Below are 72089 nucleotides of genomic sequence, written 5' to 3'. Positions count from 1 at the left end.
TTTGTGTGTGATACTGTACTGCACCATCACCTGCTATTGCTATTGTGTGTGTTATGGTGGTGCTGGTGCTGTCTGGTGGAATGTATGGGTTGTCATGTATGTCGACTGCATGTGTGTATGTCTGTGTGTGTGGCCATGTCTGCACAAATGTGTGTGTGTGTGTGTGTGTGTGTGTGTGTGTGTGTGTGTGTGTGTGTGTGTGTACTGTTTAGCAGTGATGTACAGGTCTTACAGTCTGTTCCCTGTTTTCCCCTCACAGGTGGTGAGGTGGGGCTGGGTCCCTCACGCAGGGAATTTGATGTCACTGATGCAGACAGTGACCATGAGGATAGGTGCATTGAGGCGCAGGCAGGGTCATCAGGGGCTGCTGCTGGGCCACCAATTGACATCCCAAAAGTATCCACCCCATCCACACAGTCACACTGCCTCTACATACCCCATCACCATTGGCCTTAGCTGAGGGACAGTGTACGGTTGGCAGTGGCCAGGACAGTGTGGTATTTATGGCACTTGTGTCAGGACACAGCAGCCATAGCCAGATGTCTGGTGGGGCACAACATAGGCAGATGTTCATGGGTGCTTGTCGGAGCACTGCTGGTCATCATGCCCCTGGCAGATGTGCCACATCTATAACAACCACACGCATGTTCCAGGCTGTCATGGAGGCACAGGCATGAATGGAATGGTACAGCAGACAGGGTCTAAGGGTGCAGAGGGCTCATCACACCTCTGTAACTGACAGCATCCATGACCTAGCAGGTGCCATTCATAATTACACCAAGGTCATTGATAGACAGTAGGGTGAGGCATTGGATCTCATCAGCAATGTCATGTCCATGTGTCAGGACAGGGCAGGATGGTTGCAATGGCCATGTGGATGTATGCCAGCAACACCAGCAGCTGTAGGTCGCTGTGGACATCCCACCAGTAACAGCTGCTCCCGTAGTGGCAGTACCAGCCCAGCACTGTGGGGGGGGGTGCTGTCCACAGACCGTCATAGCAGACCACGAGCACATGGCCATGGCCATTCTCAGGAGGGACCTGGATCTGGTGGATGTCTGTCAACCTCAGGGGACAGTACCCAATCTGGCTTTGTACCTGATACTGCCTGTAGCACCCTTGCCAGTCACAGGTCCCGTGTCCATGGCCAGAGACGGTGAACTGCAAACCCTGCCAGGTACAGTCTGGAGCTGTCTCACAAATCCCCATATAGGGCAGCCACATGGTGGAACTGTGTGCATGCAGACACACACACATAAACAACAAACCTAGGGCAGCCACATACCTGCACACATGACATTACCATTGGCCCATATAACAGTACTCAGCCCCCTCACACACACACAAACACACACACACTCACACATCAATTGTATGGCTCAGCCTAGGCCTCTGGCAAACCAACAAAACTCCCTGTGCATATGATGATACCTGTGCCACATACTGACATCCGTAACATCAATGCAGGGACAGGCTAACATGGTGCTGATGTACAGGGTGATGGTACAACAGTGTATGGAATGCTGTGTGGCATGTTGTCAACAGTAAAGTGAAATGCTAATATCTTGGAAGCTGTGCAGCCATGATGCATAATAGCTGTAATTAACAATGTTGTATTGTTTTCACCATTATCTATTCTGATTGTGTTGTATTTGTCCATGTGCCATATGGCTGATGGGTGTAGTAGTGTCAGCAGACCTTCTACAGTGGACATCAGTAAGTGTAGTGGGTGGTGCACATGACATGGTTGGGTACAACACACAGAGCCTTTGGTTTGATGCAGTACAGATACAAGACTGTACACATGGAGGTATGAACCCGTGCAGGTAACACATCTGTTGCCCATGTAATCCCCACCAAGACAGGATAGGCACAACTGCACATTGCTATATATGCAGTCTGCAATGTGGATGACACTGAACATGCTAACAGCAGGGTGCATGTCCCTTTCCCCACTCTACTGCGATCCTCACCTCAGTAATATGAGTGTGCCAATGCCGGTGGCATAGCCCTACCCTTAGGATGGTGTGAGGTGCTCAACTACTGTAAATGGTATAAGCAACAACTAACAACCTGATAACATACACTGTACAATATTACAGACAGCTATGTGGGGGGATAGAAGCAACAGTAACTGCAATGATGGCAGATATATCCACAAAAAACACACCCAGTGCATTATAGTAACCCCAGTAGTGTTGAACACATCTACAGTGTGGAGGAGGGCATTGACACATATATGACCTGTGAAGGACTGTATGTCCATGGGATGGCACCTGTAGAATGTTGGCATTTGCCAAGCAGTCCTGGAGGAAACATATTCTGTGAACGGAGTTAGACCCCTTAACATCTACAGACACTCCTACATATTGGATGGTGTAAAAAAGCATGCTATGATCTACATAGGCATTGTGCACCTCCTAACCATCATCTACACCTGTCATGACTGCGTCAAGGAAGTATATCAGGTTCAGGTTGTATTCTCTGCCTTTGACAAGTCCAACATTGGTGGGTCCTATGTGTTAAGATTACCAGTGACATTGGCCATGGGTTCATTGTTGATATGTTCCATGTCCCTGCAGTCCAGGGTCATCAGGCTACTGGGTTGTAGTTCCCAGCAGACATGGTGGATTTTCAGTCGTCCTTGCCATCATTGGTGAATCCATTGTCAGGTGTAGCCCTGTTGGATCGTATGAGGGATTCCAGCTACTTACTGTGCCTGCCCAGGGGGTTCCCCCAAGAATGACACTTCACTTGACTGTACTGCATGATATGTTAGTAATGCCAGCCTGACATCCTACATGTGGGATGGAGTACTGTTAACATGTACTACCCTTGTCATGTAGGGTCCTGGTTATGGGATCTGCTAAGGTTGGTAGTGTATTGCAGGCCAGACATGTTTGGCTGTGGGGGGATACTAATCCGTGCCAGATGTATGATGCTTGGGTCTCTCAAACCCATCAATGGTGCATATGGACATATATGTTGTGGTTATTATCCCAATCTCATCTACAGATGTATGTCCGTATATACCTATATAGATATATATGTGTTTACCTTTGAAAGAGAGACAATCATTTCTTCGAACGGCCCTTTCTGCAAACAAAAAGGACCAATCCATCATTTCTAATTGCACCACAGATCAAAACTCATCAAATCTAAAAGCAGCTTCACTGATTCTCAAACTACAAGTTGGAATACATATCATAATGTAGGGGGTGCAAGCCCCCCTGCACCCCCATCAGGGGGGCTGGGCCTCTACAACCCCCCTACTTTGATATACTAACTCCGGGTTTGCACTACAGTGGGGAAAGGCAAACTTTCCCTGTCCCCACTATAGTGCCATCCGCACCCATATTGCAGAATCTGCAATGCGTGAATGCATAGTGACAGTCGCTGATTGCACATTTGATGCATTTATTGCAAGATTGTGCAATGTTGAAGACATACTTTTGGCCTTCCAGCTTTCGGAGACATGATTTTCTCCCTTTGAAAGGTGAACCATATATATTCTTACATATATGTATTTTAGTGCTTTATATATGTGGACATATGGATGTATATATATATATATATATATATATATATATATATATATATATATATATATATATATATATATATATATATATATATATATATATATATATATATATATATATATATATATATATATATATATATATATATATATATATATATATATATATATATATATATATATATTTCTATAGCTATATCTACATATATAGATATGTTATATCCATTTAAATATGAATATATATACACACACACACACACACACACACACACACACACACACACACACACACACACACACACACACACATACATCTACATGGTGGAATACATCCCCTGTAGTGTTGCATACCTGGGCTGGATGATATGTATGTGAAAACATCAAGATTATGCATCTCTGCTATGCCTTAGTGGTAAATCACTTTGTGTAAGATGTGCAGGATGCTGGTTTCAAGCCTTGCTTGAGCTGTTTATTTTGTTGCTGGGCAGAACATGGCCCATTGGATACAGAGTGATTAAGGCACTTTAAAGCAGTTGTAAATGGGTTTGTGTGACAGTAAGCACTCCTAACCTCCGCTTACGTTTTCATACTCTCAGTTAGCTTCTAAATTGCTTAACCTGAGTAGGCAATGCTTAGCTCCAGACAAACCCAATCAAACCTGCTTACAACTGCTTTGAAGCGCTTTAATCACTCTGCCCAGCAACAAAATAAACAGCTCCCGCAAGACTCAAACCAAGGGCCCTGCATATTCTAGACAAAGTAATGTACCACTAAGCCATGACAGACAAAATAAAATTCAATGTTTTCAGAAACATATCATCCAGTCCTGTCATGCAACAGCACAGAGAATGTATACCAACACCTAGATGTCTGTGTAAAACCTAAACAGATACAACATATCTGTATATGTGTATATATATATATATATATATATATATATATATATATATATATTTTTTTTCTAACTCTATATACATATATATCACTATATATGCACATATATACATGCATATGCCTAAAACGACACATATATGAGTCTACACCTATATGTCTATATATACACAGTAAGTTGTATATGTGTACGCAGATATATATCTATGTAGGTATATACGGACATAGTTATATATATGTTAGCAGATGTATATATCTATATAGGTATATATGGCCATATATCTGTAGATAGCAATGGCAGATTAACAAATACACGTGACCACATGCACCATTAGTGGGGTTGAGAGGCCCCACACACTATACGTCTTGTACAAATAGGCAACCCTCCACAGCCAAAAACATGCACCCTGCAATACACTACCAAGTACAGTCTGCCTCCCATAGGACATATAATATGTGGAAGCATCAACATCCCCAAGATACAGATACACAGACATGCAGATACAGATCTACACACACATACACATATATGTATATATATATATATATATATATATATATATATATATATATATATATATATATATATATATATATATATACATGTGACTACACATACACATGTAGATATATGTACAGTAAGATACATATGTAGATGGTGCAAACAATATGGAACAGTCACTATGCCTACAGTTAACACCTGAACAAATGGACACTGTACAGGCCTCCCATATACATGTCAATCATTGCCTGCAGCATATACCCATAGAAAGGTCATAGGAAAGACACCACACACAGGTTTGCAGAAATGGGAATCCTTTAATTGTGTACTATAACAGTTCTATATGCCATGTCATATAGCTGTTCAGATACTGGCAACCATATGAACAGAGTACTGCAACTGTGAAACAGTTACACTAGTACAGTAGTCTGGAAAGGTTCACAACTGTTGCTGTCCAGGTCAAGCACTTCAAATTGTACAATAGTGAAGACAGACTGGGCCACAGGATACCAAACAATCAACAGTATGTACTGCAGGTGTGTAGTTCAGCAGCCTCTATCTGTCTGTACAAACTCAGTAGGAGGTAAAGACGTTTTTTGATCAAATGGGTTGAAACTGGTACATTACAAGGCATAACTGACACCATCATGAGCACACCGACAAACAGAACAGTCTGCATGGCAGGAGACAGTAGGCTTGCAGTACCCCAATTCATGTAAGTAATGTCAATATAGGTGAAGTATACAGTACTGTACATCCAGATACCTTGTGGCAGCTCACCCCTCATACCCCCACATTTTGTAACAGCCTAGGTAATTTATGATGCTCCCCACCTAGACTCAATAATACAGGCCCATATACCACTGTTACATACACTGGCCTCTGGAGCATATAAGGGCACACATGTATTGTGCAGGTGACGCCAACACATATATGGCCCCAGCCCCACTGTATGTGTGAGAGATACAACAGCAGTGGACTAATGGCAGCAATGGTAGTGTGATATACTCACAGCCCACTACAGAACAACCCCCAACAGCATGACATATGTGCAAAGCTTGGTATGTAGATGGAGGACAGAGGCTGGCACACAGGCACATATGTGGAACACTGATATGCAACATATCCTTAGTCAGGGAATTGAGGTTAGAAACAGAAATCGATGTAGCCATGTACTGATAGCATGCAACACACACACACTGCCAATGTAATATCTGACACAGGACCTCTGTGGTGGATGGACATCACATGCTAGGCATACCTCTGTCCAGCAAGAGGATAGGCCCACAGTAGTGAGCTATGCAGACAGACTGCATTCCAAGGTAGACTAGTATGTATACACACATACACACCCTGTAACACCAGTACTATACAAAGCATAACACAACTCTACTCACAGTCTGTCTGTAGTTCCTGATCCTCCTACAAATATGTGGCCACTGTGAGTGTGCAGGTTCTCCTGTAAGAGGTATTGCTATCTGCTGTCTGTAACACTGATGCCCACACACAGGAAGGATGTCCATCACACAGGAAATGTAAAAGGACCACGCCCACATGCTGTAGGGATTTATAGTGGGGGTTGCCATGACAGTGGTAACTGGAAGTAGTACACATGTGTAATTATATGTATATATATTTCCACCATATGTCCTAGACATGGAGTGTAGCCCTACCCCAGCCCCAATAGTCTCAAAGTTGTAGTGCAAGGGGATGTCAGGTATGTATATCAGGTATATTATAAGACTATTTCTACTGTCATTGGTATTGTCTTCACACACATGGTGTGTGTGTGTGGAAGGTGACATCTGCTTATAACATGTGTGGCATTGGCTACTGACAGACATCCTAAGGAAATAATTGTAAAGTATCGCTGCTAGCATGTAATGCCCCTGTGGAGTGCAGCAGAGATATTGGCCAATATATGTGGAACTTCGGACACACCCTGTACAGTCCAGAGGTATACACATAATCCCTTAGTGCACAACATGTGTACCAGGCCTGACAATATGGATGTAGACATCCATGTGTATAATACATAACGACTGGTATACATTTGCTACCATAGGTTTTGGATTCACATACTTCTGTCTGGCCTGACACATAATGACAGCTAGTACAGGGGTGCCATGGACACATGCTACCCACTAGATATTGACATACATCTGTACAGCATCTCACTGCACTGTCTGACATACATGACATTTAAGGGAGGCCCAGCAGCAGTAAATCTGGCAAGTATTTGCACAAGACATCTCACTGGGTAAGTACATTAAGCTGCTAGGCATGTAGCAATGCACAGTGCAGGCTACAGGCAGACTGGCTCAACAATGGCCTACATCTCGTATGGGGGAATGCACATGTACCTGCATATATAGCAGGTTCAACAGCCATATCACAGCACAGGGTATGATACACCTGTGTAAAAGTGCATAACCATAGCCAACATGAACACAGCCACATCTGCATATGGTAAGCTAACATAATATTACAGTATATGGACTATCTGTTCTACACCATCCTCATATATGCCACTCACAGAATGACCCTACATATACTGGGCTGCTACACAGTCGGGTCTGATGGCTGTCTGTAGCATGGGACATGTGTGTGTATGGCCCTACAAACATGTACGGCAAAACAGTACCATACAGTGGGGAAGCATGTAACATCAGATAGAAGGTGAGCTAGAACAATGACATCTACCACAGTCTGTACACAGGCTAAAGTACATATTAACAATACACACACTGCCAACAGTCACCGTCACTATACAGACCTCAGTACTGTACAAACATCCACAGAATGTCCAGGTTATGTCATGAAATATAACCCCTACTGTACATGACATGCGTAGCAATCTGATATATCACTGGCTTATCAGATATGATGACACTATTTATGGTGTACAGCACATATGCACCACTTCATGCATGACATATGTACAAATGATGACAGACGTTTGGCTGACAGGACATACACAGGACCAATATAGACATGTTGCTGTGATAACCTCATAAATTTACCATTGTAACAGGGTTTGTTGCAACATATGTCCTATGAGGGATATGAAGTCAATAACTGTCACGACCTTCACCATTTACAGACTGCAATCCTCACATTACCTTCTGAATTCCACAGATAGATGCAGCGTGGGTAACACATGAAACCAAAGGCACAACACTGCCCAGTCTGCAGATGACCCTGCAGATGGGAATTCCTCATATACATGGAACTGACATGGCAGTTATTGCGACATGCATGACAGGCATATCCAGGCAAACACTGTTAAAACAACATTACTCCAAATGCAGTATAGCAGCACTTACAGTCTGTAGTCAGGCCAGGCACATCCCCCTCCTGTTTGTTGCCCTCTTTCCACAGTGCATGTTTTTAGAGGTAAATCCCCAATCCATCTGAGATGATGTTTGCCAAACAATAGATCTAATTCCTGCTCACAGTGACTGAAAAGGGCCAACGCCATCATGATGTTCCTAGGTATTGGAGTGTGTTTCTATACAATTGGCTATGGGAATGTTACCACAGCTGTTACACATGCAATTAGCTACGGGAGGGCTGCAATTCATGCAGAGGCCATCAGCTGATCAGCATCACTTAATATACACATGCTGCTGCCTATGCAAAGTGGGTGTGAGTCTCCATATCCACCAGAGAGGGAGTGGGGGAGGCAGACAGAGGCAAATACATGTCAGGGAGGGGTGGGAGAGTAAAGCTGAAGTATGTTTGTGTCACACACCTACCAGCACAGGGTATCAACCCCCTGACAACTATGTAGTGCTGTCACAGTTCAATGCAGTTATTGGATGTGCCACATGGGTTACCTGTTGTGGAGCACTCAGAACATATATGTGATGATGAGTGACATCTGCAACAGGGATACAGTAGATATACGGTAGGTGATGTACACATGCCTGTCTGCATGAACAGGTGCCAGCGTCAACACAGGCACACTCTCACAGGGACCTACACATATTGACACACATGGCAGGGCTTGCCACAACACATCAATGTGCAGGTATCACATGCACCACATGGGTCATATGGAGGTCGGATGGGCAAAGAGTATGAGGAGGTGTCAGACATATGACAGCATGCTTCAGTATGCCCTGGGGGGTTGTAGTGAGTGTGGATGTGGACATACGCACCATACAACACAAACACGAACACACTGGGTGCCAGTTCTGACATGCATGTGTGCATGTCTGCATGGGTGTGTGGTGGTCAACTGTGCCAGCAGGCTATACAAGTATAGGCGATGGGTATACATTGGTATCAGGCCATATGACAATGGTCTGCATTGTGGCTCAGGCCTGTAGTTTCTGCATTTGCCCACACAGGTGGGTATTGCATCCCCCATCCAGTCACCTGGGTGACTATTGTGTGGGGCCAATGTTGTGCATCACTTGCCATGTATGTATTCCTTAGTCCATGACATGGATGGAGTCTGGGATGGGCACACCTCCCACATGCATGTACAGTGACATGTGCTACTGTACCTGTGGTGTCTGGCCCATGTTGTGAACACAGATTATCATCAGATGTGCCAGTCTTGCCCACCTGTGGCAGGAACTGGTAATGGGCAGCAGGTTTACCCTGCACCTACATTGATAGCATGCTAACAGCATTCCCTGATGTCAGTGTCATCTGTCCATACAGGGCATGTTGTCAGGCATGGTATGTCCGTTGTGAGTCACATGTGAAGGCACCATGAATGGTTCAGGTGTCCATTGCGGAACATGGTGGAGGTGCAGTGTCTGCATGTACGTGCATATTGGACAGATGGGCAGGGTGACATGCCCTCTGTAGCCCACTGCTATCACTGCATAGTTACTATCAGTGGCCAATATGCAGTGTACTACCCACATATTGGCTGTTGCCTAGACATGTGTGTGTGTATACGACACATGGATTGAGTGTGGGCTCTGGGTAATAGTGGGGTTGCTAACTGTGAATGGCTGGCCTTGATGTCACATGTATCGATATGGCTTTGCACCCGAGCCTCTCAGCTAATTTACATCTGTTATCCCTGTATGGTTGACATTATGATATATCATAAGGCCACCATAAAATAAATAAGCAAAACCCCCTCTACATTGCCCACACTCACACCCACCTCTACACAGGATATGAGTTACACATACACACTTGTCATGTCTGGGAGTAGAACCCCTACCTAACTAGTTTATTACATTACAGCACTACACAGGTATAGTATGTGCCATGGACCTTACTGAAGTACTTCTTCCCCAAAGGTGTATTTCACAATGAATGACATCAGCAGGATTACCAAAGAAGGGCATTTCAACTGTACTGCGAGTGACTAGCATAAAATGCATTGCTCCTTACACAGACAGTGAAGCAGACACAAAATCTCCACAACTGACATGTGTGGGTATAAAACCCCTAACTGGGGTCTATATCACACTAGAGCATGGAGCTGTTATAATACGTAGCACAGGGATCACTAGAGAAGCTTTTACCCAAAGGTGAATTTCACAATAAATGACATCAGCAGGATTACCAAACTAAGGCATTTCAACTGTACTGTGAGTGACTAGCCTGAAATGCATTCCTCCCTACACAGAAAGTGAGACATCCACAACTAACGTGTGGATATAGAACCCCTAACTGAGGTCTATATCACACTACAGCATGGAGCTGTTATAGGATACATCACAGGGATTACTAGAGAAATCCTTCCCCAAAGGTGTATTTCACAATGAATGACATCAGCAGGATTACCAAAGAAGGGCATTTCAACTGTACTGCGAGTGACTAACCTAAAATGCATTGCTCCCTTCACAGATAGTGAGACACACAAAAAACATCAGCAGCTGACATGTGTGAGTACAGAACCCCTGACCAATGCCTATATCACACCATAGCAAGGAGCAGTTATAGGTTTTTCCCACAAAATTGTATTTCACAATGAATGACACCAGCAGGATTGCCAAAGTAGGGCATTTGAAATGTACTGTGAGTGAGTAGCCTATAATGCATTTCTCCATACACAGACACTGAAACACATGCAAAACATCCAGAACTGCAATGGATGGAGATGGAACCCTGCCACAGTTCTAAAACACTACACAGTTACAGGATGCGCTACAGAGATTACTGAGGTGCATTTCTAGGTGGGTGACATCAGCAGCCTTGCCTAAGTTGAGTATATGAATTCTAAGGAGTGTGAGTACCCTAAAAATCATTGTCCTCTACTCAGTCAAAGACAGACAGAGACACACAGACTCACACACACACACACACACACACACACACACACACACACACACACACACACACACACACACACACACACACACACACACAGTTGCCAAGTTTGGGGTTGGAGCATCTACCTAACTACATTATCACACCACAGCAGCATGCAGTTACAGGATGTGTTAAGAAGATGATTGGGCTACACCTTTCCTAGAGGTGCATGTCTAGGTGAATGACATCAGCAGCCTTGCCAAAGTTGAGTATATGAATTGTAAGGAGTGTGAGTAGCCTAAAAAGCATTGCTCTCTACTCAGTCAGACATACACATTCAAACACAAACACACAGTTTTCAAGTCTGGGGTGAAAACACCTACCTAATTACTTTGTCACACTACAGCAGTATGCAGTTATAAGACACACTACAGAGATTATTGGGTTATGATTTTTCCAGAGGTGTATTTCTAGGTGAGTGACATCAGCAGCCTTGCCACAGTTGAGTATATGAATTGTATAGAGTGTGGGTAGCCTAAAAAGCATTGCCCTCTTCTCAGTCAGACACACACACACACACACACACACACACACCATTGCCACGTCTGGGGTTAGAACACCTAGCAAGCTACTTCATCACACTACGGAGATTATTGGGTTATGATTTTCCCAGAGGTGTATTTCTAGGTGAGTGACATCAGCAGTCTTGCCAAGGTTGAGTATATGAATTGTACAGAGTGTGAGTGGCCTAAAAAGCATTGCTTTCTACTCAGTCAGACACACACAGATTCACACACAAATGCACAGTTGCCAGGTTTGGGCTTAGAACATCTAACTAACTACTTTATCATACTATAGCAGTACACAGTTATAGGACACGCTATGGAGATTATTAGGGGGTGACTTTCTCAGAGGTCTATTTCTAGGTGAGTGACATCAGCAGCCTTGCCAATGTTGAGTATAAGAATTGTATGGAGTGTGAGTAGCCTAAAAAGCATTTCTCTCTACACAGTCAGAGACAGATACGCACACAAACATACACAATTAAATAACACGGGCTAAAACAACTTAGAAACTAAAAAAAAACAGCTAGCAGGAATGCAGTCAGCAATGAACATTTATTTAAGCGCTTTTTGTCAGCTCTACAAAGCTGACTTCATCAGAATACATTCAATGTCTATGAAACCATATATATAGTAAAATTCACTTAATTGGCACAACTCATTTAAAGCAACAGCCCCTATAAAAACGTCTCAATGTTAAAATGTTAAAAATATATTAAATAATATAAACGTATAATTTTAACAACAAAATAAGATAATATAATGTGAAGGAATACTATTTACTTATCCGTTTAAGTAGTAAACTAAGACTATTAAAAAATAATTAATTAAAAGGTTTTTGAAAAGGTTTTTGAAAAAATTCCTCTAATAAAAATCTATTTGCAAAGTAGTATGAACTATTCATAAACAGAAAGAAACCATAAATAAATATAAAACAACCATAAATCAGTATAAAAAATAATTACATAAAAACATAATTAAATATATATGAATCATATATATACGTACACCCTTTTGCTGCTCATTGACTCATACTTGGTCACCTCTTCAAACTATTTAATTTCAGCACACTACTGATTGAACAAGAATCATTCAGTCCAGGGTGACTATAAGCATTTAATTTCACTTGCTATTTTAACTCAAGTTCGTCAAGTTTAAGGTTTCTTGGACCTCCTCTTGGGTCAATTTTAACTTGATCAATAACCATAAACTTAAATCTATGGTTTAAATAGCACGCTATATGTTTAGTGAGTGCATTTTCAAGTTTGCCCTTTTTAATAGCATAAAGATGTTTGTACATCCTGTCCTCACACAATTGCCAAGTCTGGGGTTAGAACTACTACCTAACTAGTTTTTTCACTATAGCAGTATGCAGTTATGGGATGCACCATGGAGATTATTGAGCTACAGCTCTCCCAAAGGTGTATTTCACATTGGATGACCTCAGCAGGCTTGTCATAATACTGCTATGGGGAGGGCAGTGTGTGCATGGGCCATAACCCATTCATGTAGGGCTTGACATGCCACACGCAGGCACACATGGGGTCATATGTCCCAGGTACATGTATACAGCTACTAGATGACTACTTCCTTGTACAGTCATGTTGCACAGCTAGCACATGCACCACATAGTCTGTCATGCTGACAGATACTGGTGGCTAGTATCTGTTGTGAATGATATCTGCACCTCATGTGTCTGGGGCCCTTTGGCTGTGTGTTGGGTGGGATAGGCCCGGATGGCTCCTTGTCACGGTCACCCTCTTCCGCACATCTATGCCCATCTACCTTTGGATTATTATAGTGTGTTGTCCTTACATATATGTCTGTATTCCTATCCACTGTGTGTGCAAGGCAGGAGTGGTGCATACTGACATGTGTCTGCACTAAGAACTGCGACCGCCAGATATGTCTGGTCCACTGGTGTTTGCAGACATGGCCTTCATGTGTTTAAGTGTGTGAACATGCCCAGTATTTCCTTTCAGTATGTTGTTGACTGACAATGCCTTCATTCCTCCAAGTGTGTGAGCATGCCCAGTATGGCCATCTGTATTGCATGTGTGGATCAAGTCCAGGTAGTTTGTACTGCGGTGTTGACCTTTGTGCTGTACACTGACAGGTAGCATGCTGTGTCTGCAGGGTATCCATCAGTCATTTGGCACTGACTGTTGCTACATTTCTGCATAGCGGGGGGACACCTGACTCTTTCTACATTTCTGCACAGGAGTGTGGGGGCACACCTGACTGTTACAATAAGTGTACATAGGATGGGGGGGCACGCCTGACACTTGTACACATTTGTTAGGACTGTACTGGTATGTCAGGTACTCCATTTTAGTCTGTAGTCTTACCTCGTGCTGGCTAGAGGCATACCAGTTTACTACAGATATTAGCTTTAGTTACCTACATATTAGTTTCTGACTTCCTAGCCTTCACAACTTACATCCAACTGCCTGGCCTGCTGTAGTCTGTCTGTGTAGGCCTGGGGGAGGGGTTACCCATAGGGCTCATTCAGAGGCCATTGTACAGCATTTGTTTGTATTTGTCTACACCTGTCCTGCTGGCTGAGACTGTTGTTGGGTATGTGAACCTTACTGACTGGCATGTGTGGGTCTTATGAACACACATGTCATTCAGCCCATTTCCTGCAGTGGGTTTTGTCACCCTGTGTAGTACCTGCTACTATGGTGACTCCAGCATGTGTTACAGATGTCATGGTGCCACTATGGGTGTCTACTGTCTGATGCCATAACATTCAGCCACCCAATTCCCTTGCATGCTCACATCCATACCATAGCTACAGACAGCAACACATTCTACTCCAATTGGCAACTGGTAGGTTGATTGACTTACCTTGAGGGTGTGCCAGACTTGCGGATGGTGCTGGAGGGCTGCCTATGTTGGATGCACATAGTACACTCCCTATACATGGTTGAGCACAGGTAGTGTCATGTTTGGCATCCCTTTTACTGTATGGCCAAGTCAGAGAGAGATGTAATTCCCTGGGTCCGTACTGTGTCAGTGCATATGCTATGCATTGCATCTTTGCCAAGGCCAGGGCATACTGGACATGCCTCCTTCTGCCTACTGGGGCAGGCTCAGCTTGCTCCTCCTCTGAGTCACTCTGTGCCTGTATAGGCCTTGGCATTGGTGGGGGGCTGTGTGGCCCTGCCCCATGCTGTTCCTGCTGCAGCTGTTTCTGCAAGATCATATTGTGTAGCATAGCACATACCATAAGAATTTGGGTACATGTAGCCAGTGAATAATGCAAGGCTCCACCAGATGTGTCCAGACACTGGAACCATGACCTGAGCATCCCAAACACATGCTCTATTATATGTCTGGCCTGTTTCTCATTATGGTGTTGTTGTTTAGGTGTGTGTGCATTTCTGATTGGTGTCATCAGCCACGGCTAAAAAGGGTACCCAGCATCCCCCACTAGGTGACCATAGGGGATGTCCACACTGGCAAATCTCTGGTACAGCTGTGTCAGATGCCATATGTGTGAATCATCATAGCATTCCAGGCAGCCAGCACACACATTCATTATAATGCCCTGGACATCACATGCGACCTGGAAGTTGATGGAGAGGATGCCCATGTGTTTGATGTAGGCCCTACCCTGCTCACTGGGTGGTGCTTTGATGCATATGTGCATGCAGTCTATAGCACCTACTTCCCCAGGGTATTCTGCTATTTGGTGGAAGAGACGCATATTGCTGATAAACACCTCATGTGTGTTGAGGAAATATACATGCTCACTGGCATGTGCTGACATGGCATCTAGGAACTGGTGGAATACTCTGGATGCTGATGCCTGTAAGATCCCCATGATATCCCCAGTTGTGCTTTGGGAGGTACCTGTGACTAGTATACCTAGGCCTACACATACCTTGGTATCCACTGGGATGGGCTCCCCTCGGCCAGTTTGGTGTGTCAGGTGTGGCCGGCACAGGTCAACAGTTTGCTGTAGGAGGTCTCTGTCCACCCTATAGTGCTCCACTATCTCCAGCTCATGTAGCCCCTGGTAGGTTACCGTGGGTCTGTACACTCTTCTCTGTCTCCTCACAGTGGGTTGTTTGGCAGCATTCACATCCTCACCACCCTCAGCCTCTTGCAGATATTATTCTATGTTTCCTACTGAAGTCCTTTTCATTTTGTAGGTTTGTTTGTTAAAATTTCCCTACTTGTATACACTGATGGTATAGAGTATGGAAAAACCAGAGGGGAAGGTGTTTGCTTAGTTTATAGTAGTGTTCTGGGCTGGGCTGGACTGCTGTCTGTATAATTGGCTGATTCTGATACATTTCACCTGCCAGCTATGCTAGTTCTCCTTGATTACTTTTCTACAGCTGCTTTTCCTTCCTATTGCCTTCCTGTTTGAGCCCGGGGGCACGCTGCGCAAACACAGTGCTCAGATGTGAATGGTGCTGCTATTTCCTGGTTTTTTTTTTTTTTACTCCTGGTGCATGCCACGCAAATACGCATACATGCTGTAAGCACGTTTTACAGGATTGTGACTTGTTCTACCTGTGTACACCATGATTTTCTTGGTGTAAGATAGGACAGCCCTAGACACACACCCTGCCTTAGCTTAGATTAGCTAAGGGCAAACATGAGCCACAATGCTCCAATTAGCTTACAGCATGCCTGACACATACCCTTCTGATGTCAGCTATGTCTAGGGCTTACACTCATGGTTTTCCTAGTCCTACACTCTTGGGTGCAGGTTTGCACTGACAGGGAATCTGGGATTCTCTGTCCTTCCCCTCATTTGCATAGGATTGCCTGCTAATGCATAGTTACATGTCCCACACTGAGCCTCCCCCCTTAGCAACCATTACTCACTGGCCAGATTGTCTTCTGCCTGCCATTGTCTTGTGTGGCAGAATACTACATTTAGTTAGAATGCTTATTTTAGGTTTATTTTATTATCCCCCCCCCCGATCCCATTTGCACGCCGCTGCCCTATGCGTTAACAGGTGAGATCGGCGAAAAAAAATAAAAGTTTTTATTTTTTTTTATTTTTTACACATTTTGCAATGCCAATGGCCTTCTACTTGGTCATTGTCATGCTTCCTCAATGATATGCAGCCTTTATTTGAAGCTGTCATAGCTCCGTTTTGTAGTTTGCAGAAAAGTACTCGGTTACTAACCGAGTACATTTCTGCAGACTGCACTCATTCTGCACGGACTGCTGCCAGCTTCCTGGATTGCATATTACCCTCATTTGCATGGTTTTCACCTGCAAATGAGGGTAATTTGCATACAAGAGCTCGGTCTGTGCAGGATTAGTTTAAGAGCTCATGCGCACTTCCCGGGAGCTCATTGCTGGATCACATGTCGGCCATATTGCCGAAATTAGCTCTTAGACTAATCCTGCATGCTTTAAAGGGCTTCGTAAATCTGGGGGAATATCAGATACAACTAATAACAACACAAATCCTTTCTCTTCCAGCAAATATTGAACCATGAAAATCCTGATAATAATCCTGATCCTGATAAATTTTTACTCCTCAGCACAAGGAAAGGTGGACTTCAATACCTTTACCAAATCACTGCAAATGTACACAGAAACTTTAAATGTTAAACAATGCTGGATATTTGCTGGGGTACCACAAGATGCAAACAGTAGGAATTAAATTATGACCTATTCCATCTACCCTTCTGGAAATGTTGAATTTCACAAACTAAGACCGTGTTCCAAGGAATGACTCTATCCCAAGGAAACACCCTTTCTTGAGGCTTGTTCATACAAATGTAACTGCTGATGATTGTTTACGAGGAGAAGGAACAAGTAATCCCCCATTTATTGGGAAAGGTTCTTGTTGTATTATTTATGCTACCCGAAATGCCAGCGAACAATGTTTTGAGCATTTTAGTAATTAAATAACTTGCTGGACATTTAAAAAAGCTAGAATTACACATTGGGTTACACCATAGATGGTTCCAGTTCAAACAGGCATATATTACATATGTGATAATAAAGCCTACAAATGGCTTCCTGAGAAATGGACTGGATTGTTTTATTTGGGACATGTAATTCCATCCATTAGACATACTACATTGCCTAATTCTAATATTAGAAATGTTAGATTAAAATGACATATTGATTTAAAAAAATGAATGTATGAAATGATGTCCTTGCTGGAGCAGCAATTTTTCAATTCTATGGAGCAGGAAAAGCTATTTGGGAAATTAGGAAACTGGCAGGTCTATTAGAGGAATTAAAAGTTACCATAGAAATGATTGCCATAAAAAACTATGGTCTTACAGAACCACATGGCATTCAATTTTGTGCATTGATAGGAGATGAATATTGTATTTATATTCCTGATAATGAACCTGAAATCAGGAGTCACCTCAAGCTAATTGAGGAAGTTGCTCAAAAAGAACAAATAGAAAAAAAAAACATGGCTCTCTTGGCTGAATGGTTCTATCAGTAGCTGGGGAGGAAAAATAATGCAGCTTATACTGGTCATAGTTGGCATTTTAAGATGTATAAGCCTAGTAATTGTTGCCATCAAATGTGGAATCGAATGTGTAAGCTGGCAAGCAGTACAGGTTTTGACGGTGAACCAAGTGCATCAAGTCCAAGACATTGTACGATTTATGAAGTACTCTGAACCAATAAAGCTTAATAATATTCACTGAATAAAGTCAACAAACATGAGTCCTCATGTCTGTTCAGGGGGAACACTGTTATAGTATTAGGATCCCAAGCAATGTTGAGACACTGAGACACCGGCTTACGGAAATCTTCCCTGAGCAGCATGTGTGAACAATCTTTTATGTGAATGCCAGTGACTGAAAGCATGAATAAAAAGCTACATGGAAATACAATGCCTGGCTAAAAGAGCATCAGCCAAGATAAGATAGTGGTTATGAATAATTCCTCTCTTTATCAAGGCATAATTATTAATATAAATAAATATTTATATTGAAAATAATTCCTCTAATAATCAAATGTCAGACAACAGATTCAAACTAGCTATAAGACTTCGTAGGGTTTTTTAGAACTGTCAGCTCAGCCTGCTATTAAGAAAAAGACAGAATGGAAAGGTCACAGCAGCCTGAAACAAGGGTCACACACTGACACACACTGATGTATTGTAACAGCAGGAATGGCTCTTCTATTAGAAGTTGTATAAAACATGTATTAATCAGTACTTTTCTATTTCTATCAAACATTCCTAAACTATATGTGTAAAGAATGCAAATAATGTAAAATACATGATTTGTAAAATGTACATATATGCCATAAACATCAAAGAATCAGGAATGTATATTATTGTATTTCATCCATTATCTATAGAATCAATGACAGGAGCAGTTGTGCCTTGCATATACATGCTGCAGACTTTATATGAAGTTTTTATTAAGCCTTTTTATTGTATTACTTTGTAAGTTGCACATTTTCATTAATTCTGAATTATTCAACAGTAGCAATAATATAAACTGCAGCTGTAACAATAACAAATATTCTTTCTCATTAGAAATGTTATGATAAGACAATTAAGCAGTAAGAACATATGACGACAAAGCAAGCTGAAGCAAGGAATGATTACTATGTACTTGTATAACAAAAAAGGAAAACTTATTGTATAGCAATTCTACAGAAATAGTCTGCTATAACAGCTCTTTTAAAATAACTTGTAGAACGTTTTGCATGACCAACCTTGGACACATTGCATGACCAACTTAGGACACAATGTAAATCTAAAGAGACAGGACTGCATTTGTCAAGAACTGTATAAAAGTCATGTACTCACTGATGTATTTGTCAGTCAGTCCGTCAGTAAACTAAATCAGATACATGATTTGTTAGTTAATCAGCCAAATTAGCTAGTCAAAGAATAATAAAAAACTGTACTGACCCTGGGATGCCTTGCTTTGCTGATCATTTATTTTTCTTGTTCTTCTAAGTGGCTGTATTTTTTCCTCATAAGTGCAGTACTTTTAGATACGTTTACAGAAAAGAACTGGTGTGCTTTTAGAACTGATTCTGAATACCTCAGGGTGGTGGGTGAAATTCCATATATTGTCTATAAAAATGACATTGTTTAAAATTCCTTCTAGAGAGAAACAGGATTTTTTTATCAGGATGGAAATATGACAAAATGTGGACATTGTTTCCAGTGCAAATATATTCTTGAAGGGAGCTAAGGAGAAGTGGTTAGTTTTGGAATAATAAAACTTGGCAAAAAACACTGTTGTGGCACAAAAGAGGTAGTTTACGTTTCCCTATGCCAGAACTGTTCACACTTTTACATTGGAAAAACTAAGCAAAACTTTAGAACTAGAATTTACCAACGTTGTTATGATATTAGGAAAAAAAGACCTGAAGAATGCTTTATTCCAACATATCACTGAACATCAAAACCACTACTTTAAATGTATTATTATAGATCATGTGGAACTGGGGCAGAGGAGTGGACCAATACATGATTATTCAGAGTTGAAGGAATTACAATGGCATTTAAGAACCAATGCTATAGTATATCCAGTGGTGGCTCGTGCATAGAGACTGCAGGACTGCAGCCACCCCAGCTGAAAACCAAAGTTCCGAACGGACTGCACGTATGCATGCTCGGCTTTCAGCTCAAACAGAAGTGCAGACATGCATGCAGGAATCTGGACTGCTGTTTACCCAGTCTGGATTCAGGAGAACACATTGTGAGCAGAAATTCCCCAGAAGTCTATCACGGAGAGAAGAAAGAGGAACTGAAAGGCGGACTGCAGGCTGGATCTGCTGACTGGCTCTGCCTGAGGTTTGGAAAGTTTTTTGCAGAACAAAGTGAGTGCAGGAGGACTCATCTGGAGAAGACCAGGCAGACAGCAACACTCACAACACAGGTAACTAGGAGGGTGTGTGTGTGTGTGTTTGTGTGTGTGTGTGTGTGTGTGTGTGTGTGTGTGTGTGTGTGTGTGTGAACCACATAGATTGAAAGGGAACCGGACTGTGACGTCTGCAGGCTGGATAAGTTGCCTGCTCTCACTGGAGAACGTGGAGTTTTGCATGCAGACCCGAAAGTGCAGGAGGACTCATCTGGAGAAGACCAGGAAAGCAGCACTCCCAACACAGGTAAGGACTTTAAGAGGTGTGTGTGTGTGTGTGTGTGTGTGTGTGTGTGTGTGTGTGTGTGTGTGTGTGTGTGTGTGTGTGTGTGTGTTTTCTTGTATGTGTGAAACAAAGCCATGTTAATTTTACAATGCAACAGTTGTTAACAGTAAAACAGAAGGTACTGCACATGGCACTTAGTGATAGTCAACAACTGTACATAAAAGACCAAGAGCTTGACTGAAACTGGGCAAGTAATTAACCTTACTAATGTTTTGTATGTGTAGTCCCCAGACTGGCTAAGCAGTTGAACCATTACACTGCCAGTACTGGACAGAAGTCCCTGAGCAATAGTAATTTGCTGACCAGATGTAAAGAGCTAAGACATAAATACATATTAGGAAATGGAAAGTTTTGCTTTGTCTGTGGTCATATTACACACCACCTCCTTAAACTGCACAATAAGTTATATTAATCACAAAATTATATATTATGTAAAAAAATGTCTCACAGACATTTGGCAATATGTTGAATATGAAAGAATTCCAAACCGGATATAGTAAAAAATGGATGATGTGGACTGCGAAGATAGTAGCACAATAATTATAGTAAAGTAAAAAAAGACCTGTATAAATATTAACAGCTGAATGGAACCTGTAAGGAACTCTTGCAGTGTGTGTGTGTGTGTGTGTGTGTGTGTGTGTGTGTGTGTGTGTGTGTGTGTGTGTGTGTGTGTGTGTGTGTGTGTGTGTGTGTGTGTGTGTGTGTGCACGTGTTTATGTTAGAGATGTTGGACCTGCAAATTGTACTATTTCTGTCAACTATTCATTCTCTTAAATAGGAACCTCACCCCCCACACTAAATGGGCGGGTACCCTGTATTATTTTAAACTGCATTAATGTGGAGTATAGATGGACTAGGGACACAAACTCAAGAAAAAAATGAGATGACCTACTAAAAATTACTATTCCAGTGACTAATGATTCTGTCCCATTCCTCTTAGTATACCCACACAGCAGACACTTTTTATTTTATTTTTTCAAGATTTAAGTGTCTTCAGCTTTTATGTATCCAATTTTTTTTTTTTTTGGTTTCTTGTGTAATGTTTTTTTTTTTTTATCCTGACATTGCCAGGCAACCAGTGCATTTTTTAGGGCTGCAGTCTGGTTATTAAAGAGTTACATGGTATTCAAATGGAAACTATGAATCCTCTACAATAAACTACATTTACAGTGTACATCATTTTCTTTGAAAGCAAACTGCTGAACGTATCCAACAGAAGTATATTTTATTTATTAGTTATGAACAGCCATGCTTATATGGCAAAATCATGCACTAGTAACCGCAGGAAATGCATATTAGTCTAAAATATTAATTTCCAATCACAGGGATTGTCTCTTGAGCTTCTTTTTCCTTTGATTCTCCAGAATGACCTTATTTCCCCAGACACATTGGGAAGACTTCTTGTGTATCAGATGTAAAACTGAGTCTGCTCTCCACGATAATCTTTGAAAAGGGGAAAAATGTGTATTGTGTGCGTGTGGGTGTGCATGTGCATATGTAAAATGCCCCAGTTGATATATACTGGTAGATACAGAACACCTCAGGCTTGAGCCCTATACCTTGAGTTCTGGTAGTAAGAACATGAATTCTCTACCCACCATCATTTGTAAATTCTTTGCAGATTTTTGCATAATTTTTCTTCTGTTCCTCATAAATCTGTGGTTTCAGGATTTATTAATGAGTGAAATATTTGATGGTGCAGTGGTAGCATCATTGCCTCACAACTAGAGGTTGTCTGGTTTGATTCTTGGTGGGGGTGGAGTCTGTATGTCCTGTGTGGGTTTGCTTTGATGTCCTCCCATGTTACAAAAACATGTGTATGGAGTGTTTCTCCCTGGGCCTCTGCCGAAAACTGGCTTTTGTTCCAAGTCAGACTTTCCTGGTTAACAAATATTAAATAAATTAAAATGACAGGTATTTAAATTTCTGACTTCATATTCTTCAGAAAGTACATGGTAACACAAAACCCTTTATTCTAGCAATTTTCTAAGTTTATAAGATGAACATTTGTGATTTGTTCCTATTTTTGGGAAAGTATTCTCCCATTATTAGCTTTGTCCAGTTTTTTTTGTGCTGAGGTTGACAGCTATGGTGAGAGCTGAATTCACTGAATATGTTTTGGGGCTGTAGTCTCCCATTACTGGCTTTGTCCAGGTGTTTTGTGCTAAGATGTTGACAGTTATGGTGAGAACTGAATTCACTAAATGGTAGCCGTTTAAGTTTCAGTCTTCCTCTCTTTTACAAAACAGCTGATTTGGCATAGTGGTATATTGCTATGACTGTTTTGCACAGAGTACTGGATTCAAGACTGGGCAATACAATGTATGGTGGTAACACAGCAGTTTATTCTAGCAACTTTCCAAGATTATACAAGCAATGTTTAAAATGTGTCCCTATTTTTTGGGCTTTTGTCCCCCCCCCCAATAAAGTTTTGCTTTTTCCAGATTTCTTGTGCTGCAGAGTTCAGAAATACAGCCAAGCGTCAAGTAGATTTTACAAGGAGCTGAGAGCTGCTGGGAAGAGAATTTTAGTGCTGTTTATTCTGAGCCTGCTTGCCTTGTGAACAGCACAATAGGTAGTATACTCACGTTTGATGCAGAAGGCTGTGGGTTCTACTCCCACAGTATGTAGATGCATTGCTGATGCTGTACTGTGTTGTAAAGTGGGTGGATGCTGCAGTCCTTTTTGGTGAAGATATCTAGTGACTATGAACCTGTTATCAGTTTGCCATCCATTCCCTATTGCAATATTACTAGCTTATTTTTTAATGTAACATAGGCAATTTATTCTTCAAGGGCAGCAGGCACTTTATTTGCAGATGAAACAATGAAATATAAAGTTGTTTGCTACTAGCAACCTCTTCATTAGTTACCAATCTCTTTAATGTGGAATTATTTAGATGGCTTTTACTTCTTCAGAGATTGTGCATATTTACTGATACTGATGGACTGTAGAAGTCTGAGTAGATTTTTATGATGGAAATGTTCTGAACTGGGCAGGTTTGTCATTATTGGTGCATGTATTTTATTTCATTTTTTACTGGAAAAATGTTCAAAAACAATAAATTTAAAATGCCCTCTAACAACTGCACTGTATTATACAAGGAATATAATTTAATACAATCAGGAAGGTGTATCAAAGAGCACATGTATGTTTCATGTGCAAGGGGCCTATAATTTGAAAACAGCCTAATGTTAATCTTTATCTGCCACTGGCCAAATGTATTTTCTTTGAATGTGGGTTTCAGTGCTTTTTCAGTGAATGTGAGTTTCAAGGGCAGAGAAGTTTTAAAGTCTATTTTCATTGTGAGACGGCATTGCTTTGTTTAGCAGAGGTCTATTAGTGTTTGTGCTGTAAAATGCAAAATAAAACCTTCAAATGAAATCCAAATCATTGTAGAAGTAAAGCAGTATGCACATTACACTGTTTATGGTAAATGGGGTGAAATAGCCAAGCAACAGGACATTGGAATGACTGCGGGGGGGGGGTCCATTCAACCATGATTTTGTGAGAAGGGAAGGGTGGCAAACTCAAAGACAGCTCCGGATGAGCTATACCTCTCAACTGTACAGATTTTCAGAGAATGAATAGATTTTTGCTTCTTAGTGTAGCCGTGGTGCTGCAGCAGTAGCATTGCCGCCTCACAGTAAGAGGGTCTTCCTGTTCAATTCTCAGCTGGAGCGCCTTCTGTGTAGAGTCTGCATGTCCTCCCCATGGTTGAGTGGCATTCGAAAGACATGCATGAACGGGTGTACCTTCGTTGAAGGCTGGGCATCAGGCTGGCACCTCGGCACCATAAAAATCGACTGCTAATCATTAGCAGAATGGAGTTCCACTGTGGTGACCCCTAACTGGGAAAAGCCAAAAGAAAAACAACAACATTTTTGGTTTGTTCCTCATAAAATTTGTGGTTTTCTGACAACTCATTTAGGAATGAAGTCATTAAATAATGACATACATTGAGTTTCAGACTTCATAACCTTCAGAAAAATGCATGCTAAAGCAAGACCTGTTATTCTATCAACTGTCTAAGTTTATACAAGAAAAATTTTTAGCACTGTTTGTATGTTCTCCCAATATATTTGGCCTTCTCCAGAGTTCCTGCTCTAAGACGTTGAGAGCTACGTGCAAATAAATCGCTTTATAGAATTAGGCATATCCAAACCTCTCAACTGTCCCCGATTTTGGCTCAAAATGTTGCTCACCCCTAATAATCCCTCCACAAAATGCCAATTTTGGAAGAAAATGTGGAGGGTTTACAATTAACAAATAACTGTAATGATCAGAGTTATAGATTACTTTTATTTCAGAAATGCATGTAGATTCTATTATTTTGTCAGCTGCTCATGTTAACAGTACCTATATTAAAAAAGTGTCCCTTCTTTGACAGGTTCCCAGCTGTATTGTGTGACTATTTTATATTTTTGCATCACTTCTTTGATCTGTTTTTCATAAAATTGTGGTTTCCTGGCAAATCATTAAAGATTGAAGTTAGAAAATAAAGACAGACATTTGAGTTTCAGATTTCATAACCTTCAGAAAATTCATACTAATGTAAGACCTACTGTAATATTATCTTTCTAAGTTTATAAGAGCATATTTAAAAATTGTCCTTATTTTTGGGCCTTTGTCCCACTTCTATGTATGGCTTTGATCAGATTTCTTGCTCTGAGGTTGAGAGGTATGACAAATGTGTCAGGACCATCACCATCAGCCAGAGACATTTCAAATTGTGACATACTTGTTGCACCACACTCCCCCATGTAGTAACTCTTTATGTGTCCAACAAGGCAAGGAGCAGTTATGCAATGTAAGTCTGCAGAGTATCACCCCATCCAAGGTAGACACAAGTACTACAGTGGCTTTTCATCTGTCCTTGATTTTGCAGAATGTTCTGATTTTCTGTCATATTTTTATACGGTTGATTTATGTTTCTTATTATTTAGAAAGTGCATGCTGTCACAGTGCCCTGTTGCTCTGTGTTTAAGTAGCAATGCCTTAATGACCATCAGGTAAGCTTGTCTGAGATTGTAAGATGCAAGTAAGCCTTAATATGCATAATGTTAAAGAACTACCAACAGTGTAAGCCTTTTTTTTGTTGCCATGCAGAGAATATTTACATAACTACACAACGTATAAGCCTTAGGTATTGAAATGCATATGACAGTATCTGTAATAAAGGACATTATTACAGTGTTTTCAGAAGCTCATTACATTTGTTGGAGACTTGCAGTCATCTTTGCAGGCTTTACCCGTAAACTAAACAGAATGCCAATCTATCATGTGCGATCCATAACCTGTACAGTAATCCTTTGAGCAATTTATCCTTGTTTAAGCTTGTTTCTTGTTTGTGTTCATTTTTTACTTTGATCATGTTTTCCCCATGAAACAAGTAGATAGTTGTCAGGCAGCAGGTCCTTTTTGGCTAAGAAACATTTTTACAAGTAGGGGTATCACAGAGATTGCTACTTTCAGCATGTTGCTTGGTACTTTTATAAAGCTGAATATAAATTATAATTAGAACTGCAGTGCAAGCAGAAATGGTTAGAGTTGAGTGATACTTGTTTTTTTATACTTCATTTTTGACTGGCATTCAAGTAATGTATTTAAAAAGTAATTTATTTTTTGATGCCTCATAACCTTTTTGTTTCCATCTAGATATTAAGTAAGCTGTCATGTAGCCAATGCACTGAAATATTTTTTCTTCTACACTTCATTTTGTCTTGATTGGACTCTCATAATGATGGTTTGGAACCCAGGGCAACGTATTTAATTAAAGATTCAGTTTTTGTGGTTTTGAGCATAGCTCTGCCCTGTTATAGTTAACCACACCCCTTCCCATTGGCCCCACCCATTCAGCTGTGTCCTGCAGACCCACTTTGATTTGAAGTCACCAAGCACAACTGAGTATATCCAGGGATAAATGAAACCTATTCTGTGGGCAGTATTCTGAAAGTGAATGCTGCATTTGCACTATAAAGGTTACATTTCACTAAAGAATTTTTAAAGTTTAATATAGTCAATTTTGAAGAGTGTTCATGTTTATATATTGTATTTACTGAGTGTTTTTTCTCTTATTTCTTTAAGTGTCTTTTTAATTGTTAACATGAATACTGTGGAAAAGTTTTAATTATCCAATCATGTGTTTGTTATGTGTGTATTTATATTTGGATTGACCACTGTTGTTTTCATACCGAAGAAGTCCTTGACATTCGGGAAGAAAATGCTAAATAAAATTTTATTGAGTAACCAGGCTTACGGTTTCACCATTTTTTTTATTTTTACTAAGTTTGTCTGTTTTGGTATTACAATTTGGAGTTTGTGAGTTACAAAGCCATATTTCAGTTGCTTTTAAAGCTTCCTGAGTAAATGTTTGGAGGTGTGCTGCATTATCAGATGTGCAACTGAGTGTGGAGTCATCTGCGTACTGTATTAGGGAGGCCTGTTATGTGGATGTTTTGGAGGGGGTTGGTGAGAATGTTAAAGAAGAAAGGATCAGAAACAGAGCCTTGTGGTACACCACTGGTGACTGGGAGGTATAGAGAGAGGGTGAAGTGCCATTTTACTGACTGATACCTATTAGATGTTTAGCTTTTGAACCATAGCAGGATAAGTTGAGGGAGATCTAATGTGGACATTTGACATATTAGTTTGTTGTGACAAACTGTACTGAAGGTTTTAGACAACTCTAGAAATAAGGAGATTAGTTTACATTTGTCTCTTTTTTATTGACAGTATCAACAGACCATTGGCAATACTTTATCCCTTAGAGAAACAACATCAAGATCCTACTTTAAGCCCCCATCATTGATACAAGTAGTTAATAGTTTAAGCAATAAAAAAGATATTAGATATGTCACAACTTTTAACAAAAGAACACGGTGAGTAAAGGAAGTGTTTATGACAAATTGGGGAATTTTGAAAAATATGCCCAAACAAAGGGTATTTATTGGAGGGGGACCACGTTTTGCTTACAGAAACTGTAGCAATGTTAAGAACAGACTTTGCTACAAAGAAATGAATCACTTAGAAAACAGAGAAGGGTTAATGAGTTAGAAACAACGGACCTTCCCATGTTATAATTGTATATATTGAAAATTTATACTTGTTGATAGTAATATTTTTGAATATCCTAGGACTGGGAAGAAATATGAATTTAATTTATTTGCTACTTGTAACACCACAAATATTATCTATTTAGTGACTTTCATCTCAAGTGTTGCATTTGATGTGGGAAAATGCAATTGCAAATTGAAGGAACAAATTACAGAACATCACTCAGATATGCATTGAAATAATCAGTCTAATGCCCTAGCCAAGCACATAGCTCAATGTGGCCATGAGCATACTTTTAAATTTAGAGTTATAGGTCAAGTTTTTAGAAGCATAAGAGGTGGAGATTTTAATAATTTGCTAGAATGTAGAAAGTATGCATGGATAGTGAGGTGACAGGCTGATAATAAACCAGGTCTAAATGCATCAATAAGCATTAATCCAATATTGGCTAAGAAACAAATACAATATAGAAAATAACGTGTACATGTCTTTTTAACATATTACATGTTCTTGTTTTTGATAAAGGTATTATAGGATTAATGATAGATGTACATTTTTATGTTTTTAATTGATAGCATAATTCTGTTTGCTGGCTCTATCATGTGATTATAGCTTTATAAGTATATAATCTTTCATAGCTTCATAGTTTCATAGGTAGGTACTAGGCTATTAGCCCTAGGGCCTATATAAACCTAGCCAAAAAGGTACTCTTGCTTTTGCCACCCATGAAAATTATTTTCCTGTGCCCCTGTCAAGCAGAGCCACAGAAGTGATCCCTGGGGTGAATTTCCTATTTCCCATCCAATCATCAAGATTTTTCTTCTTTCTTCTTCTTCTTTTGGCTTTTCCCGGTTAGGGGTCACCACAGCAGATCACCCATCTACTCATGATTGGCAGTGGAGTTTTACGGTGCCGAGGTGCCAGCCCATGCCCAACCTTCCACAAAAGGCACACGCACACACTCACACCTAGGGCCAATTGGAGTGTCCAATCCACCTACAGCATGTCTTTGAGATGTGGGAGGAAACCGGAGCACCCGGAGGAAACCCACGCGACCACAGGGAGGACATGCAGACTCTGCAGAGAAGGCACCCCAGCTGAGAATCAAACCAGAGAGCCTCTTGCTGTGAGGTGTTTAATGAGTGTTTAAATTGAATGTAAGTTTTTGCACTGAAGAAGAGTTCTACCTGAAAGTTGTATGCTCTGCACACAAAGAAATTGTTTATATTATATTTTAAGAAGCTACAAGTGTCTCCAAGTCTAAGTGTTTGATTTTTTTTTTTTCGATTATTGTTCTAAGACTGGTTTGCTGCAGTCTTTAGTCCCTTTGTTGTTGACACTTCTACCCATGTGCCAGTTGCACAGTGTGGTCTACGAATATGAAGTAGAACTTGCACAACTGTACTTCATGACATTTTTTTCTTACCATTTAGTGCCTTGTTTTTTGTTTTATTGTTATTAACATTTTTAATGTTATTACAGAAAAACAAAGGATTTGTCATCTTCCTGTTACAGGTAGGGTTGCCACCATTTCAGATGTCCAAAGTGGGGCATTTTTTATAGAAATATGAGATTTTTCCAGTACAGTCATATGCACAACTTCTGCTAAGGATTGAACATTTTTACCAAAATAAAAGCTCATTTGAGTAGCATTTGAGTGGTTTACATTATTTCATACAATATGCTTATGTATTTCAGATAAAAAATAATTGCTTTGTGCGACCATTAAAGCAACCTTAGGAAATATTTTTTTATCTCCCTGCAGATGACCATCAGCTGCCACCATCTCATCTCCTCATTCAGTGGGTCTACCAGACTTATCTTTTCCTTCCCTGGGGTCTACTGGGCCCACCTCAAGAGCTGGTGAAAAGGTGAAGGACACTGGTTCTGTGTCACACTGTTGCCACGATGTGTGCCCCAACCCCCCCCAACACTGCAGCCTTACCAGCTTCAAAATTACTACCCTTGGGAGGTGCATGGAAGCCCCCATGCATGTGCAATCTTCTGACTCAGCTTATTTGTATTGCACAACCTCTCATGACATCAGCTGAAAAAGTAAACTAACGTGTATTCTTCCAACAGCAGCAGGGTGTTAATTAGTTTATTTTTTTGTCAGTAGTTGAAGACTTTAGTGTATGATTTATAATTCCTTTTTAAATGGGCCTGTGCCCCTATCTAAGGAAGCTTATTTTTACAGTTCTCAGTCAAATCCAATTCCAAAATAATAAAAACAGTATCATGCTTGCAGGGTTAAAAGTACTTTGTTCATAAGCAAGCTTTCAGTGGTGGCAATGCCTATAAATTAAGGCTGCAGTAGGATCCCTATGGTGCATGAACATTCATAATGCTTGGCCATTCCTGCTAATGAAAATACACACATCTAGAAAATCAAAAATGAGATTAACTTAAATAATGGTATGAAATACTGACAAGGTCCGCTATAACTACTGAGTCAAAATCTACACAAAAATGGATCAACTTTATGAGGCATGACATTTACTCAGTAGAATGAGAGCAACATCTCAACCATATATATGATAATAGATTACCAAGACTCTCTAGCCTACTCATGTCAAGATGCTCCATTGCTGGCAGATCACCCAAGTACATTTGGTAGAACTAGAGAAGGCATCTACATCAACATGCCAGAAATACCCCTCTAAAGACACTGATTATTTTAATCTATTGTGGGAATACCCCACTGTACAACCCTTGTAGGAGGCCTTAGCATAAAGTCAATTATTACATATATCTTCACTGAAATAAATGATGTTGCATTTTGGCTGATGGGTATCAGGTTAAAAAAGGCCAAGTTATCAGATACCACCTTCTTTTAGATACAGGATGGTATACTTATCTTGGAAGCAATTATTTTTAGCAATTGGAAACAGATTCTATTTGACTGGATAAGAGTACTGCATAAGCTGATGTACAATTTAAAGAGTTGGCCCTTGGCTATACATGGTAACGTGGTGGAACATTTCCTGGTCTACGCTTTAGTAATTGGTAGGCAACTAAAGAAGAACAAGACTTGTTTTTGTATCCTTTTTTTTTATATTCATTTCAAGAGAAAGAACTATTATTCAATTTAGTATTTCTGAATGAATATTTGCTGTATAAGTTGATATTTCTTGCAATTTTATAACATATGGATGATAATAAATGGATTGTTGCTCTCATTCTACCTGCAGAATAACAATAAATACGCTGAACCGACTGATATCATCAACATCCTGGCAGACAGGTTCAGTGTAAACTTCACCCCCCTCACTGCCAAAAGGACCCATAACCATACCAGAAGAATGTAGTGCCCCTGAAATCACAGACACTCAGGTTAAATCAGCCCTCTCCAAAGCCAAAAACACAGCATCAGTGGGACCAGACAGTGTCCCAGGCTGTGTCCTACATGAGCTCAAAGATGAACTAACCCCTCACCTAAACACACTGTTCAGACTCAGCCTCTCCACAGGCTACATGCCCATAGAGTGGCACACAGCAATAGTTATTCCACTCCACAAAGGTGGAGCCACAACAGATCCTAGGAACTATCGCCCAATAAGCCTGACTAGCTTGGTCTGCAAGGCTATGGAGCGCATCATCATGGATCTCATTAACAGAGACATTGGGAGCCTCCAAACACTGGACGCTACCCAGTTCGGCTTTGTTAAGGGCAGATCATGCCTCCTAAACCTGGTGGACTTCTTTGAGATAGTTACCAAGGCTATAGATGAGGGAAAGGTGGTCCACACAGCCTACCTAGACCTCACAAAGGCCTTCAACGCAATTCCCCATTCTGATATTATAGACAAGCTCACCAGCCTGAACACAAACCCCTATGTCATGAGATGGGTTGCCAACTGGCTCACGGACAGAACCCACATGGTAAGAGTTGCAGAAGCTACGTCTGTCTCTAAACTGGTTGCAAGTGGCATTTCCCAGGGCTCAGTCCTAAGACTCCTCCTGTTCGGCATATACTTCTCAGAGGTACAGGCAAGCACAGGAGGACTATGGCTGACCAGGTTTGCAGATGACTGCAAACTAGGGGCTATAATTGACTCTCCAGCTGACACAGACATCCTCCAAAAGGGTCTCACTGAGACAGATGCCTGGTGTCAGAACCATGGCCTCACACTAAATGCCAAAAAGTGCACAGTCACCGCCTTTGGAAAAAAACAAAATACCCACAAACTACCACATAGGTGGTAGCCCCCTAAATACGGAAGACATAATAAGGGATCTGGGGACCCAAGTAGATAGTAATCTCTCCTTTGATAATCACATTGCCAAAGTGGTTAGAAAATCCAAGTGGCCCACCTAATCACAAAAGGGTTTGCATCCAGATCAAAAGAGGTCATTGTGTCCCTCTACGCATCACTCATCAGACCCATCATAGAGTACAATGCCCCCACTTGGCATGTACCTTACAAGACACCTGCAACAGCTGGAAAGACCACATAAGTACCTCATCAAGAAGATCACTGACCGAAAACAGATGCCCTATGCAGCTCGACTGAAGAAACTCCAGCTGTACTCGGTTGCATACTGCCTACTCAGAGATGATCTCTGTCTGACATACAAGGCCATGTCCAACCCAGAATTGATGGACATGCTCCAACTAAAGAAAACCATATCCCCTCGAGCCACACACTCTAGGGATCTAAACCAAACCGCAACAATAAATAGGACGTGCTGGAAAGACAGATTCCTGTCCCAGAGACTTCCCATGCTCTGGAACAAGATTCCAATCTACATTAGGTAGAGCTCCTTGCTAACACTCTTCAAGAGAAACCTTGATGAGTGGATGGGAAATAGAAAGTTTACCCCGGGGATCACTTCAATGGCTCTGCTGGACAGAGGCACAGGGAACTAATCTAAGGGGGAGGCGGAAGCCAATACATTCTGGCTAGGCTTATAAATGCCTTCGGGCAGATAGCCTAGTACCTACCTATGAACCTATGAAACTATTATTTAAAAAAACATAAAAAACGGTACCAGGATAATTCTGAGGTGACAAATACCTTTATTAGAAAAAGTTTTTCTTACCTCAGGCTACAGTTAGCCTGATAATTTTGTTGTTATTTCTGTGCAAGCAAGTGCACATAGTGATACTCACAAACAGACACATGCACATGCACACACATGCACACACACACACACACACACACACACACACACACACACACACACACACACACACACACACACACACACACACACACACACACACACACACACACACACACACACCTGACTGGTCATGGATCACACCAGAGTCAACTATCAGGTCATCAGTGACATAAGAATTGTCATGACTTGCAGCAGTAGCAGTTTTTCTGAGCTTCTCAAGACTCCATCTGGGGAAAAAAAAAAGATCAAGGTAGCCTAAAAGGTGGGTCTGGTTATGTCTGAGACTTTTAGGGAAAATGTTTGTGTATGCGTATAAAGTTGGGTGATTTATTGATATTGATTTGTAAAAAAAAAAATACTGAAGTGCGTGTGTGTCTTTGTGCCTATATATATATAAAGGGCAACCCCGAGGAACAATTACAACTTGAGACAGTAAGTTTGGATTATGATTTGAATCACAATTCAAACTATCAATTGATTTTTAACGCTGCTGGCGACTATCGTATAAACAATTATAGTCAGGTTTCAGTTACAACTGCACACGCAGATATTTTCAGCAAGGGCTTAATGTTTGTGCCAGTAAGAAGGGCTAAAATTACAGATTTAATTACTGAATTAAAACTTTACACAAGGAAAATGAATTTAAAAACATTATTTTAACAGACATCTGAATTTAATAGTAGTCTTATGCATGTACCTAGTTTGTTTAATCCCCCCTTGCATCCAAAAATTAGATTGTTTGAGGAAATTTGTGAACTTGACTTTAGGTATCAGTTGCAACATTATTCTCATCAAGTTCAGACTAATTTTACAAATGCTCAGTATGAAGTTTTGAATGAATTAAAAATGAAAGGTGAAGTACGCATTATGCAACCTGATAAGGGGGTGGGCTTGTTATAATGAACATTATGGACTACAATCAGTCATTAATGAATATATTATATGATGATGCATATGTAGAAGCTTCAATTAATGAAATAAATATTTCTCATGCCAGAATAGATTACTTATTAGAGGATATGTTGTGGCAAGGGCAGTTAACAAATGAAGCTCATAAATATATGCAGGTAAAAAATCCCAGGATACCTATTATTTTTGGTGCACCGAAATTACATAAAGATTTACAAAACCCACCATTATGACCAATTGTAGATGCTGGTGGATCAAAAACGTATTTTATAGCAAAATATATTGACATGAGTTTAAAAGACAAAATAAAAAGTTTAAATTATATTTGTCAAGATTCCTGGGATTTTCTTACAAAAGTCAATAATTTAAATATCAGTGATGTTGAGCAGACTGTTTTTATCACTGTAGATGTAAAGGATTTGTTCACCTGTATACCACAGCAGATTGGTTTAGAATGGTTTGGTGATTTTTTTTGTAGATATTATTCTAACATCCCAAGATGAATTAAATGTGTTAACTGATTTATTGGAGTTGGTATTAACAAATAATTATATTTACCATGATGGGCATTATTTTAAACAAATCAAGGGGGTAGCAATGGGCTCCCCCGTAGGCTCATTGTATGCAAATGTCATTATGGCAATGTGGGAACAGAGATTTATATTTCAATCTCAATTTATGCAATTTATCAGTTTATATACTAGGTTTTTGGATGATTTGTTTTTCATTTGGAATGGCCCATTAGAGAAAATAGATCACTTCATTATGTATATTAATGCCACTACTGAATTTTTTAAGTTCACATATGAAACAGGAATAGATACCATCTCTTATTTGGATATTACACTTTCAAAAGATATAACAAACAATCAATTCAAAGCTAATATTTATTGTAAAAAAACATATTCGAATAAATGTTTGCACTTTTCTAGTAAGCATCCACAACACATCAAAAAGGCAGTCATAAAAGGACAGCTAGTGTGAGCAGCACGCATGGTTTCGTGTTTTGATGAATTCATTGAGGAATGTAATTTCATTAAAAATATGTTTTCAAATAGAGGATATCCCAAGCAGTTTATTGACACTATATTTAATGAAGTTTTGAATAAAAGAAAACATGGTTTTTACAAACCACTATTAAGGGATTTTGATAGCTCTCATACACAGTTGGTTGAAAAGCAACAAAATAGTACGGAACAGCAAGTACCATTATTGGAAAATATACAGTTGAATAGTATTGAGGGTAGTCAACATCACATTGATAGTGGTAATGTATCTTTTATCACCACTTTTACACAAGATTCTGAATGTGTCAAAAATCTAGTGATGAAAAATTGGAATATTATTAAGAAGGATCCAGAATTAGTTACATTATTAGGGGTTCAACCTTCAATTGTTTATAAAAGAGATAAAAATCTAAAAGATTGGTGTAACACTGTATTTAATGCGACATATAATACATATGGTAGGATGAAAAAATATAATATGTGCAAACATTGTGCAGATATCTTGGAAGTCGAGAAAATAAACATCAATGGTATTTCCATTAAAATCAAGGGAAAATACAATTGTAATACTTTGGGGGTAGTATATGCTACAATATGTTCCCATTGTTCAGCCTACTATACAGGGAAAACTGAACGTAGATTAAAGCAACGTATATATGAGCATAAATATGACATTAGCAAATTATCACAAAATAATGCGTTGTATAGACATATAGCGCAATATCCTGGGCACAAATTCAAATTTATGGTGTTAGAGCAAGTATTACCATCACCCAGGAAAGGCCCCTGGAAAATTATATTAGAATCCAAGGAGTATTGGTGGCAGGTGTTTTTAAATGCCACCCAACCTCCTGGTCTTAATGATTCCATTTCCATGACTAGCATTTTAAAATTGAAGGCTATAGATAGATAATTTTTATAATTTTTTAATGATTTTTTAGTACATATACACATTTATATACTCACATAATTTATATAATCTATATGTACTTGTTTTTTAATTATACATTATATACATATATATTTTATATTTTTAGTTAGAATGTTGGAATAAAATCAATTATTTATGTAATTTCATATATATACAGTGATGTATTAAAGAGTCTTGTGAGTATATATATATATGTTTTTAAGAAGCCATTAGGCGTTTCAAAAATCTTAATTGATTAATTAATATGCTCTATATAAGATTGTAATGAAGAATTTGAAGTTGTCTGATGAAGGCTGGTATTATGCAGCCGAGAGCGCTTACAAATAAATTCCTCTCTTGACTTATTCATCGTTTGTCCGTTTGATTGCCTTTGTGTTGTTGGATATATATTTTTCATTAGTTTGTGGTTCTTCATAAGTTTTCTTTATTAGAAAAAGTTTTTCTTACCTCAGGCTACAGTTAGCCTGGTACTTTTGTTGTTATTTCTGTGCAAGCAAGTGCACATAGTGATACTCACAAACAGACACATGCACATGTACACACACACACACACACACACACACACACACACACACACACACACACACACACACACACACACACACACACACACCTGACTGGTCATGGATCACACCAGAGTCAACTATCAGGTCATCAGTGACATAAGAATTGTCATGACTTGCAGCAGTAGCAGTTTTTCTGAGCTTCTCAAGACTCCATCTGGGGGAAAAAAAAAGATCAAGGTAGCCTAAAAGGTGGGTCTGGTTATGTCTGAGACTTTTAGGGAAAATGTTTGTGCATGCGTATAAAGTTGGGTGATTTATTGATACTGATTTGTAAAAAGAAACACTGAAGTGCGCGTGTGTGTGTGTGTGTGTGTGTGTGTGTGTGTGTGTGTGTCCTTGTGCCTATATCTATATATATATATATATATATATATATATATATATATATATATATATATATATATATATATGTGTGTGTGTGTGTGTGTGTGTAATGCAATAATAATAGCAATAATAATAATATAGTATAATATATAATATAATATAATATAATATAATATAATATAATATAATATAATATAATATAATATAATATTAGATCCACACATGCTGAGGCCCTTACACTTACCTAAACCATAAAAGCCTTCTAAAAGCACCCTAAGAAACAAGTACCTTAGCAGTCTTACAAACACATCAAAGGTGGCATGTACCATGAAACATACATCTAAGAGTCACATCTACTCAGTTTAAAAGCACTTAAGACAACCCCCCCCACACACAATTCAATATCTTAATCATAGGTGACTCCATTGATTGAACTGAAATTGAAAAAGGGTAATTGTGAGATGGAGTTCAGGGAAGAGTTAAGACAGGCACTGGGTGGCAGTGAAGAGTTACCAAATAGCTGGGTAACTACAGCAGAGCTAATAAGGGAGACTGCTAGACAGGTGCTTGGTATGACATCTGGACAGAGGAAGGACGACAAGGAGACATGGTGGTGGAATGAGGAAGTGGGATTGTCAGAGAGATGAAGAAAGTAGACAGGAGTATAAGGAGATGAGGTGCATGGCAAAGAGAGAGGTGGCGAAGGCTAAGGATAAGGCATATGAAGAGTTGTATGAAAGGTCGGACACTAAGGAGGGAGAAAATGGAATGGTGAGGATGCAAGGAGTAGAGGTGGCGAAAGTGGATGAGTTTAAATACTTGGGATCAATAGTTCAGAGTAATGGTGAGTGTGGAAGAGAGGTGAAGAAGAGAGTACAGGCAGGATGGAGTGTGTGGAAAAGAGTGTCAGGAGTGATTTGTGCCAGACAAATACCAGTAAGAGTGAAAGGGAAGGTCTACAAGAGGGTAGTGAGACCAGCTATGTTATAAGGTTGGAGACTGTGGCATTGACAAAAAGGCAGGAGTGTGAGCTGGATGTGACAGAGTTAAAGATGTTAAGATTTGCACTGGGTGTGATGAGGGTGGACAGGATTAGGAATAAGTATATTAGAGGGTCAGCCCAGGTTGGAAGGTTTGGAGACAAAGCCAGAGAGGCAAGATTATGTTGGTTTGGACATGTGCTGAGGAGGGATGCTGAATATATTGGGAAAAAAGATGCTAAGGACGAAGCTACCAGGTAACAGGAAAAGAGGAAGGCCTAAGATAAGGTTTATGGATGTGGTGAGAGAGGACGTGCAGGTGGTTGGTGTGACAGAGCAAGATGCAGAGGACAGGAAGAAATGGAAACAGATGATCCACTGTGGTGACCCCTAATGGGAGCAGCCGAAAAAAGATGAATCATAGGTGACTCCATAGTGAAACACACTGATGTACCACTCACCATGCTGTACAAAGGGAAGGTCACTCATAGTTGCTTATCAAGTACAAGAATTTGCCAAATCACACAAGCCCTCAAGTCCTCGAAGAAGTACAAATATAACATAGCTGTAATGACTTAAGATTTACCTCCCTGGATTATATGAAGAGAGACATGATGATGCCCTAGAAATGTGTGTCTGAGGCTGGTATGAACCTAGCCTTGAGCGTCATTCCACCATCATGAAGAATGATGCTGCAACATGAACAAAAGATTATAGATTTCAACAAATGTCTTAGGTTTTGGTGTCTTCCAAAGAGAGTACTCCACCTCTCTATAGATATATATATGTACTATACGTATACATCCATATATATGTATCAGGCTGGGAATAGATAGTAAACATTCCCTACTGTTTTGTCAAGGATGGCCTGCACCTCTCCTTTCCAAGACTTTATATTAGCTAAATCCTTGTCCACCCCGTAGTGCCTTTTTAGGCGATGTCAGTCTTCTAAAGCTTCAACCAGAATTAAGCAGAATTCAGATGACATTACAGTATTGCTGCTCAATGCCAGGAGTATAACAAAAAAATTCCACTCCCTAGAAACATTCCTTACTATGGAAAGCATTGATATATGCATCATCACAGAGACCTGGTTTAAGATCAGTGAAGCACTCCATCAGTGTAGAGCTTCAATGCGTATCACACATTCAGACCAACTACCTTAAAAAACATTTATCTCCAGACTCATTAGACATGACCTTGAACTCCTGCATCTCTGCATCCATCTTACTATTAACAAAATCTCTTGTCAAATTATAGCTAACTATAGGACTCTCCCTTTGGCCCATACCTCCTATCTAACAAGTATGGAGTCCCTCTGTATTAAGCTAAACGCCATTCTCCTAGGAGACTTCAACTACCGCTCTTTAAGTGGGAAACTTGTACATCTTCAAATGTGTATGCCCTGAGATTTCTGAACTTCATTGATGCTAAATTTTACTGTGCCCTTTAAATTAATAATATAGATCAAATACATTGCACATCAACAGGCTTAGAGCCAATAGTTGGGCATCAAGAGGCAATACCTATAGCTGTAGTAAAATTCAATATTGTGACTACATTAAAATTAGAATTTAGTACTGCTTAGCATAGCCTGCCAAAGTAAAGAACCTTTATTAGTCTGCATCAACAAAGCACCCTTAATAGCCTTCTAACCTCAAAACTCTACCAGTTAAATGACTGGAGAGTATGGATATACAGTTTCCTCGCTTCTCTGTAGCCAGCTTGATGGATATGGGCATCTTGAGACAATGTAACAAATGTCTCATGTTTACTGACAACTACTCAATCCTTAAAGAAGCAGGCACAGTATGTGAGAGGTATTCTTACACAATGACACTGGAGGCTAAACTCTTGCATATAAGTACACATCAAGATGTAGAATCCGTGCACAAAACAACCACCTCACATAGCACACAACAAACACATAGACTGACATAGGCTGAGGCATGTAAACGTAATCTTCCTAAACAACAAAAATCACCTAGTTCACCTGTTGTCAAAGCTATGCCTCAGCAAGCCCAAATGCATTCAGAAAAAAACACTAATACCAAACATACTATCACTCTTAGTGGAACACCAAACACTAAGTTGCTAAGGCAAGCAAACACACTTCCCAGGACTCTTGTCATAGGCGACTATATTGTAAGTTATACTAATGCCCCTCTAACCAGGTTGAACAAGGAGAAGATAACTGTTAGTTGCTTATCTGGAACCAGGATCTGTCAAATCAAGCATGCACTGCAGTCATTACACCACATGTACCAGTATGATTCCATTATAGTCCAGTTAAGTGTAAATAATGCAAGATATACCTCCGTCAACTATACATTATGGAGTTTTCAGACCATGTGTCTCAAGCTGGTATGAACCTAGCTTTGAGCAGCATATTACCAAGACTGAGGGCGATGCCACAATATGAGCAAAAATTATTGATTTCAAGAATTAGCTGTCTTTCTAGTGTCATTCTATCAGTATCCAATAGTTATCAGCCTGAGAAGACTTGGTTAACAGACTATAGTGCTTTTCCAAGGATGGTCTGCACCTTTCCCATCTAGGCTTTTGAAGACTGGCTAAAACTTTATCCACCCATTTAGTGCTTTTTCAGGTAATGCCAAATTGAGAAACCTGCCTGCCAAAATTGCAAAATCAACTCAACTGAACCTGAAGGTGTTACTGCTCAATTCCAGGAGCATAAACAAAAAAAAAATACACTCTCTCCAAGCCTTCCTTACACTCAAGTATATAGATATCTGTGCAATTACCAAGACATGATTTAAAGTAGTAGAGAGTACCCTGGCAGTGCAAGGTTTCAGTGCCTTCCACAATTTTTATACCAGTAGCTGCACAGACAAAGAATAAAGGTGGAGGTGTCTCAAAATATATTAATAACAAGCATACCTCTAGAGTGATCAAACAGGGTGATGTTCTGGCGTTTGCTATAAACAAAATTGCATAACAGATGTTAGCCAGTTGTAGGTAACCCTCCATGTCCTGGGAAGTTCACAATGCATACTTGGACATTTACCATCCAACCTAACACCCTACTCGTAGGAGACTTTAATATCCCTCTGTAGACTAGGAATTTTACACAGGCTCAAATCTACAGACACAGAAATTCCTGGACTGTGTAAGTACAAACACCCTTGACCAAATAGTGAATAAGCCCACTAGAGGTTCAAACATACTGAACCTCTTGCACACAAGCATACGAGAATGCTGCACCCCCTGTCCTCCTTGGTAAGGTCTGACAATAAAGATGTCTCCTTTGAAATCAAATTCAACTCCATAATCTCATTAAAACCAGTAATGGTTAGGAACATTTCTAAGGAAAATTACTTTATTAAGTAATTGTTTGTCGTAGGATCCTAGGATCATATGAGGTTACTAGGCTAATAGCCCTAGGGCCCTTAACAAGCCTAGCCAAGTTAATATTTGTTCCCAAGAGTGTCTGTTATGAGTAGACACTAAATCAGCACCTATAACTCCTATCCAAAAGGGACACAAGTGGAACCCCTTTGGTAAATTTGTGATTTCCCATCCAATTGTCCAAATTACACTTAAATAGGTTCAATGAGGGACTCTGCTTAACATGGATAGGAAGTCAGTTCCAGAGATGAGGTAACCACTGCCAGATGAATCTGTTCCTCCAGCAAATTCTATTGATGTCACATACCAGGTTAATGTCCCTTGAGTGTGTGACACATATACTGTTTGACTTGCAAATGTTTAGCATTTCCATTAAGGCAGGGTTGGAGATTGCCTTATATGCAAGTCACAGTGTGCCTCTGAACAGTCAGCATGACACAGAGTAAAGAGACAGGGATTTCAGTCTGTCCACATATGACGTGTGCTGGAGACCCTGAATTTTCTTTGTAAGAAACCTTTGCATTCTCTCTAATTGCTGCAGGTGCTTGGAGAGGTACATACCAAAGGGTGCATTATACTCTATTATTGGCCTGATGAGGTATTTTTTTTCTGTAGGCAATGCCCTTACTTATGAGGTGAGGAATATAAAATGCACTTCTTACTACTGTGAAGACATGGTGATCAAAGGTAAGGTTGCTATCAACCTGCATGCCCAGGTCTCTCACCAGTGATTGTGTGATTAAGGTATTTCTATTTATGGAGTAGTTTGCAGGAACATCACCCTTGCCAAAGGGGATGAAAATGCATTTTTTTGCATTGAGTTTAAGTGCATGACTTTGGCACCAATCATTGGTCTGTGTAAATCCTTCTTGGGATATTGACATTGTTAGGGGATTGAATGACTGCTCCTAGTTGGCAGTCATTGGAAAACTTTCCCCAGGATTCATGAAGCTCGGCGTAAGGATGGTTTTAGCCTTGCACTGAGCGTCCTTATTACAGATGGTGTAGCAGCGCCATATGAATATGTATGAGGGCACACTGTCGCACCCTCGGCGTGCACAGGAAATGTGTGTGAGTGCAAGGGGTGTGTACAAGTGCTCTATGGAGGAGTAAACATGCCCCGACAGTTGCACAATCTACTATGCTTACTATTAGAGCCCACCTCTAATAGTAAGTCAGTAATTCAGTGTCCGTGGATACCGAAATATATGCTAAGCATACAAGAGTGTCCATGAACAGTGAAATAAAATCGAAGTAGTAAACACACAAGCGCATAGTGAAATGTTGAGCCCCGTCACTAGAACTTTCACAATTAGATTCCCCGCCCCTATTATACATTTGTATTGCTGCAATATCAAAATTGTAAGCAAAGTGCAGCATGCTTGTGCGTTGCTGCCCTCCACCAAGCGTAGCTTGCACATCAAAATCATTCAAATAGAGAAAAACATGCACAATCAACGTAAATGTCAACAGTGTAGTGTTTAGAGCGTCTGCCTAACAAACAGGCATTCACGGTTTAAGTCCAACAATAGCACATATCATTTTCCATGTGGAATGAATGTCGTTTTGCTGTAAAACTGACAGAAGAGTATAGCATGAGATGTTTAACTAAATGTCATTCAATCAAAGTGGTACTGTCATAATGAATAAGGCACTAGTAAGCAGGTATAAGCACAAATAAGCAGCAGTAAACATATATAAGTACCAGTAATCAAGTCTGAGTGCACTTGCATGGGTGTAAACAGTGTCCAGCATAGGAAATGTATATAAATATGTACAGATATATATATATATATATATATATATATATATATATATATATATATATATATATATATATATATATGTATATATATATATATATATATATATATATATATATATATATATATATATATATATATATATATATATATATAAATATATATATCTATGAAGAATGAATGTCATAACAATAAGGCATACGAAAGGAATGAGAAGGGAATCAACAGCAACTCCAGTAGTACATAGCTCTGTCAGCGTATGTCATAACAAGCTGGGCAGGAGTGAGCAAAGCCCTGCTACTCACACCACAGGCAGGATATTACCAGTGGGAGTAACATTGTTGATCTGCTAAGTCTACTTTACAATCGGAGGGAATTCCCTGGTGGGACTACCCAAAAATTGATAGGCTGTTTAGCCATTCGACCATTACACAAGCAAGGGCAGGTATGTTCAAGGACTAAATTATGGGAGAGCCTGAGAATACATGGGTTGGTACAACATACATGTAGGGTCCCTAACGCTCGGGAGAGGGCAATGTGTGGAGTTGTGTCATGGCTGCGATAGCAACTGGACAAGGGATGGTATGCATGCATGTTGAACTCGGGTGGGGTGGAGGAACTATGGGTATGAAATTATGGATCCAGGCAAGTCAGGGTTGGATGGGCTGGTTCTAACTGGACCACCTCGTGGAGGTCAGCGAGTTCGTTATAAGTATATATGCATATACACATGCAGACATCTATATGTAGAAGTACATTCTCTGTAACACATTCATTCCATTTGCAGACATAAATAACATGAATATGCCCTTACAAACCTCGACAGTAGATAGAATAATAGGTTGTGCATAAGAGGGAAGGGATGAAACTGCTAAATCGCAGAAGTGTATACAATGTCTGAAGTCAGTGCTGTGCTAAAAACAAATGTAAGGACTCTCTCACACATGGAATCATTCCTGTGATCTGCCTGCTACAGCAACGCCAATTACCAAACCAGTCTATTTGTAAAAGAATTACGCCAAACTCATACTTAATTAGGCTGTCATGTGTAACATGTGCATTACCACATAGTCATACTTATTAATTTATTGCAGTGTCATGTTAAGGGGAGTAAGGCTGTAGTGAAGTATAGAGTCTAATATTAAAATAAAGACATGCATGCCCATTGTGGGACAACCAAAAAATTGTGAATAGTGTCCTTTTGGGCGCTCATGTCACCAATGTTTCTGCACTAAAAGTTTGGGATCTCTGAGGATACATGGAGTGAGTCAACCCATGGGATGGGTCTACAGGAGTAGGGAGTGGCCAATGTGCAGTAGTATGAATACACCACAAATCCAACTGGAGAATGGATGACAGAAGTGTTAGTGAGCTGTTCGGGTGGGTGTTTGGGGAACCAGGAGTCATAGGTATATGGGTATATATGCAAATGAAGCAGCACAGCAATAATGTATTGGTTAGAGCATCTGCCTAACGAACAGACATTCCCGTTCCGAATCTCACTGCAGTACATACCATTTTCCATCAGTAATCTGTACATGAACATATTTCGACATCTGTCTGCTGTATAACCTGCAAAATAACAATTAAAAGTGAACTGGAGCGAAGTGTCAGTGTCATAATGAATAAGGCACTAGTAAGCAGGTTTAAGCATATATAAACACCAGTAAACGTGTGTAAGTGCATTTGCGTGGGGTATGCATTGCTTTACAGACACACACACACACACACACACACACATATATATATATATATATATATATATATATATATATATATATATATATATCGATATACATATATATACATATATATATATATATATATATATACATATACGTGTATATATATATATATATATATATATATATATATATATATATATATACATCTATATTTATATATATATATATATATATATGTGTGTGCGTAGATCTACACAGATTTACAGCTATGATAGGAAACAACACACAAGTAATCCAAAAAAGAAGAATGCTGCGTGCCAAAAGGAATCCACCAGATATAATTTCGAAAAGGTTTATTCACAGCACTACCACATCCACATTAACGCACTTAAATAACCATGTGAAAATCGCGTTTTCGTCTCAACAAGTGGGACTTCATCAGATGACAACAATTAATACATTCCTTATTTAAATACTATAATTAGAGTGCAATTAAATCTTATTACCAATAAAAATGAACTTTGAAAATTCAAACAAACCAATCAATTTAGTTCTGTCTGCCTTAATATTCATGATTCTACTAAATAATTCATATATTAAAAGCAACCTGATTAAAAACATGAATAAATAAATATTAAAAATCTTTATTAAAATTAATCAAGAAAATCATCTGTTCATAGAACTTTAAAGTGCTGATTGTGGGAATATAGCAACATTTTAAATATAGCAGCATTTTACATATAGCAGCTTTCTATATAGCAGCTTAATGATTATAACTACATGTTGATCCTACTTAAATAAAGTGCAACAGTGCCATCTAGTGTAAAGACACTTATAATGTCAGATCTTGCTGGATTTTAATCTTAATATTGACCCTATGGATAAATGTTCATTTAATCCAGGACTCCTGCTTGCGTCTAAATTAATCTGCCACCAAAGTTCCTTGCTTTCCAGTATATCCTCCCATGGACCTCCCCTGATGTCTAACTGTATCTGTTCTAACACAAAGAATAGGAAAAATGCTTCCTGGCAAACTTTAGAGTGCTTGAATAATGCATTAGTTTCTTTTTCTTTTGTAATATCATAAATGTGTTCATACACTCTCTTTTTCAAGCTTCTCTCAGTTTTGCCAATATAAAAAGATTGGCATTTCTGGCACACCACTAAATAAACTACTCTTTGTGTTTCACAATTGTAAAAATTATTACTTGTAATCATTCTCTTCCTACATTCTAAAAATACTTCTTCTTTGTTCATTATGTATGCACATTGTGAGCATCTCCCACATTTGAACGTGCCTATTCGTCGATTAGGTCCTATTCTTTTATTAATCCCTGTTCTTTCTATCATATTGCGGATATTTGAGGAATTCCTGAATACAATTTTAGGTATTATTTTCTTTATCTCTTCCATATCAGTAAAAACTGAGAATTTCTCCCATTCATTATACAAAACTCCTCTGATTTTCTTATTAATAGAATTGTACTCCACTACTAAACTTTTCTGGAATGTTTCCTCATTCTTTAGACTTCCATCACATTTTTTATCCGCTTTAATAGTCTCTGTTACCCCCTTAATAGGGTGGAACCTCTCTAGTCTACCCCTTTCTACTTCATGTCTAATTTCTTTTATAAAACCTATAGGGTAACCTCTATCTAAGAACATATTCTCCAGTTTGTTACATTCATTTGTGAAATCTTCAGCTCTACTAGTCATTCTTGATCCCCTTACAAACTGTCCTTTTACTATGTTTTTCTTACAATGTAAGGGGTGTGCACTATTAAAATGTAAAAAAGAATTGACGTATGTCTCTTTCCTATATACTCTTGTTTCAAATTTATGTTCTAATTTATAAACTTCAACGTCCAAATAATTTAAAACCTCCGTATTCATGACGTAGGTAAACTTCAAGAAACTAGTGGTGGCACTGATGTATTCCATAAATTCCATAAACATACTTTCACCCCCTACCCAAAAAATCACTATATCATCCAAGAACCTGTGATATAGTACCCAATATTCCTTAAATTTAGAATTTAGAATGAATTTTTCCTCCCATTTTGAAAGTACAATATTAGCGTATGTAGGCGCACACGCTGCCCCCATGGACACTCCTGTTTTTTGTTGATAATATTCCCCATTAAAAACCAAAAAATTATTTTTCAATATAGTGTCCATGAAAATGACTGTCGCTATCTTGTCTTCATGAGTCATTTCTCCATCAGCAAATATACTTTCTTCAAACATTTCCATCCCTTCCTTATGAGGGATGCTAGAAAACAAATCAATGATATCTATGGTAATGAAAATTGTATCCTCCTTATAAACTTGAGGTGTTAATTCTCTAAGGAAATCCCAGGAGTCTTTCAATATAGTTTTATTATTTACCCAGATGTGTTTTGCTGTTGTGTCTACGTATTTAGCTAATGGAACTGTTTTTGCTCCTTCCGCTGATACTATGGGTCTAAGGGGGGGGGGTCATTTTGGTTCTTATGGATTTTGGGTATACCAAACATGGTGGCTACCCTAGGTCTCTTCACTTCCAAATATTTAGATGTCCTGATATTAATAACTTTTTCTGTAATCAGATCTTGAATTAATAAATCTATTTTTCTATGTGCCACTTCTACCTCATTTTTGGAAACGACACTATATTTATTGCCATCATTCAAAATAGAACTCATTTTTGCTTCATATAATATTCTATCCATTATTACAATCCCTCCACCCTTGTCTGGCTTCATGATTCTCACTGTCTTATCCTTAGTCAATTCTTTTAACACCTCTTTTTCTTCTGCATCTATATTCTGATAATGCCCGTTTCTGTTCTTTTTTTCTATCTTTCTTATTTCATTTTCCATTACCATCTCAAAATTCTTGATTTGTGGAAATAAGGGGGGATTATATGTCGATTTCCTAACCAATTCCGGTTTCCCTAAATATTCATTACTAAAACCAGCTCTTGACGCAAGTATAGTTAAATTAATTTTCCTGGCAAATAATTTTACATCCATTATAGTATTAGTGATGTCCCCTCTCTTAGCTGGTATGTATTTTAGTCCTTTACTCAAAAGTTTAAAATGCTCTTTAGTAAGAATTATATTGCTAAAATTGTAAATAGAAAATCCCTGAAAACTATTCTTAGCATTGTCCTGGATAATTTTGTCATAAACACTTTGATCAAAACCTGTGTTGTCATAGCCAATGTTGTTAATACTGGGAATGAGGGTACCTATTGTGGATATCTCCCTCTCCCCCCCCCCCCCGTACCTGAAAATTTCCTCTTCTACCCTGTAGTTGTTCTTGGTCAAATTCCCTTCCTAATAAAGGTGGAAATTCTACATCATACCAAGATTCATCTTGTCTGTCCACTATATTCTTCCCTTTATTGTATCTTTGATTATTGTACATAGTATTGTTGTTATTGTTATAAAAAACAGGTTTCGGGTAACAAGTTTCGTTAGCATATTCCTGAATATCCCTACTCAGTTTGCTCATTTTGTGCTGTATCACTTCTTCACATTTGCTGTCTATATCCTTTCGTATTTTTAAATATTTATCTCTCTCTTCCTGTATACTAAAAATCAGATCATTTTTAATGCAAATGTCCAACTCTTCTATATCTTTGTACAAAACATTCTGTTTCCTTTCATTCTCATCTATAATAAGTTGAACTATCTCAAGTCCACATTTATTAAAACTTTTACCAAGCTGTCATGAAAAATGGTACCAATTTGCACATTATTAGGGTATTTGCATACCCGCAGTCCCTTAGGGACTATTTCTTTAACCAAACATTCTTGCAAATAAGCATTCTCAATACCACATATTCTATATTGTAACATAAGCTTTTGCAATTTCTCGATTTTCACATTATATGTGTCCCCATCTTTAAACCCCTTATAATTGTTGCCATCAGTTTTGAAACTAAAGTCTTTTCTCAACCACTCAGTGGTGGTTGTTGAATTAATATTCACAGTACCTTTTGGCGCTATTGATGTTTTAGGTCTAGCGCCCTTATCTACGGGAACCCCTCCTTTGTTACCAACTCCTCCTCCGTCGCATCCGAAAATGCTAGGTGTTCTTAAAGGATTAAAGTCAGTTCCTTGTATCCGTTCCGGGTCGCCGGCGTCATCCTGTTCGCCCATAAGCTCCCTCTTTCTTTTGTTTTGTTGATTTTGAAAGCCTTCGGTTTCGTGAAGACTGGAATTGACATTCGTCTTAGCCGGGAGTAGGTTGGTACACAAAGGTGTCAATAAATTGATCAGCTCTGTGAGCTGCCCAATCAGCTTTCTGGTTTGTCCTAGTTCCTCCTGCCCTTCTGTATTCATGTTGGTTCCGAACTTTAGAACAAACTGGTGTAGTTCCACGGCACTCACCCAACACACAACCAGTAAAATAGTCAAAGCGTGAGCATTCAAAGCCAAACACCAATAATCCAAAAAAGAAGAATGCTGCGTGCCAAAAGGAATCCACCAAGTATAGTTTCGAAAAGGTTTATTCACAGCACTACTACATCCACATTAACGCACTTAAATAACCATATGAAAATCGCGTTTTCATCTCAACAAGTGGGACTTCATCAGATGACAACAATTAATACATTCCTTATTTAAATACTATAATTAGAGTGCAATTAAATCTTATTACCAATAAAAACGAACTTTGAAAATTCAAACAAACCAATCAATTTAGTTCTGTCTGCCTTAATATTCATGATTCTACTAAATAATTCATATATTAAAAGCAACCTGATTAAAAACATGAATAAATAAATATTAAAAATCTTTATTAAAATTAATCAAGAAAATCATCTGTTCATAGAACTTTAAAGTGCTGATTGTGGGAATATAGCAACGTTTTAAATATAGCAGCGTTTTACATATAGCAGCTTTCTATATAGCAGCTTAATGATTATAACTACATGTTGATCCTACTTAAATAAAGTGCAACAGTGCCATCTAGTGTAAAGACACTTATAATGTCAGATCTTGTTGGATTTTAATCTTTTTTTTTTTTTCAATAATAATTCTTTATTTTATTTTTTCCAAACAACTAATACAGTACTACCAACTACTACTAATATGTACACATGAATGCTTCCAACAGTTACATAGAATCATTTATATACATATATATACACTTAAAAAAAAAAAAAAAATAAAATGAAAAAAAAAAAGAACTAGTAATATTATAATACTATCTCAATAAAATTCAACAGTTATTCAGTTTTTCAGAGAGAATAGTGGAATGGAACTTTAGCTAATACAATGTTAAAGATTTGTTCCCATATTTTTATATTGTTTACATTTTTCTTATGATCACTAATTAGAAATTTATGTGCTAGAATATGTTTGGTGGCTACTATCTTGAAATTTTTCCATGATGTCTGTAAAGGGTTCAACCAATTGATATTGACCCTATGGATAAATGTTCATTTAATCCAGGACTCCTGCTTGCGTCTAAGTTAATCTGCCACCAAAGTTCCTTGCTTTCCAGTATATCCTCCCATGGACCTCCCCTGATGTCTAACTGTATCTGTTCTAACACAAAGAATAGGAAAAATGCTTCCTGGCAAACTTTAGAGTGTTTGAATAATGCATTAGTTTCTTTTTCTTTTGTGATATCATAAATGTGTTCATACACTCTCTTTTTCAAGCTTCTCTCAGTTTTGCCAATATAAAAAGATTGGCATTTCTGGCACACCACTAAATAAACTACTCTTTGTGTTTCACAATTGTAAAAATTATTACTTGTAATCATTCTCTTCCTACATTCTAAAAATACTTCTTCTTTGTTCATTATGTATGCACATTGTGAGCATCTCCCACATTTGAACGTGCCTATTCGTCAATTAGGTCCTATTCTTTTATTAACAACACACAAGAATGACATATGTTCACAGGCTATGCCAATGGAAGTGAGGGGCCCAAGCAAGAAACATGAAACACGTAGCATGACCTTCCACCACCCCCCCCAGCCGGACACAGGAAACATACACACAAACCTGCAAACATTATAAATAGTCCACTACTCCCGAGACCACAGGCAGAATACAACCGGGGGGGGGGGGTGTACACAGTGCACCCATGAAATCTAATCTTGGAATACAGACAGGAGCGTCCCTTGCGCAACACCCCAGAAATTGACATGAGACCAAAAGAAGGTGATACGCCGAACATTCTGGCTGGGGTGTGTATATACCCGGAATACAAGGATTGGAAAGCCTGATGACCCATGGTTCGAGACAATGTATGACATGGGTCCCATGAAATGGAGAGTGGGCAGCGTGTAGTGGTGTGTTCAGATCTGACCAGGATCCAGAATAAGAGTGGGTACTGTAGAGGAAGTGCGTGTGGGGGAACTATGGGTAGCTAGTTATGGGTCTATGTGTGTAGGTGTTGGCTGATGTGGGCCTATATGGACAGCCCCAGGGATGAGTGGGCAGCATGTAGTGGTGTGTTCAGACCCGACCAGGACCAAGTGTATGGATGGGTGCTGTAGAGGAGGTGCGGGTGGGGGAACTATGGGTAGCTTGTTATGGGTCTAGGTGTGCAGGTGTTGGCTGATGTGGGCCTATATGGACATCCCAGGGATGTAAGCAAAAGTGTTCATTGGGCAGAGGCATTGCCCAACAAGCAGCCACACCCGCTACGAGTCCCACTGCAGCAAACTGTAATCTACATGGCAATGAATGGAATAACCAGATGTAGATGTATATATGTAGAGGTATGTGTGAGTATATCTGCCCATAGCGACATAGAGATATACCTCTCCCTCTCTGTAGTACAAATGTATACATACAGAGACAGAATACATATACATACCCACATATAGATATCTACATATGCAGGCACCCATAGACCCATATGTTGTTTTATATATATATATATATATATATATATATATATATATATATATATATATAGACAGCAATATATAAATATATGCATGTATGCATACATATAGAGATATTTCTGTATATAGTACTATATATATATATATATATATATATATATATATATATATATATGTGTGTGTGTGTGTGTGTGTGTGTGTGTGTGTGTGTGTGTGTGTGTGTGTGACTGTAATTATACACATGTATATAGCTAGGATATGATACATCAGTTATGAATTACATATGTTCACAGGCCGTGCATATGGGGGTGAGGGGTCCATTCAACAAACATGAATCATGTAGCATCAACCCATCCACCCCCAGCTAGACCGGTGAGACATACAGACATACAATAAAAGTAAACACACTACTGCTTCCCAGACCACCGGCAAGATACTTTCAATGGGAGAGACCTGCCAGATCTAATCTTGAAACAAAGACATCAATGTCCCTTGTGGACACCCCAAAAATTACTGATCATCGGAGTCAGTCCCTGTAATGATTCATCAAACCAGGCTGTAGACGTACACGGACCAGTAGGTTGTGCAAGCCTGAAACCCATGGGTCAACACAACATACGACAGGTGTCCGAACACGTGGAGAGTGGGCAGTGTGTAGTGGTGTGTTTATACCCCACCTGCACCCACAGTAAGGATGAGTGCTGTAGAGGAGGGGCAGGTGGGGGAAATATGGGTATGCAATTATGGGCCTAGGCATGCAGGGGTTGGCTGGCGCAGTCATATTAGGACTGCCCTGAGGATGTAAGTAATATTCCGAAATGGCATAGCTTACGCCCATACCTCTCAACCCCTAAGAGCAAATCCACTGGACAGGACATAAACCACTGGGGGAACAAACAGGGACCATACCTCTCAACTGTCCCTGCTTTCCAGGTATGTCCCTGATTTTGAATAAAATTCTAACTCTGTCCCACTTAATCCCTCCTAAAACTAGTGACTTTTGGAGGAAAGGTGGTGAATTACACGTAATGAATAATGACAACAATTAAGAGTTATAAACTTCATTTACCTCAGAAAATGTGTATTAATTTATATGCTCTGAGTCTGTCAATGTGTCAGGTTAATAGCTCTAATATTTTAAATGTGTCCCTGATTGTCCCTGATATTGTCATGACTTGTCCCTGATTCAGTTCATATTTGTCCCCAATCGTTTGAGAGGTTCGATAGGGACAGAAAGCATATATTCCACTTACAACCTTAGAAAGATGATAGAATAATAGATATGCAGTAGCATGACTCGGCTGAAGGATGTGGGTTCCAAAACCCAATTACTTGTTTGTATTGAATGGTGTCATTTCCCATGTATTAGCCAGACAGGTGCAGATTGTAAGAGGAACACACCAATAGTATGAATCAAACTCTGAACAGGCCACGGATTCTGTACAGTCGAATGGCATGCTATCGCCAAATGGGCAGCCATTCCCGATACTGTAGGCATGTAATCCGATGTAATAAGCATCACAAGGTAGTATTACAATGGTGAAGCAATGTAGAGGCTAACTGAGTGTAAGAAACTGTAACTGGAGGTTAGCATTGCTTAGCTCCACTCAAACCCACGCACACCCACTCACAACTGCTTTAATGTGCTGTATCCAATGGCCTTGTTATGCCCAGCAACAAAATAAACAGCCTCTGCAAGGCTCGAAACCAGGACCCTGCATTTCACAACCAATGTGATTTACCACTAAGCTATGGCAGATATGCAGACCTTGGATGTTATCACAAACATATCATCCAGGACAGTCATTCAACAGTATAGGAAATGTATTCCATCATGTAGATGCATGTGTGCGTGTTTATGTCCAGATATAGATACATACATATATACAGATATGTAAAGAACATCCCATGTGACAACAAAGCATTAAAAAGGAATGAAAAGGGAAACACCAGCAACACCTGCATTATGTAGTGGTGTTGTCCTATGTAATATCAAGGCTCCCTTAGACAGACATGTGTCATTAATACACGCAAACATTTGTACATTGGCCAAATACATCACTCTGTGCATTTTATTTACATTAACACAACAGTTCCTGACCAATCATTATGTGAGAACAGTACTCTTGCAAGGTGCTGTGTGCAACATCATCATCATGAAAAAGATAAATGGGGTAACCATAGAGGGACCGGTAGTGTTGTGTGTACAATGGGGTCATCTGCATCACATATACCTGGAACCTTTAGGAGTCATGTGCATACCAGGATCGTGTGCCTGACAGACAGGGGTGCGGACAACTGGAGTATGTTGTGATGCAAATTAAAAAGGTTACATGTGTCCAGTGGACACATGTGTGAAATGGACAGCTATGTATGGGACAAATGTTGCTCTAGGAACAGATTGGCCTTTTGTTTCCGTAGGGTGAGAGTGGGATATGGGGGAAGGAGAGTACGTATGCTCGTGGAGGATAGGTTGGGTAGGCTGACTGACAAGACAGCATACAGGGTTGGTATATGACACATGTGGGGGATATACCTTGGACGGGTAGGGGTGTTCAGCAGTCACAATCCCATGAGCCCCCAGATGGAAACAGTGGGATGGAGGACCCCACCCATGGGCAGCCACCACTGCATCAAAACAGCCGCAAAGGTAGCTGTGCTGGGGGCTGTCTAGGAGGGGCAGGCTCACTCTCTAAATGTAAAACTCTGCCCTCGAGCTGGTGTATCTGGCTTCGAAACCCCTTACTGAGCCACCTACACACCACATCTGGGACTGTACGACAGCGGACAAGTTCCTGTCTGGACCTGCTCCCAGTGGGGACAAGCCCCATCCTCATTGGCAGTTCCACCAGAAGGTGGTGCAGAGCCAACAGAGGTGGAGGTCCAAGGCTGGGCCCCAGATGTGCTGATGCCCAGTGCCATGGCCAGCTGAAGTGGGACAGGAGGTTCCACCGGGACCTCCAATCCCATACAGCCTATGGTGTTGCAGTTTTAACACAGATATGGCTTAGTAATAGTCAACAGCATTCAGGATTACTTATAACAGCATGCATAGATATGACCATCAACCCAACACAACAGATGGCATACATTTGCAGAGGGAGCACAACACATGCATATATACTGCATGACATCTGTACAAAGTGTAGAAGACTTGTGACTGCAGCTATGAACAGTGGCCCATTATTGGCATGTCACTGTGAGAACCTCAGACAGTGACTGTCATACCACTGTCTCATGTGACATATGTCCAATCAGGGATGCGATGGTAGTAACTCTCATCACTATCACCATGCACTGACTGCAATCATCACACTCTGCTTCTGCAGTTCACAGATGTGTGTTCAGTGAGTAACACAAGAAACAAATGGTTCCACACACATGGCCCTACAGAGGGGGGTTCCCTCACAAACAGAGCACTGTCTTGTCAGTTTTAAAACATGCAGAATAACCATTACCACACACAACTTGTTAAAGTGACAGTAGTCTCAATGAAGCATAGCTACACTTACATGCTGTAGTCATGTCTGGCACATAACCCTCCTGTCTTTAGGCTATTTTCTACTGTGTATGTTGTTTGAGGAATATCCAGATATCATCTGTGATGCTGTTTACCAAACACCAGATCCAGGTTCCAATCACAGCGACTGTCATGGGCAAACACCAACATGATGTTCCTAGATATTGTACTGTGTTTCCATGTGATTGGCTATGGGAACATCACCACAGCTGTTCCACATGCAATCAGCTAGAGGAGGACTGCAATAGATGCAGAGGCCATCACCTGACCATGACCATCACTTACAAAACACAAGCTGCTGCTGAGCAGGTGTACAACTCCACATCCACCAGAGAATGTGTGGGAGGGACAGACAGAGGCAAAGTACATCAGAGAAGGGCTTAGAGACTAAAACCTAAGCATCGTCTGTCACAAACCTACTAGTACATGGGTTCAAACCCCTGACTGACTAGCCATTACTAGTGCATGCAGTTACTCCATGTGCCACATAGCTGACATGTTGGTGTGCTATAAGAACATATATGTGTGCTGGTGAGTGACATCTGCAACAGAGATATAACGGACATACATTAGGTGTAGCACACATGGCTGTCCACATGAACAGACATCATTGTCAATGCAGCCACACTCTCTAAGGGACTCTGACACATTGCCACACTTTGCCAGGCTCACAAATACACTTTTTAACTACTTAGTTTGCCATACTGCAGTAATGCACAGGTACTACATGCATCACAGGGGATATCCTGAGGTTCTATGGGCTAGGGCATGTGAACGTGTCTGACATCAGTCGGTATGCCAATGGGAGTTATACTGGATGTGACTGTGGTTGGGAGCATCATACCCCACACACAGACACAAAGTGCCAGTACTGACATGCATGTGTGCATTGCTTCATGGGTGTATAGTGGATGGCTGTGCAAGATGGCTGTACAAGGCTGGGTGAGGGTAATCCTTGGCATCATGCCACCTGACAATGGTGTGCAGTGTGATTCAGGGGTGTAGTGTCTGCAATGTTCCACACAGATGGGTATTGTATGAACTGTCCTGTCATCCTGGTTACCATTGTGTATTGCCATTGCTTTGCAATGCATGCCATGTCTGTGTTTGATAGTCCTTGACATGGACATTGCCTGGGATGTGCACGTACCACAATAATGTACAGTGACATGTACAAGCATATCTGGTTTGGCTGGCACATGTTGTGTACACAGACTGTTATCATTAGATATGCCAATACTGGCCTGATGTGGCAGGACCTGCTAATAGAGAGCAGGTTGACCCTGCACCTGCATGGATAGCATGATGCAGGTATTCACTGGTGTCAGTGGCATCTGTCCATACAGGGCATGTGTGTAAGGCATTGTATGCCTTTTGTGGATCGCATTTGATGGCACCACATATGTTGCAGGCATTCAGTGGGGAAAATAGTGAAGGTACATTGTCCGCAATTATGTGCCTATTGTACTGCTGGACAGAGTGCCATGCTCTCTGCAGCCCACTGCAATCATACCATGCCTACTATCTGTCGCCAATGTGCAGGGTACTAGCAACATAGCGGGATATTTTAGGCAAGTGTGCTTGTATATGACGCATGGGTTTAGAACGTATTCCGGGTAATAGTAGGTTTGCATACTTTGTTCACCAGGCCTTTGTAGGGGTATGGCTTGTCAACACAGTCCTTTGGCTGATTGACATCTGTACTCCTCGTGAGGTGGACATTGTGACATATAATACAGACACCATATAGGAAAACTACAAAAACCACTCCCCAACATGTCCAATGGCTAGATATTCACAGCCACCTCTAGGCAGGATCTAACTGTCAAACACACACACACCTGCCATATCTTGGAATAGAACCCCTACCTAACTAGTTTATCACACGACAGCATTATGCAGTCACAGCACGCTCTACGGAGATTTTTTGGTTGCAGTAGTCCCAGAGGTGTATTTCTAGGTGGGTGACATCAGCAGGATTGCCAAAGGTGAATATGTGAATTGTAAAAGAGTGTGCATACTCTAAAAAGCATTGTTGATTTTTCAATCAGGCAGAAACACACCCATAATTGGCCTGTTTTGGAATAGAACTCCTACCCAACTAGTTTATCACACTGCAGCACTACACAATTACAGCATGCGCTATGGAGATTGCTGGATTATAGCAATCCCAGAGGTGTATTTCTAGGTGGGTGACATCAGCAGGATTGCCAAAGGTGAGTATGTGAATTGTAAAGAGTGTGCATACTCTAAAAAGCATGGTTTCTTTCCGAGGCAGACAGACAGACAGACACACACACACACACACACACACACACACACACACACACACACACACACACACACACACACAGTTGGCCTGTCTGGGTTTAGTGCACTTACCAAACTAGTTTATCACACTACAGCATTATGCAGTTACAGCACACACCATGGAGATTACTGATTACAGCACTCCCAGTGGTGTACTCGTAAGTGGGTAACATCAACAGGATTGCCAAAGAAGGGCATTTCAAGTGTACTGCGACTTGTACATGTCTGTTACCTGCATGTACCCGCTGCTTACTGTCAAGAAAACATATTTATGCCCACTTATAACTGCCTTACTCAGTCCTAATTGACAGTATCAACAAGGCTTGCAGGTCTTGAACGCTGGACCATGTACAAGGAAGTCACTGGACTTACCACTAAGCCATCAGGGTTGGACACCTGTGTAATCGATTTTATAATGCACATCTTATAATAGGTATTCCACAGTACTGAAAACAACTGGGACAGTCACTTTGTGTACATATGTACAGTACCCTTGAATGTACTATACTCTGTGAAACAACAAAGACAAGTCTACATCTGTACAACTGTCATAACTACACACACACACACACACACACACACACATATATATATATATATATATATATATATATATATATATATATATATACACCTATGTGATGTGTACACACACACACACACATATATATATATATATATATATATATATATATATATATATATATATATATATATATGTCTGAACACCCTTTGTGACACAGAAGGGCTCCAAAGGAACTGACGTGTACACAAAACAGAGGCATCTCTTGTTTTATAACATTTAAATCTTAATCAGGTCACCAGAGAAGGGATGGTTGTTGTGTATGTGGTGCTTGGGGTGGAGAATTATGGCTAATGTAATCTACCCTGGGGTTTGTGGAGTTTGGGTGGGGGAATGATGGGTATGGACTTACACCCCAGCGACCACTTCTGTGTCACTGCTCAACAGTGGCACAGGAAAATAACATACCCAACTGTAGTCATTCTTGACTGTGTATTCTTTACCATTCCTAACTATGTAATACTTTGTAGACACCAGTCACCACAGATGGCTACCATGGTGTGCAGCATGTTAAAAGATATTACACATGTGTATGGCTGGCTACAAGGTAGTCACACATACAAACACGCACACACTTGCCAATATTGTGCATACACGTCTTGCATATGTAAAGGTAAGTAGTACAGTGGTATGCAGTTGGGGTATGTGCCACAGAACTCATACAATTACTCCTACTCTGATTCCCACTTCTGAGCTGGGTGACATCACAGCACTGATTACTTCCAGTGGGGAGGGGGGAGGGGTAAAGAGAGGTTTATCAGTAGACAGCAATAAAGGCCAGTGCAAAAGGTGGTATCTCTTTGGAATGCAGAAAACTCCACTGTCATGACAGGATGCAGACACAAATACACACACACACACAACCACACTCAGCCATTTTCTGACACATACACTCAGGCATTTGCTGACACACACACACAGTTATCAGTGGTGGATTCACAACTCCAGCCTCTCTACATATCACTATTACAGTACTACACAGTTATGAGATGTGCCACAGAAATTACAAATTCCAAGGCAATCAGAATGCCCTTCTAAGATTGAGGACAACAACAGGGATACTGACAGTCATGATGTACATAGCTGTAAACCTGTGTGTTTAAAGTAGTTGTCCATTACAACCTGTATGCACAAGCAAGACACATCATCTGCAGGTAGTACATAGGAAGGCCTGAGAGGTATAGTTGTAGCACAACAAGAACCTGAACTGGAGTATGCCCATCTGTAGAATGGACAACTACTATCACTATACAGGGTTACAGTGGTCATGCTCATACACATAGAATCACAGAACTTGTTGGGGTGCATTGACTCCAATTACACAAGGTGGCAGTGGCCATGCTCATACACTTAGTAGCACAGGGTCGTTTGGGATGCACTTTGACTACAACTACACAAGGTTATACTGGGCATGCTCATGCACTTAGTAACAAAGGGCTTGTTTAGATGCACTGACTCAAATTACGCAAGGTGGCAGTGAGTACGCTCATACACTTAGTAGCACAGGGCTGTTTGGGATGCATTCTGATTCTAACCACAGAAGGCTGCAGTGTGCATGCCCATACACTTACATGTACAGAACATGTTGTAATGGACTCCTATTGTAAACAGACAGGTTTACAGCTATGTACATCTTACCTGTCAGTATATATGCACATCATACTGGTTTACTACCAGATGGGCGGCCACGGTGGTGCAGTGGTTAGCATTGCCACCTCACAGCAAGAGGTTCTCCGGTTCAATCCTCGGCTGGGGTGCCTTCTGTGCGGAGTCTGCATGTCCTCCCTGTGGTCGCGTGGGTTTCCTCCGGTGCTCCAAGCCTCCCACATCCCAAAGACATGCTGCAGGTGGATTGGACACTCTACAATTGGCCCTAGGTGTGTGTGTGCCTTCTGTGGAAGGTTGGGCGCCGGGCTGGCAACTCGACACTGTAAAACTCCACTGCCAATCAATGTGTGGACAATGTGATCCGCTGTGGTGACCCCTAACCGGGAAAAAGCCGAAAGAAGAAGAAGAAGATACTGGTTTACTACCAGATACCTGTATGTGGCCCGTAAATTATATATGTGTGTCTGAACTGTGTGATACACATGCATACATGTACATGAAGTACTGACATATATATGTTAAGTATACACAATAATGCATGTGTGGAAGTGACAGACAATAGGTTAACTGGGACACACAGGTGGATGCTACCTACAGCATGTGTCACACATCTTGCTGCCCTGAAAGGTATACATTGATAGCAAGTTGTGGACAGTGGAATTATACTTGGAACAGTGGCATGTGCAAGCATAATGTGTGAGCCACATTGTGTAATGGTACTGAAGTGAAGGTGTCAAGATGACCTCTCCCAGCTGTGTTAGTAGTTGGCATTATTAGCAGGACTGCTACACTAAGTATATCTCACATTGGTTATATAAAAAATGTCTGCAGCTGTCCGTCACCTTACATGTGGCATTTGCTACCAAGCACATTACTGCCACTCGCAGTGATGTCATGGCACGAGTGGCAACTGCTAGCCCAAAACAATGAGCCAATATCCTGCTGTTATTATAAGGTTGTCCAGTGTCTATCATTCCGGGCTGTCATGACTGAATGACAAGCATTTGACACAGAGCTCATGCATCCATGTTTCAAGTGAGATTGGATAATACCTAGGTCACATTTACCCATATAGTCACATTCCAAGGTAAATGTCCTACACACAGAAGTAACACCCTGACACCTACAAGACAGTTGCATTGGATGCTTATGCTAACCAGTGCTAGATGTGTGGCTTTTGTAATCCATTTGCTCAATGTAGAACCCACAATGAGGAATACTGACATCTGCGCAGTGAGAAATACCTGGCTGAAGGCTCTGTAATGCACAATTGTACTACCACAATATAACTCAGATCCAGACATGTGGGCCATAACACTGGTATGGACCATTCCAGGTGGTGGTGTCCACATATTCATAAAAGCTACTCACATGTAAAGACCACTACTCCGACATAACTCATCACAGATGAGTCAGGTACAGGTGACAGTGGCAAATGCTGCATTTTAGGTTGTATCCTCATATACATCCACCACCTTGTCCCCAGACTACCAACACGCATCCATATGTGGTATGACATAGTATGGTAGACACCAGATAACCTTCAACTGGTGGACTGTACCTAGGCCTACATCAACTGTGCAAAGTACCCATGTACAGACACAGCTGCATAATGTGTTATGCAATACAATAATACCACTGTTTGTAACCAGCTCAGCTGTACACATACCAGGGTCCCTCGGATGTTGTCAGCATTAACACTTAACACAGTCGACTGTTGCTGTGCACCAGTAAACAATGCCCTCATGGTTGGATATGACCTAACTGTACCTGCCCTGGATATGTACATCCCACACTCATACAACATAAATGACATTACCATAGCTTTCATTATCCTTTCTACGTATGGGTAGCTACAGTAATTACACACATGCATATGAAGATAGCATGCTAACATTACATAGGGTTTGATATCTATGTTAACAGAAGTAATATTCCCCCTCTACTGGTCAACCATGACACCTATCATATCATACAACAACCCATGTGGCATGTATGTTATTAGACATGTCCACCTAATGCAATACCTACAAACATATCCAAATAACAGGATCATAGGACCTACACAAGGCCTGTATTGACAGACTCAGGGAAATCCAGCTCTGCTCTGTATGTTCCTGAGTAGTCACAGGTGATATGTTCATGACATGTACAGCCATGTGTGCCCACAGTTCCTAAGTATTCCCAATGTCAACAACTGCAAGCCATGCATGATGTGTGCTGTCTGGACATTAGCCTTACTACCACAATAGCCAGTACATCCTGGAGTGAGATGTTTACACACCACAGATTTCACACATGCTTGAATGAGTGTACTGCCTAGCTCTAAAAGAGCACATTGCTGCCACTCTTCCAGTAAACACGAGGTGTGTGTGGCAAATATGATGTGCTCACTATTGACCATTACAGTGCCCTGGCTTCACCATGGCACTGTCAAGTGATAGTTTGTAGGAGCATGACATGGAATAATGCTGTGTGTGTCTTGCTGATATGTGCTGTTGTCATATATGTACACTTGGCTACTCGGTGAAGGTGGTTGTGTCCTACCAGTACACAAATACAACATCCATTATGGTGTAATGCTCAGCTATGTTTCACACATGGCATGAGGTAGGTGTGCAATGTATCCTCTTGACCTGCTAGTCCACTTACTGATGTAGACCGCATATGAGTACATGTATTGATGTTAGTTTAGATTCTATACGTGTGCAGTGCCAGATATTTGATGGTGACTGCTGTCTTAGTACATCATGCTGTTGCATTACAGCCTCAACATTGCCAACTATATATGGTGATATGCTCAAAGTACAGTAAGCTGTACATTAGGTATGTTCAGATGTCTGGACATGACTACTAAGTGGTGGGGCTACTTTGCACATGAATGATTAATGAGGACAGCTTACTGGTGTGTTACAACCATTCCTACAATAACCTGTGTAACTGCTAAGGTCTGGTTTTGTTAATTGAAGTGGAAGACAGACAATGTAGAATGCAGTAAGTGTGATACTGAAGGCAAACCTCTTCACACCTGCAACAGTAATACCTCCCCTGTGCATATATTGTGCATATATCAGCACAGCTGGCAAAGGAAAGAGTCAGTACGCTTTGTAGTGAATGTGATAGTACTGTACTTCTGTAATATCTATCATGAGATAGGCAGGTGTTTGATTCACAGTACTGGCATGTGTGGGTGTGTGTGTATCCATATATGTCACGTATGGTTAAGAATACATCCCACATGTTTTTTACTCTCCTGAACACTTTTGTTGACATCAGTACAGAGTGAAGTGTAGAAAGAAAGGCATAGGCAGGTGGTTGAACCTCACACATGTCAAGTGTCTGTGTGTGCATGACATAGGTGTATATCTTTGTGAATGCCACAGTGTGTGTGTATGTGTATGGCTGTCTGTGAGTATGGCTGTCCGGTCCCTAGAGTGAGGCTGCATTTTACCATAGTGAAATGTTAATGCCCCCTCCCATCCACGCAATGCAATGTAGTATCCCTGCTGATATCATCAATCCTAGATGGACATTCTAACTGCCTGTTAACATGTACACCCTGGGGTGCAATTTGTTGTTACATAGCCTAGTGATGAACCCCCCTCCCCACATACACTCACTGCACTGTAGTATCCCTGTTGATGTCCTCAATTTTAGGCCATTCTGACTACCTGTACATGTGTAATCTCTGTGGCACGTCTTGTAATTGCGTAGTGGTATAATGATGATTTGCACATAGACAGGGGTTCTCATTCGAACACTGGCGACTGTGTGTGCGTGTGTGTGTGTGTGTGTGTGTGTGTGTGTGTGTGTGTGTGTGTGTGTGTGTGTGTGTGTGTGTGTGTGTGTCAGAGTGTGTGCTACTGTGTTTGAGAATCCCTGAGTGTGTGGGTGTATCTGTGTTTGCATCCTGTCATGGCGGCGGCTATTACTGCTTCCCAATGAGAAGCCAGTATTTCCACTGGCCTTTACCCTTGTCATCCTCTAAACCACTTTTTTTACCTTGTCCATGCTCCAGGTAACTATACCTTTGATGTCACCCACTATGGATGTGAAGGCTCTGAACACAGTAGCTTACTACACACCTATCATGCTCTTGGATCATTAGAACAGTAAACATAATTGAAACATGGGAGATTATAACTGTGATGTGGAATCTGCAAAGTGCATGCAGGTATTGTCATACAGACCTGTGAGTAATCAACATGCACATATGGGACACTAACCACAAACACTGACATCCCCCAGAACATGCAACTACACCTGAAAGAGGAAGGCAGAACATCAAGATCAACATGCTGTTAGTGTTGTTACACATGATACATACTGTCAAACATACAAAATGCATTCTAAAACTGTAATACATGGCATGTCTGCTGCATGTCAACACTACTCAACAATATTAATCTACAATTGTCTACCTAGTATGTTCACCCTGTGCATCAGACCATATGAGCATGTCCCTGCACTGATGGTGTGGATGACAGGGATGTGGCAAAGGCATCATCATATGCACAGGGTGATAATGTTTGCCAGAGGCCTAGGCTGTGCCATTGGATAACATCATGTATGTGTGTTAGGGCCTGTGATATCATTGGGCGTGTGTGGATGTTATGCATACGTGTGTGTGTTGAGGTGCCCTACATTTGTTTCTGGTGTGCGTGTGTGTATGTATGCACACAGGTCTGGCATGTGGCTGGCCTACACAGGGGTATTGTTGACAGCTGTCAACAGTACAAGGCAGGTTTCACAGTTCACGATGTCTGGCCATGGCCACAGGACCTGTGACTGCCAGGGGTTGCACGGGCACTACCAGGCAGAGGTCCAGATTGGGTACTGTCTGATGACACGTGTCCACTGGAATCTTGTCTCTGTTGGGACTGTCCAGGACTACGTGAACGTGGCCTGCTGTGTCCTGGTGTGGATTGCACAGCACCAGCTGCACTGCTGCTGCTACCGCCACTATGGGAGCAGGCATGTGCAGTAGCATGTTCACGTAGACCTTCAACAGGTGATGTAGCTGAGCTACGTCCACGTGCCCAATGCCTCACTCCCACCAAATGTTCCAGCACAGACATTCCATGCTCGAGGATTGACATGTCATGGTCAAGGACTCCCACCATGTCACCCAATCGTCTATCCAAAACATCTGCAAGATGATGGTGAGCATTTGCAATTGCCTGAATGTTGTGAGTTAATGAACAGACAGCAGATCTCTGAAGCCTCAGACCTTCTCTGTTGTGCCATTCAGCACGTGTCTGTGCCTCAATTACAGCCCAGAACATGTGTCTGGTGATGCCAGCTGATGTGCTTTGTCTCGAATGGGCATGTTGGCCAGTGGTCCTCCCACAAGCAGCACTGGGCACATGCCTGTATTGGACATCACCAGTCAGTTGACTGGGATCATGGTGTGCAGGCACACCTTCCATAGTCTCCACACTTCCCTGTTCCATGCTACCACTCGCCAATTGCTATGGCCAGAGGTGATGGGGTATGTGTAGGCAGCGGAACTGTGTGTGAGTATGAGGGGGATACAGGTAGTAAGGTAACCAATGGCACAGATTCAGCCCCTGACAATCCTGCCTGTGCCTCAATCATACGTTCATCATCACTGCTAGAGTCTGTGGGGACACTAACATCAGGTAGACCGCAGGAGGGCAACACACCTACATCAATTCCTGTGAGGGAAAGACAAGAACTGTAAATTACAAGTTATACCACACAGACACACACAGACACACACACAGACACATGCTATGGCACACAACGGCTTGCAACATGCAGGTGATATGGCAGATGGCATTCAGCTTAGACAATTATGGTGGTAGTTATCATACATCCCTGAGTTGCACACAACAACATGCATGTGTTATAGCAGATGTCATGCACCTTACACAATTATAGTGGTAGTTAGCATACATACCTGTATTGCACCATTTGTGTTAGTAGCTTATGCCCCATACCTGCAACACAATGCATACACTATGCACCATTGCACCACACTGCCATGGTGTGTGCAACATACACCACATGTTAACAGACCATTGCTGACCTTTGTACATCTGCCACTGATGCTTTGTGTTGGCCACTGCCCCTATGTGTGAGGACATGAGCAGAAGGGTATGTCGACTGAATACTATGTTTGGCTGAGCCCTAACTTGCATATCTCTCCCAAAGCAGTGTATGTCTGTTCAACATTATTCCACCTACCCCTGAGCTGAGTCTACAGACATTGTGCATGTGGCTGTACACACATGTTTGACATGGCTTCCCCTACTTTGCAATGGTGCCACAGACTAGCACAGGTTTACAGTACACCAGCCTGATGTGTGGCGTATGACCTTGCCAATCACATGTAGTATGACATGTTTTCTGCTGATGTGTTGAATGACATGCATATATGTATAACACAATGGTGTTCTTTCCAATGTACAGTAAGGTAATGGTGTCTCAATGCAGGGACGTGTTATACTAACATGGGCCTTCAGCTGACGCAATGTTGTCTGTCCGCCCTACAAATATGCAGTGACATACTGCACATTGAGCTGATGTGCATAGCAATTGCAGGGCATCATGTGGCTTCACTATTGCTATACAGTGTAACGTACACAGTTCATAGCCATGACTGTGTTCACATACAATTCATATCTAATGTGGAATGTGACCAACATCACTGAGGTGTATACACATTAAACCCTAAGGTGGAATTGTGTGACACAGGTCACAGAAGGGTATACAGATGACACCCCCTGCACATCTGCAACCATATTACTGATGCCTGGCAACTATGCCCAAACATGGCTAACTTAGCAGTACTCTATGTCCCACATGCCATCTCTATACCTCACATACATGAGGAGCAGGCATGACAGTGATGTCTGACACCAGCAAGGTGAATGTACTGTATATGTGGCCTGATGTGTATGTTGTGCAACACAGGTATGTATTTGGATACTGTATATGTGAATGCTTTCATGTCGTGACACACTCAAGATGTTCAAAACATGGTATGTGGTGGTTTCATGTTATGCCTACAAAAGCTGTGCACAGGCCTGTATGATGTTTAATGTTTCACATCTACAATATCACCATTACATAAAGGCCATAGTTGTATTGTGTCGAGCCAATGTATAACAGGGTGTACACACATGTACATCACTTCTACTGTGTGTGTTGTTTCATGTCTCTGGTCATCCTCCATGGCCATGTGTACACATGTTCTGTCTGATGGTTGTGATGGCCATCTGTTTCACATGTCAGTGTTAGCCCATATGACATACACCCATAGATGTCAAATGCTCCACTGAGGACAGGATTATGCAGACCAACGGTGGTATGTATGGGATGTGATACATCATGTTTTGCAGGATAGTTGAGCAGTGTTGCAGTCAGCCCACTACATGTCATGGACATGTCAGATAGCACATGACATTGTGTGACATTCATAGCAAGGGTATAATCCACAAGGGTGTATCCTGTGGGCCGGTCATACTTTAGCTCCAACACATTTAGAGTGTGTGCACACATATGCTCTCTGTAAAGTACTGTTTGTATTCCCAACATGTGTAATGCTGATATGTAGTACCTGCCCGTACAGTAAAACACACCTCCACCATTGTAGTCACAGTTGTCCACACATCTGGCAATGACAGTTTGGAAGGTTTAGTGTAGGTGTTTCATATAGTCTTCAATTGTTTCACATGGGGAACCACTGTGATGCATTGCAGGTTTGAACAGTGTCTATTAACAGGACCACCATACATTATGTGTACGTGTGTTATGGCAGATAGCATGCAATTAATATGATCTGTGCATTATCAAGCCTGGTAAATAATAACAATCTCACCTGACACAGGCTGCTGTCACTGCAAAACACCAGAAGTACCTAAACAGGAGTGTCACAGCAGTAAGATTATTATCCACACCTGTGTGATAGCTACAGGGTACAATGTCCATGTTAGCACATAAGCCAGTACAATACACTATACTATGGAGTATGCACATCTGTGCATACATATAGTAGCAGTCTACAGTATGTGGCATGTGTGTATACATGCCTTGCATATGAAGTTACGTTACATATTGTACAGTAACACATGTAACTATGTGAAATATAGTTGTGTTATATGTGCAGTACTGACTTACCAGGCAACTCCAGGCTCAGTGGTTGAGAGACACCCACCTCCACAATACCAGCTAAAGCTTGTGGATGGAGGTTTGCAGGTGTCCCCAGGTTGGCCAGTAGTTCCTCGGTACGTGTGAGTGGGGGCTGGGTGAGTAGGCTCCACCTGTTGCACCTTGTTCCCTGGTGATTGCATTAGCATGCTGTTTTGCCCATCTTATGAGGTTGGTGCAGTGTCGGCGCACCTGCTGATAGGTGCGATTGTGACCGCCAACATCATTTACCCTCCTGCGGAGTTCCTCCCACAGGGCATCCCGCTGCTGTGCATCCTGTGGCACATGGCTGAAGAGTGTTGAATGGTTGTCAAGGAGGTATGGGATGAGGACCTCATCCTCCAAGTGGGTGTATGCTGGCAGCCTGCTTCATGCAATACCTGGAAGACATAATGATGGACACAGGTCACAGTAACTCACAGAAAAGTACAGAAGTACAGCTGAACATAAATGTGTATCACATTTATTAAGATTACAAATACTTCTTTGCAAATCTACATGACATTAACACCAATGACATGTTTAAGTCACACACATTTGACACTTACTGGTGATGTGATGTTATCACCGTATATGTGTGTGTCATGTGATGACATTGCTCATACTCCATGTGGATGTTGTCTTGACATGGGCATGTCTGTTTGCCTGTACTGGTGTCTTTACCTATCAGCACATGCCTGGATGTGTTCACATTAATGCAATCAACCTTAATGCTGTGTATATGTCATATCTATAGTCATACATAGCCTTTAGGGTCGTGACCTATGACCCTGCAGACTTGCTCACATAATGTTTTACATGTATGTGTTTTGCCATATACATCTACATGGCACTGTACAGCTGTGTAGCATCCTACCATGTATTGCCTGTGTTGCACATGTGAAATACATGGGACAATAGCTAGCCTGATGGTATTTGCAGTGTTGGATATCAACTATAGCATGTATGGTCATAGTGAACTAGTAGGCTATATGCCCTGGGCCATTTATGAGCCTAGGCAGACAGCTTACCTAGCTGTAGGCAAAAGACAGGTAAGTTTCAGTGGCCAGTTCAAGCAGTGACACAGAACTGATCCACAGTGTTACTGATATATTTGACATGCGGTCATCACACCATGTCACAGAGAGGGGAGATGTGCAGTTTTGCTGGACAGGGATGCATAGTATGGCAACAGGATGTAAAGTGTATTGGACAGAGATCTGTCAGGCATATTGCAATCCTTGTACTAGAAAGGTGGATGTCCATGAAGTATGTGTTTATTTGGGATCAAGATATGTTAAGTGTAGCATGTGCACCATCTCTGGGTTGGACATGGCTTTATTCAGAGTAGGCTGCATGCTACATAGTGGAGCTAGGGATTGGGAAGGGCAGTGTAGGCTATCTACACATGGGCAATAACCCTTAAAGGAAATATGTGATTTATTATGTGTCACATGAGTGTTGAGTATGGCTGAACAAGTATCTCTATATTCATGGATGGCACCATGTCATGATTAGGGGTGCCACATATGACTACCTGACTGGTGTGGTGAAGTAACTATCAAAGGAAAGACTACTGACCAGCTGCATCCCAAACACACACAGTTGCCATTACGTTGACCGCTGCCTAGGTGGTAGTTCATGGGTACAGGGTTTTTAATATAGGGGATGACAATGCAATACTTAGCTGTCAGATTGTGGTCATACATCACACACCACACATCCGACACATAAAGGTCCTTCTGTATGTTGAACGCAGCACACATTGAGTCAACTATTGCTCCTAGTTCATAGTCATTTGCAAACATCAATAGGCAGATGCCTTCTGTGTTAGTCTGTGTGGTACAGATAATAAAGAGGGGGAGTACAAGGAATGAACCCTGTATTACTGTGGCTGGCACTGGTTTGATGTGCATGTATTAGTCAGACACCTTCTGTAGTGTTGGTTCTGCCAGCAGTTCAGTTGCCAACCACTCCTGTGACATAGGAATATACACTTAGTTTACTGAGTGTAGCTGGAACACAGTATGGGTGATGGTGTCCTAAGACTTGGCAAGGTCATGATATGCTGTTTGAATCAACCTTACTGTCATCTACTTCTGTACTGAGTACCTCAAATACGTTGATCATGGTTCATGGCCTTACAGACCAGACTCAGTAGGGTAGTAGTGCACTATTTCCCATTATCAATGGTGTTTCCCCCTTTGTGGGGTATGATAACTGTTGCTGTGCACCATTCAGTGTGAACACAGCTTGACATGGAGCTACGACTGAACATGATGTGTATGTGGAGAGCTGATTGTTCTTACATTTGTGTAGGATACACTCTGGGATGTTGACATGTCCCATGAAAGTTGTATGTATGGCTTTAGAGAGTGCAGCTTGTACCTGCATACTTGTTATTACAGGGGCTCTGTAGTGTACATGGATATGTAACTATGTGTACCTGTTGGGGGGGAGGTGGGAGTGGGTTTAGGTTCTCGAAGACCGTATCTGGATGAACAGGTGCTATTTCTGTAGGTGCAGTACTTCCCATGCCATTGTTCTGTGCAGCACAATAGGTCTTGTCATTGCCATTACGATTAATGACACAGCTATAGAATGCTCTGTGGTTGGCCTCATAATATGTGGCTGATTAGTTTCACAGTAGCTTTGTTTGGTTTTATATGGTGTATCTTCATCTTACTGAGGCTGACCAGGGATCACCTACACTCATGTGTGTTCACTCTTGCAACAGTTACTACCTTCTGTGGTACAGTTTAAAGCATGGTAGCACCAGTTTGCTTTCTTATTTGAGTTTGGTTGAATCTTGGTTCTGTTTCAATGGCACAATCACTGCACGTATGTGACTGCTTAAGGTTTATTTGCATAGGATTCAGCATTTGCACATGCACTGTCCATCTGCATGGGTGCCAGGACAGTCACCATTTTGCTCTTAGGAAGCATAACATTGGCTTTGGAGACTGACTATGTGTAGCATACTGTTAGCCCTGTTTGTGTGACTATTGTGATCCAGGTCATTCAGGTTGACGGAATCCAACATGCATTGAGCACAGGTGTTGGTATATAAGGAGTCGTCCCAGTTCATAATGGAATAGTTGAGAGTAGCCATTATTATGGTTTTCTGTCTCAAACCTAATCTTCCACATTACAGCACATTATGACAGTTGGGAAATCTGCAGCATGGTGGGTGATCTGTCGCAAGGTGCAATTTGAATTCCACTTTGGCACAAAGGTAGTTGCTCAGCATAATGCATCTGAAGTTATGCAAGTGCAACTAGCGTGGGAGTGTACATATTCTTAAGGAATATGGACACACTTGTGGCCCATGTGTTCCAATAAAGGATAATGGGCAAAAGGTGAGGTATGTGTTATAACATGGTCATGCAGGTGTGCTCTCCGGAGCATTGAAACATGTCTCAGCCACTGCATAGATATATTCTCCATGTTAGGGATTGACATATGTGAGTCCATATAGTGTTTCTGACATGTATCATTGTGTAGCGAGACCCACAGTTTATTGCTTGGCTGTCCCTGTAACAGCAGTGGACCTTCACTTGAACTGTGCATGATGAAGGCACTATAAAGGAAGCATGAGCCCTAGGCAGTATCCAGATTCCCAGGGGCGACAGGTGCAGGCCTTGTCTGGCAAAGCATCATGGTCTGTCAACCATGTTATCCCAGGCAGACAGATACTGGATACCCTTTGACTTGCACCACTACATTAGACAATTGTGGAATTCAATCCTTTTGTCCCTGTACTGCAGTATCATTCTGGCCAATGGCAGAATGCTACCCAGGCCTTGGGACATACCTGCATGGGCTACAAGACCTGACAGTTCCTACATGTGTTTCCATGCAGTCCAGGCTACTTCATCATAGGTCCTGCACAACAACATGGAATATGCCAGAGCCATGTGTATAGTTCAAAAGGTGGTCTGAGTGTATGGGTATGTGGCTAATCATGGCAGACAGGCACCTGACAATATGTATGCCCTCGTATAGGTTGGTGTGTAACATAATGCTAGAGTTTGCATTCCCAAATGAGTACTGTTGGGCATTTTTCCGGCCACATGTTCTGAGGTGTGGCACAGTTATGCAAACTATGTCATACAGTTTGTGTGTTTCATTGTCTGTCTCTTCCAGCTTGGGAGGTCACTTGTTTGGCCAGATACTTAGAAGTGTCTGTGAATGTGTGTGATTTCTGGTAGTGAGTGTGGGTGTCCTTACTGTGTTCTGGTAAGGGTATGTGTTGGTTGTGATGATGAGATGCATGTGTTAATTTACACCTCATAACTGTTCAGTCCAGTCATGGCTGTAGACTGGACTGCCTTCCAGCTTACCCCTGTAGCTGCACCCAGACAATGTGTGAGGTGTGGTGTTAGGTGGGTTTGGCAGTGTACATGGCATAAAGATTACATTCCCCCAGGATGGCCACATACACAAAGCTGACATTTGTAAACACCAGTAGCCGACTAGTGGGCATGCCTGTA

The sequence above is a fragment of the Protopterus annectens genome, chromosome 7.part0 (assembly GCF_019279795.1).
Source record: "Protopterus annectens isolate FY-2018-M chromosome 7.part0, PAN1.0, whole genome shotgun sequence".
Classification (NCBI taxonomy): domain Eukaryota; kingdom Metazoa; phylum Chordata; order Ceratodontiformes; family Protopteridae; genus Protopterus; species Protopterus annectens.
Note: the sequence above shows the minus strand (reverse complement) of the source record.